This window comes from Triticum aestivum, chromosome 1B (assembly GCF_018294505.1).
Source record: "Triticum aestivum cultivar Chinese Spring chromosome 1B, IWGSC CS RefSeq v2.1, whole genome shotgun sequence".
Lineage (NCBI taxonomy): Eukaryota > Viridiplantae > Streptophyta > Magnoliopsida > Poales > Poaceae > Triticum > Triticum aestivum.
In genome coordinates this window covers 299,458,834-299,530,922 of record NC_057795.1, presented here as the reverse complement: position 1 = coordinate 299,530,922, position 72,089 = coordinate 299,458,834, and positions in this window count along the sequence as shown.

Genomic DNA, 72,089 nt, shown 5'->3' with positions numbered 1-72,089 from the left:
GGGCGAGCCGGCAAGCCATGAATGGAATTGCCTGGATTTTTACTGTCGAGGCTCAGCGATTCGTAAGGTCTGCTTCTTCCTGTCTCGCGATAATAATCTATACTAGAGAGAGAGAGAGAGAGAGACTAACTATAGCCGGAGAGGCCGATGCATAACTGTGGATGCAACACATAATTGGCATCTCTTCGTTGCACCATGGTGTAAGCCTTTCCCAAATAGGTGTTGGTGACATTTCAAACATAATAAATCAGTAATACCACATAATTTGAAGATCGTGATTTACAACAGAAATTGCAAGCTCATGTATATCGAAAAATACAAATGCTGATGGTTGCAATAGAATTAGAAATAACCGAGACCCTTAAAAAAGGCATGTTGAAAGTGATAACTGGTGATTCCATTGTAGATGTCAAAGTACATCGTCCATGGATGGAGCAGTTAACCTTGCAACCCCCAACAACTATCTGCCTACACTGTAATATTCTAAGACGATGAAATTCCCATTGAACAATATATACCTGCAGTAGTAGATTCTTTTTTTGCAGGAACCTTAGTAGTAGATTCAGCATGTAGCCTGAAAGAAGGAACATAAGACGTCGATGTCTTGCTATTAATAAAATTTGCTGATCCACGTGTTGCAAGAAGCGTTGCAACCTATGGCAGAAATACACACAATAATTAAGATAGCCAGCAGAAACAACAGTATTCAGCGACCACATGAATACAATGCCTTGGTGTAGCTACTAAGCATCAGGTCAAGTAAATAGGCAACAAGCCTTGTGTTCCATTGGATTGCATCTAAAGAGTCCTTAACTCCAAAGATTCGTAGAGAAAACAATCAAAATCATGCCTGAAACAAAACACGCAAGAAAAAAGCAAACATGTACCCTGGAGAGGGCGAGCCGGCAAGCCATAAAGGGAATCGCCTGGATTTTTATTGTCGAGGCTCAGTGATTCGTAAGGTCTGCTTCTCCCTGTCTCGCGACAATAATCTCTACTAGAGAGAGAGAGAGAGAGAGAGAGTGAGATGGAGAGACTAACTATAGCGGGAGAGGCCGATGCATAACTTCGGATGCAACACATAATTGGCATCTCTTGGTTGCACCATGGTGTAAGCATTTCCCAAATAGGTGTTGGTGACATTTAACACATAATAAATCAGTAATACCACATAATTTGAAGATCGTGATTTACAACAGAAATTACAAGCTCATGTATACCGAAAAATGTAAATGCTTATGGTTGCCATAGAATTAGAAATAACCGAGAGCCTTAAAAAGGCATGTTGAAAGTGATAACTTGTGATTCCATTGTAGATATCAAAGTACATCGTCCATGGATGGAGCAGTTAACCTTGCAACCCCCAATAACTATCTGCCTGCACTATAATATTCTAAGACGATGAAATTCCCATTGAACAATATATACCTGCAATAGTAGATTCTTTTTTTGCAGGAACCTCAGTAGTAGATTCAGCATGTAGCCTGAAAGAAGGAACATAAGACGTCGATGTCTTGCTGTAAATCAAATTTGCTGATCCACGTGTTGCAAGAAGCCATGCAACCTATGGCAGAAATACACACAATAATTAAGACAGCCAGCAAAAACAACAGTATTCAGCGACCTCATCTATACAATGCCTTGGCGTAGCTACTAAGCATCAGGTCAAGTAAATAGGCAACAAGCCTTGTATTCCATTGGATTGCATCTAAAGAGTCCTTAACTCCAAAGATTCGAAGAGAAAACAATCAAAATCATGCCTGGAATAAAACACGCAAGAAAAAGTAAACATGTACCCTGGAGAGGGCGAGCGGGTAAGCCATGAAGGGAATCGCCTGGATTTTTACTGTCGAGGCTCAGCGATTCGTAAGGTCTGCTTCTCCCTGTCTCGCGATAATAATCTCTACTAGAGAGAGAGAGAGAGAGAGAGAGACTAACTATAGCCAGAGAGGCCGATGCATAACTGTGGATGCAACACATAATTGGCATCTCTTTGTTGCACCATGGTGTAAGCCTTTCCCAAATAGGTGTTGGTGACATTTAAAACATAATAAATCAGTAATACCACATAATTTGAAGATCGTGATTTACAACAGAAATTGCAAGCTCATGTATACCGAAAAATATAAATGCTGATGGTTGCAATAGAATTAGAAATAACCGAGAGCCTTAAAATAGGCATGTTGAAAGTGATAACTTGTGATTCCATTGTAGATGTCAAACTACATCGTCCATGGATGGAGCAGTTAACCTTGCAACCCCCAACAACATCTGCCTGCACTGTAATATTCTAAGACGATGAAATTTCCATTGAACAATATATACCTGCAATAGTAGATTCTTTTTTTGCAGGAACCTCAGTAGTAGATTCAGCATGTAGCCTGAAAGAAGGAACATAAGACGTCGTTGTCTTGGTGTAAATCAATATTGCTGACCCACGTGTTGCAAGAAGCCTTGCAAACTATGGCAGAAATACACACAATAATTAAGACAGCCAGCAGAAACAACAGTATTCAGCGACCGCATGAATACAATGCCTTGGCGTAGCTACCAAGCATCAGGTCAAGTAAATAGGCAACAAGCCTTGTGTTCCATTGGATTGCATCTAAAGAGTCCTTAACTCCAAAGATTCGAAGAGAAAACAATCAAAATCATGCCTGAAATAAAACACGCAAGAAAAAAGTAAACGTGTACCCTGGAGAGGGCGAGCGGGCAAGCCATGAAAGGAATCGCCTGGATTTTTACTGTCGAGGCTCAGCGATTCGTAAGGTCTGCTACTCCCTGTCTCGCGATAATAATCTCTACTAGAGAGAGAGAGAGAGAGACTAACTATAGCCGGAGAGGCCGATGCATAACTGTGGATGCAACACATAATTGGCATCTCTTCATTGCACCATGGTATAAGCCTTTCCCAAATAGGTGTTGGTGACATTTAAAACATAATAAATCAGTAATACCACATAATTTGAAGATCGTGATTTACAACAGAAATTGCAAGCTCATGTATACCGAAAAATATAAATGCTGATGGTTGCAATAGAATAAGAAATAACCGAGAGACTTAAAAAAGGCATGTTGAAAGTGATAACTTGTGATTCCATTGTAGATGTCAAAGTACATCATCCATGGATGGAGCAGTTAACCTTGCAACCCCCAACAACTATCTGCCTGCACTGTAATATTCTAAGACGATAAAATTCCCATTGAACAATATATACCTGCAATAGTAGATTCTTTTTTTGCAGGAACCTCAGTTGTAGATTCAGCATGTAGCCTGAAAGAAGGAACATAAGAAGTCGTTGTCTTGCTGTAAATCAAATTTGTTGATCCACGTGTTGCAAGAAGCCTTGCAACCTATGGCAGAAATACACACAATAATTAAGACGGCCAGCAGAAACAATAGTATTCAGCAACCGCATGAATACAATGCCTTGGCGTAGCAACTAAGCATCAGGTCAAGTAAATAGGCAACAAGCCTTGTGTTCCATTGGATTGCATCTAAAGAGTCCCTAACTCCAAAGATTCGAAGAGAAAACAATCAAAATCATGCCTGAAACAGAACACGCAAGAAAAAAGTAAACATGTACCCTGGAGAGGGCGAGCCGGCAAGCCATGAATGGAATCGCCTGGATTTTTACTGTCGAGGCTCAGCGATTCGTAAGGTCTGCTTCTCCCTGTCTCGCGATAATAATCTCTACTAGAGAGAGAGAGAGAGAGAGAGAGAGAGAGAGAGAGAGAGAGAGACTAACTATAGCCGGAGAGGCCGATGCATAACTGTGGATGCAACACATAATTGGCATCTCTTCGTTGCACCATGGTGTAAGCCTTTCCCAAATAGGTGTTGGTGACATTTAAAACATAATAAATCAGTAATACCACATAATTTGAAGATTGTGATTTACAACAGAAATTGCAAGCTCATGTATATCGAAAAATACAAATGCTGATGCTTGCAATAGAATTAGAAATAACCGAGACCCTTAAAAAAGGCATGTTGAAAGTGATAACTTGTGATTCCATTGTAGTTGTCAAAGTACATCGTCCATGGATGGAGCAGTTAACCTTGCAACCCCCAACAACTATCTGCCTGCACTGTAATATTCTAAGACGATGAAATTCCCATTGAACAATATATACCTGCAATAGTAGATTCTTTTTTTGCAGGAACCTCAGTAGTAGATTCAGCATGTAGCCTGAAAGAAGGAACATAAGATGTCGATGTCTTGCTATTAATAAAATTTGCTGATCCACGTGTTGCAAGAAGCGTTGCAACCTATGGCAGAAATACACACAATAATTAAGATAGCCAGGAGAAACAACAGTATTCAGCGACCACATGAATACAATGCCTTGGTGTAGCTACTAAGCATCAGGTCAAGTAAATAGGCAACAAGCCTTGTGTTCCATTGGATTACATCTAAAGAGTCCTTAACTCCAAAGATTCATAGAGAAAACAATCAAAATCATGCCTGAAACAAAACACGCAAGAAAAAAGTAAACATGTACCCTGGAGAGGGCAAGCCGGCAAGCCATAAAGGGAATCGCCTGGATTTTTACTGTCGAGGCTCAGTGATTCGTAAGGTCTGCTTCTCCCTGTCTCGCGACAATAATCTCTACTAGAGAGAGAGAGAGAGAGTGAGATGGAGAGACTAACTATAGCCGGAGAGGCCGATGCATAACTTCGGATGCAACACATAATTGGCATCTCTTGGTTGCACCATGGTGTAAGCATTTCCCAAATAGGTGTTGGTGACATTTAAAACATAATAAATCAGTAATACCACATAATTTGAAGATCGTGATTTACAACAGAAATTACAAGCTCATGTATACCGAAAAATGTAAATGCTTATGGTTGCCATAGAATTAGAAATAACCGAGAGCCTTAAAAAGGCATGTTGAAAGTGATAACTTGTGATTCCATTGTCGATATCAAAGTACATCGTCCATGGATGGAGCAGTTAACCTTGCAACCCCCAATAACTATCTGCCTGCACTATAATATTCTAAGACGATGAAGTTCCCATTGACCAATATATACCTGCAATAGTAGATTCTTTTTTTTGCAGGAACCTCAGTAGTAGATTCAGCATGTAGCCTGAAAGAAGGAACATAAGACGTCGTTGTCTTGCTGTAAATCAAATTTGCTGATCCATGTGTTGCAAGAAGCCTTGCAACCTATGGCAGAAATACACACAATAATTAAGACAGCCAGCAAAAACAACAGTATTCAGCGACCTCATCTATACAATGCCTTGGCGTAGCTACTAAGCATCAGGTCAAGTAAATAGGCAACAAGCCTTGTGTTCCATTGGATTGCATCTAAAGAGTCGTTAACTCCAAAGATTCGAAGAGAAAACAATCAAAATCATGCCTGAAATAAAACATGCAAGAAAAAAGTAAACATGTACCCTGGAGAGGGCGAGCGGGTAAGCCATGAAGGGAATCGCCTGGATTTTTACTGTCGAGGCTCAGCGATTCGTAAGGTCTGCTTCTCCCTGTCTCGCGATAATAATCTCTACTAGAGAGAGAGAGAGAGAGAGAGAGAGACTAACTATAGCCAGAGAGGCCGATGCATAACTGTGGATGCAACACATAATTGGCATCTCTTTGTTGCACCATGGTGTAAGCCTTTCCCAAATAGGTGTTGGTGACATTTAAAACATAATAAATCAGTAATACCACATAATTTGAAGATCGTGATTTACAACAGAAATTGCAAGCTCATGTATACCGAAAAATATAAATGCTGATGGTTGCAATAGAATTAGAAATAACCGAGAGCCTTAAAAAAGGCATGTTGAAAGTGATAACTTGTGATTCCATTATAGATGTCAAACTACATCGTCCATGGATGGAGCAGTTAACCTTGCAACCCCCAACAACATCTGCCTGCACTGTAATATTCTAAGATGATGAAATTTCCATTGAACAATATATACCTGCAATAGTAGATTCTTTTTTTGCAGGAACCTCAGTAGTAGATTCAGCATGTAGCCTGAAAGAAGGAACATAAGACGTCGTTGTCTTGCTGTAAATCAATATTGCTGACTCACGTGTTGCAAGAAGCCTTGCAAACTATGGCAGAAATACACACAATAATTAAGACAGCCAGCAGAAACAACAGTATTCAGCGACCACATGAATACAATGCCTTGGCGTAGCTACTAAGCATCAGGTCAAGTAAATAGGCAACAAGCCTTGTGTTCCATAGGATTGCATCTAAAGAGTCCTTAACTCCAAAGATTCGAAGAGAAAACAGTCAAAATCATGCCTGAAATAAAACACGCAAGAAAAAAGTAAATGTGTACCCTGGAGAGGGCGAGCGGGCAAGCCATGGAAGGAATCGCCTGGATTTTTACTGTCGAGGCTCAGCGATTCGTAAGGTCTGCTACTCCCTGTCTCGCGATAATAATCTCTACTAGAGAGAGAGAGAGAGAGAGACTAACTATAGCCGGAGAGGCCGATGCATAACTGTGGATGCAACACATAATTGGCATCTCTTCGTTGCACCATGGTGTAAGCCTTTCCCAAATAGGTGTTGGTGACATTTAAAACATAATAAATCAGTAATACCACATAATTTGAAGATCGTGATTTACAACAGAAATTGCAAGCTCATGTATACCGAAAAATATAAATGCTGATGGTTGCAATAGAATAAGAAATAACCGAGAGACTTAAAAAAGGCATGTTGAAAGTGATAACTTGTGATTCCATTGTAGATGTCAAAGTACATCGTCCATGGATGGAGCAGTTAACCTTGCAACCCCCAACAACTATCTGCCTGCACTATAATATTCTAAGATGATAAAATTCCCATTGAACAATATATACCTGCAATAGTAGATTCTTTTTTTGCAGGAACCTCAGTTGTAGGTTCAGCATGTAGCCTGAAAGAAGGAACATAAGACGTCGCTATCTTGCTGTAAATCAAATTTGCTGACCCACGTGTTGCAAGAAGCCTTGCAACCTATGGCAGAAATACACACAATAATTAAGATAGCCAGCAGAAACAACAGTATTCAGCGACCACATGAATACAATGCCTTGGCGTATCTACTAAGCATCAGGTCAAGTAAATAGGCAACAAGCCTTGTGTTCCATTGGATTGCATCTAAAGAGTCCTTAACTCGAAAGATTCGAAGAGAAAACAATCAAAATCATGCCTGAAACAAAACACGCAAGAAAAAGGTAAACATGTACCCTGGAGAGGGCGAGCCGGCAAGCCATGAAGGGAATCTCCTGGATTTATACTATCGATTCTCAGTGATTCGTAAGGTCTGCTTCTCCCTGTCTCGCGACAATAATCTCTACTAGGGAGAGAGAGAGAGAGAGAGAGAGAGAGAGAGAGGGAGGGAGAGACTAACTATAGCCGGAGAGGCCGATGCATAACTGCGGATGCAACACATAATTGGTATCTCTTGGTTGCACCATGGTGTAAGCATTTCCCAAATAGGTGTTGGTGACATTTAAATCATAATAAATCAGTAATACCACATAATTTGAAGATCGTGATTTACAACAGAAATTGCAAGCTCATGTATACCGAAAAATATAAATGCTTATGGTTGCAATAGAATTAGAAATAACCGAGAGCCTTAAAAAAGGCATGTTGAAAGTGATAACTTGTGATTCCATTGTAGATGTCAAAGTACATCGTCCATGGATGGAGCAGTTAACCTTGCAACCCCCAACAACTATCTGCCTGCACTGTAATATTCTAAGACGATGAAATTCCCATTGAGCAATATATACATGCAATAGTAGATTCTTTTTTTTTGCAGGAACCTCAGTAGTAGATTCAGCATGTAGCCTGAAATAAGGAACATAAGATGTCGCTGTCTAGCTGTAAATCAAATTTGCTGATCCACGTGTTGCAAGAAGCCTTGCAACCTATGGCAGAAATACACACAATAATTAAGACAGCCAGCAGAAACAACAATATTCAGCGACCACATGAATACAATGCCTTGCCGTAGCTACTAAGCATCAGGTCAAGTAAATAGGCAACAAGCCTTGTGTTCCATTGGATTGCATCTAAAGAGTCCATAACTCCAAAGATTCGAAGAGAAAACAATCAAAATCATGCCTGAAACAAAACACGCAAGAAAAGAGTAAACATGTACCCTAGAGAGGGAGAGCCGGCAAGCCATGAGGGGAATCGCCTGATTTTTACCATCAAGGCTCAGCGATTCGTAAGGTCTGCTTCTCCCTGTCTCGGATAATAATCCCTACTAGAGAGAGAGAGAGAGACAGAGACTAACTATAGCCGGAGAGGCCGATGCATAACTGCGGATGCAACACATAATTGGCATCTCTTGGTTGCACATTGGTGTAAGCATTTCCCAAATAGGTGTTGGTGACATTTAAAACATAATAAATCAGTAATACCACATAATTTGAAGATCGTGATTTACAACAGAAACTGGAAGCTCATGTATACCGAAAAATATAAATTCTTATGGTTGCAATAGGATTAGAAATAACCGAGAGCCTTAAAAAAGGCATGTTGAAAGTGATAACTTGTGATTCCATTGTAGATTTCAAAGTACATCGTCCATGGATGGAGCAGTTAACCTTGCAACCCCCAACAACTATCTGCCTGCACTGTAATATTCTAAGACGATGAAATTCCCATTGAACAATATATACCTGCAATAGTAGATTCTTTTTTTGCAGGAACCTCAGTAGTAGATTCAGCATGTAGCCTGAAAGAAGGAACATAAGACGTTGGTGTCTTGCTGTAAATCAAATTTGCTGATCCACGTGTTGCAAGAAGCCTTGCAACCTATGGCAGAAATACACACAATAATTAAGACAGCCAGCAGAAACAACAATATTCAGCGACCACATGAATACAATGCCTTGGCGTAGCTACTAAGCATCAGGTCAAGTAAATAGGCAACAAGCCTTGTGTTCCACTGGATTGCATCTAAAGAGTCCATAACTCCAAAGATTCGAAGAGAAAACAATCAAAATCATGCCTAAACCAAAACACGCAAGAAAAAAGTAAACATGTACCCTGGAGAGGGCAAGCCGGCAAGCCATGAAGGGAATCTCCTGGATTTTTACTGTCGAGGCTCAGCGATTCGTAAGGTCTGCTTCTCCCTGTCTCGCGATAATAATCCCTACTAGAGAGAGAGAGAGAGACTAACTATAGCCGGAGAGGCCGATGCATAACTTCGGATGAAACACATAATTGGCATCTCTTGGTTGCACCATGGTGTAAGCATTTCCCAAATAGGTGTTGGTGACATTTAAAACCTAATAAATCAGTAATACCACATAATTTGAAGATCGTGATTTACAACAGAAATTGCAAGCTCATGTATACCGAAAAATATAAATGCTGATGGTTGCAATAGAATTAGAAATAACCGAGAGACTTAAAAAAGGCATGTTGAAAGTGATAACTTGTGATTCCATTGTAGATTTCAAAGTACATCGTCCATGGATGGAGCAGTTAACCTTGCAACCCCCAACAACTATCTGCCTGCACTGTAATATTCTAAGACGATAAAATTCCCATTGAACAATATATACCTGCAATAGTAGATTCTTTTTTTGCAGGAACCTCAGTTGTAGATTCAGCATGTAGCCTGAAAGAAGGAACATAAGACGTCGTTGTCTTGCTGTAAATCAAATTTGCTGATCCACGTGTTGCAAGAAGCCTTGCAACCTATGGCAGAAATACACACAATAATTAAGATAGCCAGCAGAAACAACAGTATTCAGCGACCACATGAATACAATGCCTTGGCGTAGCTACTAAGCATCAGGTCAAGTAAATAGGCAACAAGCCTTGTGTTCCATTGGATTGCATCTAAAGCGTCCTTAACTCCAAAGATTCGAAGAGAAAACAATCAAAATCATGCCTGAAACAAAACACGCAAGAAAAAAGTAAACATGTACCCTGGAGAGGGAGAGCCGGCAAGCCATGAGGGGAATCGCCTGGATTTTTACTGTCAAGGCTCAGCGATTTGTAAGGTCTGCTTCTCCCTGTCTCGGATAATAATCCCTACTAGAGAGAGAGAGAGAGACAGAGACTAACTATAGCCGGAGAGGCCGATGCATAACTGCGGATGCAACACATAATTGGCATCTCTTGGTTGCACCATGGTGTAAGCATTTCCCAAATAGGTGTTGGTGACATTTAAAACATAATAAATCAGTAATACCACATAATTTGAAGATCGTGATTTACAACAGAAATTGAAAGCTCATGTATACCAAAAAATATAAATGCTTATGGTTGCAATAGAATTAGAAATAACCGAGAGCCTTAAAAAAGGCATGTTGAAAGTGATAACTTGTGATTCCATTATAGATGTCAAAGTACATCGTCCATGGATGGAGCAGTTAACCTTGCAACCCCCAACAACTATCTGCCTGCACTGTAATATTCTAAGATGATGAAATTCCCATTGAACAATATATACCTACAATAGTAGATTCTTTTTTTGCAGGAACCTCAGTAGTAGATTCAGCATGTAGCCTGAAAGAAGGAACATAAGACGTTGGTGTCTTGCTGTAAATCAAATTTGCTGATCCACGTGTTGCAAGAAGCCTTGCAACCTATGGCAGAAATACACACAATAATTAAGACAGCCAGCAGAAACAACAATATTCAGCGACCACATGAATACAATGCCTTGTTGTAGCTACTAAGCATCAGGTCAAGTAAATAGGCAACAAGCCTTGTGTTCCACTGGATTGCATCTAAAGAGTCCATAACTCCAAAGATTCGAAGAGAAAACAATCAAAATCATGCCTGAAACAAAACACGCAAGAAAAAAGTAAACATGTACCCTGGAGAGGGCGAGCCGGCAAGCCATGAAGGGAATCTCCTGGATTTTTACTGTCGAGGCTCAGCGATTCGTAAGGTCTGCTTCTCCCTGTCTCGCGATAATAATCCCTACTAGAGAGAGAGAGAGAGAGAGACTAACTATAGCCGGAGAGGCCGATGCATAACTGCGGATGAAACACATAATTGGCATCTCTTGGTTGCACCATGGTGTAAGCATTTCCCAAATAGGTGTTGGTGACATTTAAAACCTAATAAATCAGTAATACCACATAATTTGAAGATCGTGATTTACAACAGAAATTGCAAGTTCATGTATACCGAAAAATATAAATGCTTATGGTTGCAATAGAATTAGAAATAACCGAGAGCCTTAAAAAAGGCATGTTGAAAGTGATAACTTGTGATTCCATTGTAGATTTCAAAGTACATCGTCCATGGATGGAGCAGTTAACCTTGCAACCCCCAACAACTATCTGCCTGCACTGTAATATTCTAAGACGATAAAATTCCCATTGAACAATATATACCTGCAATAGTAGATTCTTTTTTTGCAGGAACCTCAGTTGTAGATTCAGCATGTAGCCTGAAAGAAGGAACATAAGACGTCGTTGTCTTGCTGTAAATCAAATTTGCTGATCCACGTGTTGCAAGAAGCCTTGCAACCTATGGCAGAAATACACACAATAATTAAGATAGCCAGCAGAAACAACAGTATTCAGCGACCACATGAATACAATGCCTTGGCGTAGCTACTAAGCATCAGGTCAAGTAAATAGGCAACAAGCCTTGTGTTCCATTGGATTGCATCTAAAGAGTCCTTAACTCGAAAGATTCGAAGAGAAAACAATCAAAATCATGCCTGAAACAAAACACGCAAGAAAAAAGTAAACATGTACCCTGGAGAGGGAGAGCCGGCAAGCCATGAGGGGAATCGCCTAGATTTTTACTGTCAAGGCTCAGCGATTCGTAAGGTCTGCTTCTCCCTGTCTCGGATAATAATCCCTACTAGAGAGAGAGAGAGAGAGAGACAGAGACTAACTATAGCCGGAGAGGCCGATGCATAACTGCGGATGCAACACATAATTGGCATCTCTTGGTTGCACCATGGTGTAAGCATTTCCCAAATAGGTGTTGGTGACATTTAAAACATAATAAATCAGTAATACCACATAATTTGAAGATCGTGATTTACAACAGAAATTGCAAGCTCATGTATACCAAAAAATACAAATGCTTATGGTTGCAATAGAATTAGAAATAACCGAGAGCCTTAAAAAAGGCATGTTGAAAGTGATAACTTGTGATTCCATTGTTGATGTCAAAGTACATCGTCCATGGATGGAGCAATTAACCTTGCAACCCCCAACAACTATCTGCCTGCACTGTAATATTCTAAGACGATGAAATTCCCATTGAGCAATATATACATGCAATAGTAGATTCTTTTTTTGCAGGAACCTCAGTAGTAGATTCAGCATGTAGCCTGAAATAAGGAACATAAGACGTCGCTGTCTTGCTGTAAATCAAATTTGCTGATCCACGTGTTGCAAGAAGCCTTGCAACCTATGGCAGAAATACACACAATAATTAAGACAGCCAGCAGAAACAACAGTATTCAGCGACCACATGAATACAATGCCTTAGCGTAGCTACTAAGCATCAGGTCAAGTAAATAGGCAACAAGCCTTGTGTTCCATTGGATTGCATCTAAAGAGTCCATAACTCCAAAGATTCGAAGAGAAAACAATCAAAATCATGCCTGAAACAAAACACGCAAGAAAAAAGTAAACATGTACCCTGGAGAGGGAGAGCCGGCAAGCCATGAGGGGAATCGCCTGGATTTTTACTGTCAAGGCTCAGCGATTCGTAAGGTCTGCTTCTCCCTGTCTCGGATAATAATCCCTACTAGAGAGAGAGAGAGAGAGAGAGAGACAGAGACTAACTATAGCCGGAGAGGCCGATGCATAACTGCGGATGCAACACATAATTGGCATCTCTTGGTTGCACCATGGTGTAAGCATTTCCCAAATAGGTGTTGGTGACATTTAAAACATAATAAATCAGTAATACCACATAATTTGAAGATCGTGATTTACAACAGAAACTGGAAGCTCATGTATACCGAAAAATATAAATTCTTATGGTTGCAATAGGATTAGAAATAACCGAGAGCCTTAAAAAAGGCATGTTGAAAGTGATAACTTGTGATTCCATTGTAGATTTCAAAGTACATCGTCCATGGATGGAGCAGTTAACCTTGCAACCCCCAACAACTATCTGCCTGCACTGTAATATTCTAAGACGATGAAATTCCCATTGAACAATATATACCTGCAATAGTAGATTCTTTTTTTCAGGAACCTCAGTAGTAGATTCAGCATGTAGCCTGAAAGAAGGAACATAAGACGTTGCTGTCTTGCTGTAAATCAAATTTGCTGATCCACGTGTTGCAAGAAGCCTTGCAACCTATGGCAGAAATACACACAATAATTAAGACATCCAGCAGAAACAACAATATTCAGCGACCACATGAATACAATGCCTTGGCGTAGCTACTAAGCATCAGGTCAAGTAAATTGGCAACAAGCCTTGTGTTCCATTGGATTGCATCTAAAGAGTACATAACTCCAAAGATTCGAAGAGAAAAGAATCAAAATCATGGCTGAAACAAAACACGCAAGAAAAAAGTAAACATGTACCCTGGAGAGGGAGAGCCGGCAAGCCATGAGGGGAATCGCCTGGATTTTTACTGTCAAGGCTCAGCGATTCGTAAGGTCTGCTTCTCCCTGTCTCGGATAATAATCCCTACTAGAGAGAGAGAGAGAGAGAGAGAGAGAGAGAGAAAGAGAGAGAGAGAGAGAGAGAGAGACTAACTATAGCCGGAGAGGCCGATGCATAACTGCGGATGCAACACATAATTGGCATCTCTTGGTTGCACCATGGTGTAAGCATTTCCCAAATAGGTGTTGGTGACATTTAAAACATAATAAATCAGTAATACCACATAATTTGAAGATCATGATTTACAACAGAAATTGGAAGCTCATGTATACCGAAAAATATAAATTCTTATGGTTGCAATAGAATTAGAAATAACCGAAAGCCATAAAAAAAGGCATGTTGAAAGTGATAACTTGTGATTCCATTCTAGATTTCAAAGTACACCGTCCATGGATGGAGCAGTTAACCTTGCAACCCCCAACAACTATCTGCATGCACTGTAATATTCTAAGACGATGAAATTCCCATTGAGCAATATATACCTGCAATAGTAGATTTTTTTTTGCAGGAACCTCAGTAGTAGATTCAGCATGTAGCCTGAAAGAAGGAACATAAGACGTTGCTGTCTTGCTGTAAATCAAATTTGCTGATCCATGTGTTGCAAGAAGCCTTGCAACCTATGGCAGAAATACACACAATAATTAAGACAGCCAGCAGAAACAACAATATTCAGCGACCACATGAATACAATGGCTTGGCGTAGCTACTAAGCTTCAGGTCAAGTAAATAGGCAACAAGCCTTGTGTTCCATTGGATTTCATCTAAAGAGTCCATAACTCCAAAGATTCGAGGAGAAAACAATCAAAATCATGCTTGAAACAAAACACGCAAGAAAAAAGTAAACATGTACCCTGGAGAGGGAGAGCCGGCAAGCCATGAGGGGAATCGCCTGGATTTTTACTGTCAAGGCTCAGCGATTCGTAAGGTCTGCTTCTCCCTGTCTCGGATAATAATCCCTACTAGAGAGAGAGAGAGAGAGAGAGAGACTAACTATAGCCGGAGAGGCCGATGCATAACTGCGGATGCAACACATAATTAGCATCTCTTGGTTGCACCATGGTGTAAGCATTTCCCAAATAGGTGTTGGTGACATTTAAAACATAATAAATCAGTAATACCACATAATTTGAAGATCGTGATTTACAACAGAAATTGGAAGCTCATGTATACCGAAAAATATAAATGCTTATGGTTGCAATAGAATTAGAAATAACCGAGAGCCTTAAAAAGGCATGTTGAAAGTGATAACTTGTGATTCCATTGTAGATTTCAAAGTACATCGTCCATGGATGGAGCAGTTAACCTTGCAACCCCCAACAACTATCTGCCTGCACTGTAATATTCTAAGACGATGAAATTCCCATTGAACAATATATACCTGCAATAGTAGATTCTTTTTTTGCAGGAACCTCAGTAGTAGATTCAGCATGTAGCCTGAAAGAAGGAACATAAGACGTTGCTGTCTTGCTGTAAATCAAATTTGCTGATCCACGTGTTGCAAGAAGCCTTGCAACCTATGGCAGAAATACACACAATAATTAAGACAGCCAGCAGAAACAACAATATTCAGCGACCACATGAATACAATGCCTTGGCGTAGCTACTAAGCATCAGGTCAAGTAAATAGGCAACAAGCCTTGTGTTCCACTGGATTGCATCTAAAGAGTCCATAACTCCAAAGATTCGAAGAGAAAACAATCAAAATCATGCCTGAAACAAAACACGCAAGAAAAAAGTAAACATGTACCCTGGAGAGGGCGAGCCGGCAAGCCATGAAGGCAATCGCCTGGATTTTTACTGTCGAGGCTCAGCGATTCGTAAGGTCTGCTTCTCCCTGTCTCGCGATAATAATCCCTACTAGAGAGAGAGAGAGAGAGAGACTAACTATAGCCGGAGAGGCCGATGCATAACTGCGGATGAAACACATAATTGGCATGTCTTGGTTGCACCATGGTGTAAGCATTGCCCAAATAGGTGTTGGTGACATTTAAAACCTAATAAATCAGTAATACCACATAATTTGAAGATCGTGATTTACAACAGAAATTGCAAGCTCATGTATACCGAAAAATATAAATGCTTATGGTTGCAATAGAATTGGAAATAACCGAGAGCCTTAAAAAAGGCATGTTGAAAGTGATAACTTGTGATTCCATTGTAGATTTCAAAGTACATCGTCCATGGATGGAGCAGTTAACCTTGCAACCCCCAACAACTATCTGCCTGCACTGTAATATTCTAAGACGATGAAACTCCCATTGAACAATATATACCTGGAATAGTAGATTCTTTTTTTGTAGGAACCTCAGTTGTAGATTCAGCATGTAGCCTGAAAGAAGGAACATAAGACGTCATTGTCTTAGTGTAAATCAAATTTGCTGATCCACGTGTTGCAAGAAGCCTTGCAACCTATGGCAGACATACACACAATAACTAAGATAGCCAGCAGAAACAACAGTATTCAGCGACCACATGAATACAATGCCTTGGCGTAGCTACTAAGCATCAGGTTAAATAAATAGGCAACAAGCCTTGTGTTCCATTGGATTGCATCTAAAGAGTCCTTAACTCCAAAGATTTGAAGAGAAAACAATCAAAATCACGCCTGAAACAAAACACGCAAGAAAAATGTAAACATGTACCCTGGAGAGGGCGAGCCGGCAAGCCATGAAGGGAATCGCCTGGATTTATACTATCGATTCTCAGTGATTCGTAAGGTCTGCTTCTCCCTGTCTCGCGACAATAATCTCTACTAGGGAGAGAGAGAGAGAGAGAGAGAGAGAGTGAGGGAGAGACTAACTATAGCCGGAGAGACCGATGCATAACTGCGGATGAAACACATAATTGGCATCTCTTGGTTGCACCATGGTGTAAGCATTTCCCAAATAGGTGTTGGTGACATTTAAAACATAATAAATTAGTAATACCACATAATTTGAAGATCGTGATTTACAACAGAAATTGCAAGCTCATGTATACCAAAAAATATAAATGCTTATGGTTGCAATAGAATTAGAAATAACCGAGAGCCTTAAAAAAGGCATGTTGAAAGTGATAACTTGTGATTCCATTGTAGATGTCAAAGTACATCGTCCATGGATGGAGCAGTTAACCTTGCAACCCCCAACAACTATCTGCCTGCACTGTAATATTCTAAGACGATGAAATTCCCATTGAGCAATATATACATGCAATAGTAGATTCTTTTTTTTTGCAGGAACCTCAGTAGTAGATTCAGCATGTAGCCTGAAATAAGGAACATAAGACGTCGCTGTCTTGCTGTAAATCAAATTTGCTGATCCACGTGTTGCAAGAAGCCTTGCAACCTATGGCAGAAATACACACAATAATTAAGACAGCCAGCAGAAACAACAGTATTCAGCGACCACATGAATACAATGCCTTGGCGTAGCTACTAAGCATCAGGTCAAGTAAATAGGCAACAAGCCTTGTGCTCCATTGGATTGCATCTAAAGAGTCCATAACTCCAAAGATTCAAAGAGAAAACAATCGGAATCATGCCTGAAACAAAACACGCAAGAAAAAAGTAAACATGTACCCTGGAGAGGGAGAGCCGGCAAGCCATGAGGGGAATCGCTTGGATTTTTACTATCAAGGCTCAGCGATTCGTAAGGTCTGCTTCTCCCTGTCTCGGATAATAATCCCTACTAGAGAGAGAGAGAGAGAGAGAGAGACTAACTATAGCCGGAGAGGCCGATGCATAACTGCGGATGCAACACATAATTGGCATCTCTTGGTTGCACCATGGTGTAAGCATTTCCCAAATAGGTGTTGGTGACATTTAAAATATAATAAATCAGTAATACCACATAATTTGAAGATCGTGATTTACAACAGAAATTGGAAGCTCATGTATACCGAAAAATATTAATGCTTATGGTTGCTATAGAATTAGAAATAACCGAGAGCCTTAAAAAAGGCATGTTGAAAGTGATAACTTGTGATTCCATTGTAGATTTCAAAGTACATCGTCCATGGATGGAGCAGTTAACCTTGCAACCCCCAACAACTATCTGCCTGCACTGTAATATTCTAAGACGATGAAATTCCCATTGAACAATATATACCTGCAATAGTAGATTCTTTTTTTGCAGGAACCTCAGTAGTAGATTCAGCATGTAGCCTGAAAGAAGGAACATAAGACGTTGCTGTCTTGCTGTAAATCAACTTTGCTGATCCACGTGTTGCAAGAAGCCTTGCAACCTATGGCAGAAATACACACAATAATTAAGACAGCCAGCAGAAACAACAGTATTCAGCGACCACATGCATACAATGCCTTGGCGTAGCTACTAAGCATCAGGTCAAGTAAATAGGCAACAAGCCTTGTGTTCCACTAGATTGCATCTAAAGAGTCCATAACTCCAAAGATTCGAAGAGAAAACAATCAAAATCATGCCTGAAAAAAAACACGCAAGAAAAAAGTAAACATGTACCTTGGAGAGGGCGAGCCGGCAAGCCATGAAGAGAATCGCCTGGATTTTTACTGTCGAGGCTCAGCGATTCGTAAGGTCTGCTTCTCCCTGTCTCGCGATAATAATCCCTACTAGAGAGAGAGACAGAGAGAGAGAGAGAGAGAGAGAGAGAGAGAGAGAGACTAACTATAGCCGGAGAGGCCGATGCATAACTGCGGATGCAACACATAATTGGCATCTCTTGGTTGCACCATGGTGTAAGCATTTCCCAAATAGGTGTTGGTGACATTTAAAACCTAATAAATCAGTAATACCACATAATTTGAAGATCGTGATTTACAACAGAAATTGCAAGCTCATGTATACCGAAAAATATAAATGCTTATGGTTGCAATAGAATTAGAAATAACCGAGAGCCTTAAAAAAGGCATGTTGAAAGTGATAACTTGTGATTCCATTGTAGATGTCAAAGTACATCGTCCATGGATGGAGCAGTTAACCTTGCAACCCCGAACAACTATCTGCCTGCACTGTAATATTCTAAGACGATGAAATTCCCATTGACCAATATATACCTGCAATAGTAGATTCTTTTTTTGCAGGAACCTCAGTAGTAGATTCAGCATGTAGCCTGAAAGAAGGAACATAAGACGTTGCTGTCTTGCTGTAAATCAAATTTGCTGATCCACGTGTTGCAAGAAGCCTTGCAACCTATGGCAGAAATACACACAATAATTAAGACAGCCAGCAGAAACAACAATATTCAGCGACCACATGAATACAATGCCTTGGCGTAGCTACTAAGCATCAGGTCAAGTAAATAGGTAACAAGCCTTGTGTTCCACTGGATTGCATCTAAAGAGTCCATAACTCCAAAGATTCGAAGAGAAAACAATCAAAATCATGCCTGAAACAAAACACGCAAGAAAAAAGTAAACATGTACCCTGGAGAGGGCGAGCCAGCAAGCCATGAAGGGAATCGCCTGGATTTTTACCGTCGAGGCTCAGCGATTCGTAAGGTCTGCTTCTCCCTGTCTCGCGATAATAATCCCTACTAGAGAGAGAGAGAGAGATAGAGATAGAGAGAGAGAGAGAGAGAGAGACTAACTATAGCCGGAGAGGCCGATGCATAACTACGGATGCAACACATAATTGGCATCTCTTGGTTGCACCATGGTGTAAGCATTTCCCAAATAGGTGTTGGTGACATTTAAAACATAATAAATCAGTAATACCACATAATTTGAAGATCGTGATTTACAACAGAAATTGGAAGCTCATGTATACCGAAAAATATAAATGCTTATGGTTGCTATAGAATTAGAAATAACCGAGAGCCTTAAAAAAGGCATGTTGAAAGTGATAACTTGTGATTCCATTGTAGATTTCAAAGTACATCGTCCATGGATGGAGCAGTTAACCTTGCAACCCCCAATAACTATCTGCCCGCACTGTAATATTCTAAGACGATGAAATTCCCATTGAACAATATATACCTGCAATAGTAGATTCTTTTTTTGCAGGAACCTCAGTAGTAGATTCAGCATGTAGCCTGAAAGAAGGAACATAAGACGTTGCTGTCTTGCTGTAAATCAAATTTGCTGATCCACGTGTTGCAAGAAGCCTTGCAACCTATGGCAGAAATACACACAATAATTAAGAAAGCCAGCAGAAACAACAATATTCAGCGACCACATGAATACAATGCCTTGGCGTAGCTACTAAGCATCAGGTCAAGTAAATAGGCAACAAGCCTTGTGTTCCACTAGATTGCATCTAAAGAGTCCTTAACTCCAAAGATTCGAAGAGAAAACAATCAAAATCATGCCTGAAACAAAACACGCAAGAAAAAAGTAAACATGTACCCTGGAGAGGGCGAGCTGGCAAGCCATGAAGGGAATCGCCTGGATTTTTACTGTCGAGGCTCAGTGATTCGTAAGGTTTGCTTCTCCCTATCTCGCGACAATAATCTCTACTAGGGAGAGAGAGAGAGAGAGAGAGAGTGAGAGGGAGAGACTAACTATAGCCGGAGAGGCCGATGCATAACTGCGGATGCAACACATAATTGGCATCTCTTGGTTGCACCATGGTGTAAGCATTTCCCAAATAGGTGTTGGTGACATATAAAACATAATAAATCAGTAATACCACATAATTTGAAGATCGTGATTTACAACAGAAATTGCAAGCTCATGTATACCAAAAAATATAAATGCTTATGGTTGCAATAGAATTAGAAATAACCGTGAGCCTTAAAAAGGCATGTTGAAAGTGATAACTTGTTATTCCATTGTAGATGTCAAAGTACATCATCCATGGATGGAGCAGTTAACCTTGCAACCCCCAACAACTATCTGCCTGCACTGTAATATTCTAAGACGATGAAATTCCCATTGAACAATATATACCTACAATAGTAGATTCTTTTTTTTGCAGGAACCTCAGTAGTAGATTCAGCATGTAGCCTGAAATAAGGAACATAAGACGTCGCTGTCTTGCTGTAAATCAAATTTGCTGATCCACGTGTTGCAAGAAGCCTTGCAACCTATGGCAGAAAAACACACAATAATTAAGACAGCTAGCAGAAACAACAGTATTCAGCGACCACATGAATACAATGCCTTGGCGTAGCTACTAAGCATCAGGTCAAGTAAATAGGCAACAAGCCTTGTGTTCCACTGGATTGCATCTAAAGAGTCCATAACTCCAAAGATTCGAAGAGAAAACAATCAAAATCATGCCTGAAACAAAACACGCAAGAAAAAAGTAAACATGTACCCTGGAGAGGGCGAGCCGGCAAGCCATGAAGGGAATCGCCTGGATTTTTACTATCGAGGCTCAGCGATTCGTAAGATCTGCTTCTCCCTGTCTCACGATAATAATCTCTACTAGAGAGAGAGAGAGAGAGAGAGAGAGAGAGAGAGAGACTAACTATAGCCGGAGAGGCCGATGCATAACTGTGGATGCAACACATAATTGGCATCTCTTGGTTGCACCATGGTGTAAGCATTTCCCAAATAGGTGTTGGTGACATTTAAAACATAATAAATCAGTAATACCACATAATTTGAAGATCGTGATTTACAACAGAAATTGCAAGCTCCTGTGTACCGAAAAATATAAATGCTTATGGTTGCAATAGAATTAGAAATAACCGAGAGCCTTGAAAAAGGCATGTTGAAAGTGATAACTTGTGATTCCATTGTAGATTTCAAAGTATATCGTTCATGGATGGAGCAGTTAACCTTGCAACCCCCAACAACTATCTGCCTGCACTGTAATATTCTAAGACGATGAAATTCCCATTGAACAATATATACCTACAATAGTAGATTCTTTTTTTGCAGGAACCTCAGTAGTAGATTCAGCATGTAGCCTGAAAGAAGAAACATAAGACGTCGTTGTCTTGCTGTAAATCAAATTTGCTGATCCATGTGTTGCAAGAAGCCTTGCAACCTATGGCAGAAATAGACACTATAATTAAGACAGCCAGCAGAAACAACAATATTCAGCGACCACATGAATACAATGCCTTGGCGTAGCTACTAAGCATCAGGTCAAGTAAATAGGCAACAAGCCTTGTGTTCCATTGGATTGCATCTAAAGAGTCCATAACTCCAAAGATTCGAAGAGAAAACAATCAAAATCATGCCTGAAACAAAACACGCAAGAAAAAAGTAAACATGTACCCTGGAAAGGGCGAGCCGGCAAGCCATGAAGGGAATCGCCTACATTTTTATTGTCGAGGCTCAGCGATTCGTAAGGTCTGCTTCTCCCTGTCTCGCGATAATAATCCCTACTAGAGAGAGAGAGAGATAGAGAGAGAGAGAGAAACTAACTATAGCCGGAGAGGCCGATGCATAACTGCGGATGCAACACATAATTGGCATCTCTTGGTTGCACCATGGTGTAAGCATTTCCCAAATAGGTGTTGGTGACATTTAAAACATAATAAATCAGGAATACCACATAATTTGAAGATCGTGATTTACAACAGAAATTGCAAGCTCATGTATACCGAAAAATATAAATGCTTATGGTTGCAATATGTCGGGGAAATTGATCCACGAACACCTATGGGGACCGGCGGACCGAGCCCCTTTCGGTTCGGAGGGGGGCGGAGGTCGTACGAAGAGCGGATCGAGGCAGTGCACACGAGTAGTTTACCCAGGTTCGGGCCGCACGGATGCGTAAAACCCTACTCCTGCTTGCTTGATTGTATTGAGTTCTTGCTCAGGAGTGATGAACGCTACCAGACTGAGCGTGGGAATGTTCTTGGTGTTTCGAATGAGCCGAACCTAACGGGCCCGAATGGAACCGAACCCCCTTCTACGTTGCGTTTGGGCCTCCTTTTATACTCTCAAGGGGTCACCGACAGGTGGCAACGTAGACTAGAAGGGTAAAAATGGAAAAGAATGCGGTAGGTGCAGCTACCGCTACTGTGGACACAGTGCACCCTACCTAACTCTGATGGCAGGGGACAAGGTCATTGAATGCCCGTCTGAGTTGCCTAAACAGTGCAAAAAGTGACCGTTAGGAGCGCCACCGTTCGCCACGATGGCCTCCTCTTCATCCCCGCTTGCCACTGCGTACCCCTAGCTGCACAGGCTCCCGCCACGCGTCCCTGAGAAAGTCTCATGGTGACACGCGGGTGGGTGCGCTGGAGCGCGGGTATAGAGTGGCAGCGGGCCCCCGGCAAGTACCTTGTCGGGGTCGTCGTCTTGTCGCGTCCGGAAGCTTGTCGCTCGCCGGTCCTTGCCGGGACGCACGGTGCATCGCGGCAAGTTTCTTGAGGTGCCGTGGTTGGCCTTCCCGGCAAGCTCCTCTTGCCGGGGCCTTGTCTCTTCCCGGCAAGCTCCTCTTGCCGGGGGCTTTTCTCTTCATCTTGAATACTTTGTTCTTGAATGGCTCCAAAGGAACCCACGGAGGACCCTGGAGGTCGTCCGGCAAGCCTTGCCGCGGGGCGCTGCAACTGCCCGTGCACAAGTTCGGGATACTAGGGTACCCCTACTCTAGTGCACCGACAGGAGCCCCCGGGCCTGGGCCACACACGGTGCCGAGCGCTGTTGGGCCAGGCCCAAAACAGGGCACGGGCACGCGTGGGCCTGGGTCATGCCGAATCTAACTCCGTATCCACCGCGCCCCCCGTAACGGCACGCGTCATTCGCGGCATCGTGGGAGAGATCGTGGGTGGCTCTTTATTCGGAAAGGGTGCAACGTTCGCCCCCTCCTCCTTATAAGCAGGGGGAACAGCGGCATTTCCCCCACCTTCGCCATTTGCTGCTGCAATCTCAGAAATCTCCGTCGCCCTCCTCCGCTTCCAAAGTCGAAAGAGAGCAGCGCTCCGCCCCCATCGCTGTCGCCACCACCAGTGCCGTCGATCACCCCCACCGCCTCCGCCATGGCTTCGAAGCCCGGGAAGGGGAAGGCCGCGAAGACTGCGGCCGCGAAAGCTATGAAGTCAACCGAAGCGCAGCGGCTTGAGGCGCTGCGGAAGGAGCGGGCCACTTTCCTCCCCGAGCTCTCCGCAAAGGAGCTGAGGGAGTGGTACTATCTCTTCTGGTCGACGAAGACACGGGCGCATCCGCGCACGAAGGTACTCTCCGTCGTCGCCTTGCAAGAAGCTCCAGTTGGCGGGTACCCTTTCTTTGCCGTGTTCTTCTACTGTGGGCTCTGCCCGCCATTCTCTGATTTCTTCTGCGACGCCATGAATACCTACGGGTTCCACCTCCTTGATTTCACCCCCAACGCTGTTCTGACCATGGCAGTTTTCGCCCATCTATGCGAAAACTTTGTCGGAGTCCACCCCAACATAGCCCTCTCCCGCCACTTCTTTATGCCTCGTGTCGAGAGAGGGGAACCTCTTGCCGGCGGGATCGCCTGGATCTCGCGAGCCGGCAAGAAGGAGACCTATCTGGAGGGGGAGCTCCGTAGCAAGTGGGATGAGTGGAGAGCAGATTGGTGCTGGGTTGTAGAGGAGAACCCGCAGCCGTTCACCGTCTTGCGCCAGACCCCAGCAGTGCGTGGCAATGATTGGAGCGCCCTGTCCGCGGATGACGACAAGCTAAAGATCGCCACCACCCGGATCTTGCGCCTCAGGCTTGCCGGGCTGACTGTATGAGCTGTCGGCGCAGACTTCCTTCGCCGCCGCATCGCCCCTCTGCAGGCGAGGAGGAGACCCGCCTGGGAATTTGGAAGCCTGGCAGATATCATGAGGTTGCGCCCAGGCCTCATCTTCAATTTCACCGTCCTAGAGTTGGACGGGATACTCAAGGAGATATTCAAGCACGACCCATAGCATCCCGAGTGGTTCAGGTTGCCGGCAGGCGTCGTTCCTCTGTGCAACAACTCCTCGCGCGACCGCATCTGCGCAATGATGTCGTTGTGTGATTCGCACGGGATCACTCCAACTTGGCAAGAGCCTGCCGGCGACGTCGTGCAGTAGTTCTTCGACAGCCTAGTGGAAGTGGCGGTCAATGCTGGCAAAAAGAAGCTCCTCACCCGCGACACCACCGATCAAGAGATGGAACGCATCGCCACCAGGGCGGAAGAGGCGGCGGCAGCCGCAGCCGCGGGTGAATTCGGGTTCACAGTGGAGGAAGCGGACGCGGCATCGGCGACAAGTCTTGCCGAACGGGAGTGGCCCGAAGACGAAGAAGAGCTCGCCGCGCCCGACGCCGTGTCGAGCGAGCCCGCCGAGGATGCGAGCGGCCCGCCATCTCCGAGGAGCTTGCCGCGAGCAGGGCCCGCAGCGCAGCCCCCAGTGCAGCCAAGAAGGCGCCTTCGCAGGGCTGGGGACGCAGGAGGGCGGCAAGTGGGCCAACAGCAGCAGCGCCGCACGACGCGCTCCGCCGCGGCAAGTACGGTTGCCGGGGGAGCGCCTCTAGCCACGGCGACAACTGGAGCGGGGTCGTCTCAGGCTGGCGCTGCAGTCCCCGCCAAGCGGCCAAGGGATCCCACCCCTCCACCTCGTCGCGCCGGAGGTGGGCCGAACTTCGACCTCTCCGCGCTCAGCTCCGACGAGGAGGAAGAAGAAGAGTAAGATTTCCTTGTTGTTCTTGTAGTTCTTCAACTTGGTATTCTTGCCTTGCATCTGATCTGATCCACCCTGGACTCTCCCTTTTCAGGACTCTGGCCCAGAGGGCGGCGAAGAGGGCCAAGGCTCAGGTGGTGATCATCGAGGACGAGCCCACCGCGACGGCAGGAGGCGCATCCGAGACCACCTTGCCGGATCCGGCCCCTACTTCGCAGAGCAGCCCCCAGCGCAGCCCCCAGCGTAAGTATATGGTTTACTTTCTTCTTCTGGGCGCGCACGGTCGCTCTTTTCCTTTGTTGACATCTGATCACTGGTTTGTTTGTGCAGGAGCAGAACAGCTTCATCAGGAGGGCGTGGTGATCACCTCCGACTCGTCGTCTGCTTCGACTACACCGCCAAGGGAGGACTCCCGGGCAAGGAAGCGTTCTCCGGCAAGGGAGCAATCTCCGGCAAGGGAGGAGTCTCCGGCAAGGAAGGGGTCTTCGGCAAGGGACAGCGCCAACGAGCCCCCGGAGGTGGAGCTCATGATAGCGGATCCCAGCACAGGTAGTCCTTCTTGCCCGAAACTTTCCTTGTATTCTTCTGCTGATTTTTCTTCTTGAGTGCTTGTTTGACTTCTCCTTCTTCTCCGGTCATCAGATCCACCCTCCGCGGATCCAATGGAGATCGAGGCGGGCGGCGAGGAGGACGCGCGCGGCAACACTGACGATGCCGGGCCACCGAAGAAGGAGCCGGTGCCGATGTGCCCGCCGGCGAAGAGGCCGCCAAGGCTGCCGCCGAGGAAGCTGGCGAGGGATCTGGCGATCGCACTGACGGCCCTGAGGCCGCAGGAGCGCCAGGCGCTGCACCGACCGCCGATCGCTCCGCCGCTGCCGCGGCGCCAGGCTCCGAGGAGTCCCAGCCCGGCGCCTATCTGAAGGCCGGCGAGGGCATCTTCATCAAGCTCCCCTGGGCGTCAAGCTCCAGGGCGCCGGTGGAAGGAGAAGCTCTGGATGGAGAGGTGCTCGCCTCCGCCGGGTTGTCGATCGTCGACGCGCCAGGAGGCAGCAGCGATGAGCCTAAGGAGGAGCGGCTGCTATGGAGGCTGCTGGCGCTCTATCGCGCCCGCCAAGTCAAGTTGGAGTCCCGGGAAGCGCTTGTCGCGAAGGCGAGCATGGATATAGAGAAGCGCGCGGAGGAGCTCCGGGGTCTTCGCCAGGAAGCTCTCCTGGCCTTGGCGGAGGAGCGAGAGCAGCTTGCTGAGGAGCTTAAAGCCTTTCTCCTCGAGAAGGCCGAAGCTGAAGAGCAGCAGCGGCTCTTCGGCGAGAAGCTGTACGCGCGAGAAGGCGAGCTGGCTCAGCGGAAAGTGAACCTCGACAGCCACGAGGAGGAGCTTGTTGCGCGCGAACAAGCACTTGGCAGAACGCTCCAAGAAGCAAAGGATGCGGTTGCGGCTACCGAGACCGCCAAGAAGGAATTTGAGGTAAAGGTGGCGCAGCTAGAGGCTGATCTGAAGGTGGGTGGCGAAGAGCTTGCCGTGCTCAAGCGGGAGCGCGAGAAGGACACTCTTGCCCATGGTGAGCTGCAGGGCCAACTCGCAGAGAAGGGCAAAGAGCTGCGCGTCGCCAAGGATTCCAACGCTGATCTGAAGCTGAAGCTGGCCACCTTGACGGAGACGTTGGACGGCGCCAAGAAACGGGAGGCGGACTTGAAGAAGGATATCATGGCCAACGAGGCGCTGCTGGCGAGGGCCGCCGAAACCCAGAATCTCCTCAGAGATACTGTGGCGCTCTGGACGGAGGGCCTCGTGGACATTGCTGCAGTCATCAAAGAGGAGCTGGTGCAATTGGGGGTGGAGGGCCTCAGGTACTCCTCCGATGAGGACCTCCAACCTAGCGCCAAGCTCACTCTGTTCTTCAAGGGCGTGGCGACGGCCCTCCAGCAACTCCGGGAACGGATCCCAAAGCAGCTGGCCGACGAGACACGCTCGATTTGTGCCGGAGTTCTGTAGAAGGTGCTGGTGAAGGTGGCCTTCCGCAATCCGGGCCTCAACCTCACCAACGTCCTCAAGAGGCTGCCAGCGGACGCTGATCTTGACGCACTCAAGGCCCTCGTCGCACCCATTGTGGACAGGGTGAACGAGGTCAAGAGGGTTGACGGCGGTCGCGTAGATTAGGCCGTTCGTTTTCTTCTTTTCTTGCTGCTGCCAGTTATGTCATGGGAACACTTTATTAGAGGCGCGACAAGTTATTTTTGTAATATAACTCTATCTTAGGCAAAAAATTGCTGTGTTACTTCCTTTACTCGACTCTTGGCTTTGTATGGTTCTGCCCTACGCTTTCTAGGGAAACTTGCCGGTGTAGGCACCCTTGCCGCGAGCGCCGAGTGCGGAACTTCAGCAGCCTGCTGGCGGGGTCGCTACCGACAAGCAACCTTGTCGCGACTAGTTGCAGCTCACTTAAGTTGTTGAGCGGACTCGAAACAAAGTAAGGGCGCAACTAGCTACGAGTTGGTCCCTTCGCGCACAGGTTTTCCATACAAAGCACGGTCGTTCAAGGAAAATAACTCAAAAACTTGAAAACTGATTGCTCAAACTTTAGCAACTTAGCTTTTCTGTCGTCTGCTTCCCGGCAAGGAGAAACTCTCTTGAACGGCCCGGTCCACACCATTATCTTCTCCTCCCCTCCCCGGCAAACCTTGTGGGCGAGGGAACCTTCCTTCCCTTGAGAAAGAGACAGAGAAAGAAAATAATGATATGGAGCCTTACGGCTCGTTATCGCTTACCGGGGTCTGGTGCTGCACAAAGTGTCAGATAACATATGCAAAAAAAAGGTTACAGCATAAAAACTGACAAGATGTGCGGGGCACATGAGTTTTACTTGTGCACGGGGTCTGCGCCCGGCTCTCTACAAAGGATTACATGCAACAGCGGCAAGACTTGTACAGAAGGTGGTTGTCGGAAAAGCTTCCGGCAACCGCGCCCTACGGGTAAAACTTACGAAGATGTTCAATGTTCCAGGAGTTGCTCACCGGAATGCCATCTTCGGTCTCAAGGCGGACAGCGCCGGGCCTAGTGACTCGTTTCACCCGATAAGGGCCTTCCCACTTTGGCGTCAACTTGTTGGAATTCTTGGCGGACTGAACACGCCGAAGAACAAGGTCGCCTTCCTCGAAGCTTCTGGCTTTAACTTTGTGGCTATGGTAGCGAGCGGCTCGCACAGCAGCCTGAAGACGGTCTTCCTCAAGGAGCAGCGCGTCATCTTGCCGCAGCTACTCTTGCTCGAGCTCATCATAAGCGAACACTCGAGGTGACCCGTAAACGAGTTCCGTGGGGAGAACTGCCTCTGCTCCGTAGACTAGAGCGAAAGGTGTCTGGCCAGTGGCTCGATTTGGCGTCGTCCTGATCGACCAAAGAACCACCGCAGCTGCTCGATCCAGTTTCTTCCACACTTGTGCATCCTGTCGAAAGTTCTGGTCTTGAGGCCTCGCAGCACTTCAGCATTTGCCCTCTCCGCTTGACCGTTGCTTCTCTTTAGCGCTCGATGCGAGTACGAGCGTCCTCTTGTTGCCGTTCGTGGAGAACTTGGCGCTAGTCGCGACGAGCTCGTGGGTCCGACGACGCGGTGGAGTCGCTGTCGGGGTGGACCCGGTGAGTCGGCGATCTGGGCCTTCGTGGTGGAGAGTGCATGGAAGTCACACCTCCCCCGGTCTCGTTGCCATCGGCTCGCGTCCGGCAGTCTTGCCGCGGCAACGAGGTGCTTGGTTGCCGCGCAGTGTCACCGGTGGCGAAGCCGATGAGGCTCTGGATAGTGGCCCTCCACTCGTCGGTCTTGTCCGCCGTCGGAGGGTAGTCTAGGAGCAGTTGATCTCGCGCCAAGGCTTCTGCTGGAGTGGTGGGCGGCAGAGGTGAACGGTGCGAGGAGCGGGGCATGCTCGGACTCCTAACCACGTTAGAAGGAGCAGTGTCCCGTCCAGGCGACCGTACTTCGCTCGAGCCAGCATGTTGCCGTGCATGCTGGTCTTGGACGCCACGAGAACCACCAGTTTGATCTTGGCCCAGCGGACGTATGGCGCTGCGAACGCCATGACGCTGCTGGTCCCGCGCCTCCTGAGACGGGCGCGGTATACGCATGGACGCCGAGGTCTGTGCCGCCTTGTCCTTGGACTTGGCCGCACTGAGAGCTCCCTCGTCGACGCCCATTCTTCCGCCGGCGTCCACTCCACCGCCCGTTTGCTCCGGAGGCGGTGAAAGGGACGCAGACGGAACAACTGCCTCCGAATCCTTCTTCTTCGGTGGCATGTCGATGAAGACGATGAAGATTTAGCTCGCGTGCACGCCGGATCGGGTTCACACGATTTCGACGCCCTCTACCTGGCGCGCCAAAGATGTCGGGGAAACTGATCCACGAACACCTATGGGGACCGGCGGACCGAGCCCCTTTCGGTTCGGAGGGGGGCGGAGGTCGTACGAAGAGCGGATCGAGGCAGTGCACACGAGCAGTTTACCCAGGTTCGGGCCGCACGGATGCGTAAAACCCTACTCCTCCTTGCTTGATTGTATTGAGTTCTTGCTCAGGAGCGATGAACGCTACCAGACTGAGCGTGGGAATGTTCTTGGTGTTTCGAATGAGCCGAACCTAACGGGCCCGAATGGAACCGAACCCCCTTCTACGTTGCGTTTGGGCCTCCTTTTATACTCTCAAGGGGTCACCGACAGGTGGCAACGTAGACTAGAAGGGTAAAAATGGAAAAGAATGCGGTAGGTGCAGCTACATCTACTGTGGACACAGTGCACCCTACCTAACTCTGACGGCAGGGGACAAGGTCATTGAATGCCCATCTAAGTTGCCTAAACAGTGCAAAAAGTGACCGTTAGGAGTGCCACCGTTCGCCACGATGGCCTCCTCTTCATCCCCGCTTGCCACCGCGTACCCCTAGCTGCACAGGCTCCCGCCACGCGTCCCTGAGAAAGTCTCATCGTGACACGCGGGTGGGTGCGCTGGAGCACGGGTATAGAGTGGCAGCGGGCCCCCGGCAAGTACCTTGTCGGGGTCGTCGTCTTGTCGCGTCCGAAAGCTTGTCGCTCGCCGGTCCTTGCCGGGACGCGCGGTGCATCGCGGCAAGTTTCTTGAGGTGGCATGGTTGGCCTTCCCGGCAAGCTCCTCTTGCCGGGGCCTTGTCTCTTCATCTTGAATACTTTGTTCTTGAATGGATCCGAAGGATCCCACGGAGGACCCTGGAGGTCGTCCGGCAAGCCTTGCCGCGGGGCGCTGCAACTGCCCGTGCACAAGTTCGGGATACTAGGGTACCCCTACTCTAGTGCACCGACACACTAGAATTAGAAATAACCGAGAGCCTTAAAAAAGGCATGTTGAAAGTGATAACTTGTGATTCCATTGTAGATGTCAAAGTACATCGTCCATGGATGGAGCAGTTAACCTTGCAACCCCCAACAACTATCTGCCTGCACTTTAATATTCTAAGAGGATGAAATTCCCATTGAACAATATATACCTACAATAGTAGATTCTTTTTTTTGCAGGAACCTCAGTAGTAGATTCAGCATGTAGCCTGAAAGAAGGAACATAAGACGTTGTTGTCTTGCTGTAAACCAAATTTGCTTATCCACGTGTTGCAAGAAGCCTTGAAACCTATGGCAGAAATACACACAATAATTAAGACAGCCAGCAGAAACAACAGTATTAAGCGACCACATGAATACAATGCCTTGGCGTAGCTACTAAGCATCAGGTCAAGTAAATAGGCAACAAGCCTTGTGTTCCATTGGATTGCATCTAAAGAGTCCATAACTCCAAAGATTCAAAGAGAAAACAATCAAAATCATGCCCGAAACAAAACACGCAAGAAAAAAGTAAACATATACCCTGGAGAGGGCGAGCTGGCATGCCATGAAGGGAATCGCCTGGATTTTTACTTTCGAGGCTCAGTGATTCGTAAGGTCTGCTTCTCCCTGTCTCACGACAATAATCTCTACTAGGGAGAGAGAGAGAGAGAGAGAGAGAGAGAGAGAGAGGGAGAGACTAACTATAGCCGGAGAGGCCGATGCATAACTGCGGATGCAACACATAATTGGCATCTCTTGGTTGCACCATGGTGTAAGCATTTCCCAAATAGGTGTTGGTGACATTTAAAACATAATAAATCAGTAATACTGCATAATTTGAAGATCGTGATTTACAACAGAAATTGCAAGCTCATGTATACCGAAAAATATAAATGCATATGGTTGCAATAGAATTAGAAATAACCGAGAGCCTTAAAAAAGGCATGTTGAAAGTGATAACTTGTTATTCCATTGTAGATGTCAAAGTACATCGTCCATGGATGGAGCAGTTAACCTTGCAACCCCCAACAACTATCTGCCTGCACTGTAATATTCTAAGACGATGAAATTCCCATTGAACAATATATACTTGCAATAGTAGATTCTTTTTTTTGCAGGAACCTCGGTAGTAGATTCAACATGTAGCCTGAAATAAGGAACATAAGACGTCGCTGTCTTGCTGTAAATCAAATTTGCTGATCCACGTGTTGCAAGAAGCCTTGCAACCTATGGAAGAAATACACACAATAATTAAGACAGCCAGCAGAAACAACAGTATTCAGCGACCACATGAATACAATGCCTTGGCGTAGCTACTAAGCATCAGGTCAAGTAAATCGGCAACAAGCCTTGTGTTCCATTGGATTGCATCTAAAGAGTCCTTAACTCCAAAGATTCGAAGAGAAAACAATCAAAATCATGCCTGAAACAAAACACGCAAGAAAAAAGTAAACATGTACCCTGGAGAGAGCGAGCCCGCAAGCCATGAAGGGAATCGCCTGGATTTTTACTGTCGAGGCTCAGCGATTCGTAAGGTATGCTTCTCCCTGTCTCGTGACAATAATCTCTACTAGGGAGAGAGAGAGAGAGAGAGAGTGAGAGAGAGAGAGGGACTAACTATAGCCGGAGAGGCCGATGCATAACTGCGGATGCAACACATAATTGGCATCTCTTGGTTGCACCATGGTGTAAGCATTTCCCAAATAGGTGTTGGTGACATTTAAAACTTAATAAATCAGTAATACCACATGATTTGAAGATCGTGATTTACAACAGAAATTGCAAGCTCATGTATACCGAAAAATATAAATGCTTATGGTTGCAATAGAATTAGAAATAACTGAGAGCCTTAGAAAAGGCATGTTGAAAGTGATAACTTGTTATTCCATTGTAGATGTCAAAGTACATCGTCCATGGATGGAGCAATTAACCTTGCAACCCCCAAAAACTATCTGCCTGCACTGTAATATTCCAAGACGATGAAATTCCCATTGAGCAATATATACCTGCAATAGTAGATTCTTTTTTTTGCAGGAACCTCATTAGTAGATTCAGCATGTAGCCTGAAATAAGGAACATAAGACGTCGCTGCCTTGCTGTAAATCAAATTTGCTGATCCACGTGTTGCAAGAAGCCTTGCAACCTATGGCAGAAATACACACAATAATTAAGACAGCCAGCAGAAACAACAATATTCAGCGACCACATGAATACAATGCCTTGGCGTAGCTACTAAGCATCAGGTCAAGTAAATAGGCAACAAGCCTTGTGTTCCATTGGATTGCATCTAAAGAGTCCTTAACTCCAAAGATTCGAAGAGAAAACAATCAAAATCATGCCTGAAACAAAACACGCAAGAAAAAAGTAAACATGTACCCTGGAGAGGGCGAGCCGGCAAGCCATGAAGGGAATCGCCTGGACTTTTACTGTCGAGGCTCAGCGATTCATAAGGTCTGCTTCTCCCTGTCTCACGATAATAATCTCTACTAGAGAGAGAGAGAGAGAGAGAGAGAGAGACTAACTATAGCCAGAGAGGCCGATGCATAACTGCGGATGCAACACATAATTGGCATCTCTTGGTTGCACCATGGTGTAAGCATTTCCCAAATAGGTGTTGGTGACATTTAAAACATACTAAATCAGTAATACCACATAATTTGAAGATCGTGATTTACAACAGAAACTGCAAGCTCATGTATACCGAAAAATATAAATGCTTATGGTTGCAATAGAATTAGAAATAACCGAGAGCCTTAGAAAAGGCATGTTGAAAGTGATAACTTGTTATTCCATTGTAGATGTCAAAGTACATCGTCCATGGATGGAGCAATTAACCTTGCAACCCCCAAAAACTATCTGCCTGCACTGTAATATTCTAAGACGATGAAATTCCCATTGAGCAATATATACCAGCAATAGTAGATTCTTTTTTTGCAGGAACCTTAGTAGTAGATTCAGCATGTAGCCTGAAATAAGGAACATAAGACGTCGCTGCCTTGCTGTAAATCAAATTTGCTGATCCACGTGTTGCAAGAAGCCTTGCAACCTATGGCAGAAATACACACAATAATTAAGACAACCAGCAGAAACAACAATATTCAGCGACCACATGAATACAATGCCTTGGCGTAGCTACTAAGCATCAGGTCAAGTAAATAGGCAACAAGCCTTGTGTTCCATTGGATTGCATCTAAAGAGTCCTTAACTCCAAAGATTCGAAGAGAAAACAATCAAAATCATGCCTGAAACAAAACACGCAAGAAAAAAGTAAACATGTACCCTGGAGAGGGCGAGCCGGCAAGCCATGAAGGGAATCGCCTGGACTTTTACTGTCGAGGCTCAGCGATTCATAAGGTCTGCTTCTCCCTGTCTCACGATAATAATCTCTACTAGAGAGAGAGAGAGAGAGAGAGAGAGAGAGAGAGAGACTAACTATAGCCGGAGAGGCCGATGCATAACTGCGGATGCAACACATAATTGGCATCTCTTGGTTGCACCATGGTGTAAGCATTTCCCAAATAGGTGTTGGTGACATTTAAAACATACTAAATCAGTAATACCACATAATTTGAAGATCGTGATTTACAACAGAAACTGCAAGCTCATGTATACCGAAAAATATAAATGCTTATGGTTGCAATAGAATTAGAAATAACCGAGAGCCTTCAAAAAGGCAGGTTGAAAGTGATAACTTGTTATTCCATTGTAGATGTCAAAGTACATCGTCCATGGATGGAGCAGTTAACCTTGCAACCCCCAACAACTATCTGCCTGCACTGTAATATTCTAAGACGATGAAATTCCCATTGAACAATATATACCAGCAATAGTAGATTCTTTTTTTGCAGGAACCTCAGTAGTAGATTCAGCATGTAGCCTGAAAGAAGGAACATAAGACGTCGCTGTCTTGCTTCAAATCAAATTTGCTTATCCACGTGTTGCAAGAAGCCTTGAAACCTATGGCAGAAATACACACAATAATTAAGACAGCCAGCAGAAACAACAGTATTAAGCGACCACATGAATACAATGCCTTGGCGTAGCTACTAAGCATCAGGTCAAGTAAATAGGCAACAAGCCTTGTGTTCCATTGGATTGCATCTAAAGAGTCCTTAACTCCAAAGATTCAAAGAGAAAACAATCAAAATCATGCCTAAAACAAAACACGCAAGAAAAAAGTAAACATGTACCCTGGAGAGGGCGAGCTGGCAAGCCATGAAGGGAATCGCCTGGATTTTTACTGTCGAGGCTCAGTGATTCGTAAGGTCTGCTTCTCCCTGTCTCGCGACAATAATCTCTACTAGGGAGAGAGAGAGAGAGAGAGAGAGTGAGAGGGAGAGACTAACTATAGCCGGAGAGGCCGATGCATAACTGCGGATGCAACACATAATTGGCATCTCTTGGTTGCACCATGGTGTAAGCATTTCCCAAATAGGTGTTGGTGACATTTAAAACATAATAAATCAGTAATACCACATAATTTGAAGATCGTTATTTACAACAGAAATTGCAAGCTCATGTATACCAAAAAATATAAATGCTTATGGTTGCAATAGAATTAGAAATAACCGAGAGCCTTAAAAAAGGCATGTTGAAAGTGATAACTTGTTATTCCATTGTAGATGTCAAAGTACATCGTCCATGGATGGAGCAGTTAACCTTGCAACCCCCAACAACTATCTGCCTGCACTGTAATAATCCAAGACAATGAAATTCCCATTGAACAATATATACATGCAATAGTAGATTCTTTTTTTGCAGGAAACTCAGTAGTAGATTCAGCATGTAGCCTGAAAGAAGGAACATAAGACGTCGCTGTCTTGCTATAAATCAAATGTGCTGATCCACGTGTTGCAAGAAGCCTTGCAACCTATGGCAGAAATACAAACAATAATTAAGACAGCCAGCAGAAACAACAATATTCAGCGACCACATGAATACAATGCCTTGGCGTAGCTACTAAGCTTCAGGTCAAGTAAATAGGCAACAAGCCTTGTGTTCCATTGGATTGCATCTAAAGAGGCCATAACTCCAAAGATTCAAAGTGAAAACAATCAAAATCATGCCTGAAACAAAACACGCAAGAAAAAAGTAAACATGTACCCTGGAGAGGGCGAGCCGGCAAGCCATGAAGGGAATCGCCTGGATTTTTATTGTCGAGGCTCAGCGATTCGTAAGGTCTGCTTCTCCGTGTCTCACGATAATAATCCCTACTAGAGAGAGAGAGAGAGAGAGAGAGAGAGAGAGAGAGAGAGAGAGACTAACTATAGTCGGAGAGGCCGATGCATAACTGCGGATGCAACACATAATTGGCACCTCTTGGTTGCACCATGGTGTAAGCATTTCCCAAATAGGTGTTGGTGACATTTAAAACATAATAAATCAGTAATACCACATAATTTGAAGATCGTGATTTACAACAGAAATTGCAAGCTCATGTATACCGAAAATATAAATGCTTATGGTTGCAATAGAATTAGAAATAACCGAGAGACTTAAAAAGGCATGTTGAAAGTGATAACTTGTGATTCCATTGTAGATGTCAAAGTACATCGTCCATGGATGGAGCAGTTAACCTTGAAACCGCCAACAACTATCTGCCTGCACTGTAATATTCTAAGATGATGAAATTCCCATTGAACAATATGTACCTGCAATAGTTGATTCTTTTTTTCGCAGGAACCTCGGTAGTAGATTCAGCATGTAGCCTAAAAGAAGGAACGTAAGACGTCGCTGTCTTGCTGTAAATCAAATTTACTGATCCACGTGTTGCAAGAAGCCTTGCAAGCTATGGCAGAAATACACACAATAATTAAGACAGCCAGTAGAAACAACAGTATTCAGCGACCACATGAATACAATGCCTTGGCGTAGCTACTAAGCATCAGGTCAAGTAAATAGGCAACAAGCCTTGTTCCATTGGATTGCATCTAAAGAGTCCTTAACTCTAAAGATTCGAAGAAAAAAGAATCAAAATCATGCCTGAAACAAAACACGCAAGAAAAAAGTAAACATGTACCCTGGAGAGGGCGAGCCGGCAAGCCATGCAGGGAGTCGCCTGGATTTTTACTCTCGAGGCTCAGCAATTCGTAAAGTCTTCTTCTCCCTGTCTCGCGATAATAATCTCTGCTAGAGAGAGAGAGAGAGAGAGAGAGAGAGAGTCTAACTATAGACGGAGAGGCCGATGCATAACTGCGGATGCAACACATAATTGGCATCTCTTGGTTGCACCATGGTGTAAGCATTTCCCAAATAGTTGTTGGTGACATTTAAAACATAATAAATCAGTAATACCACATAATTTGAAGATCGTGATTTACAACAGAAATTGCAAGCTCATGTATACCGAAAAATATAAATGCTTATGGTTGCAATAGAATTAGAAATAACCGAGAGCCTTAAAAAGGCATGTTGAAAGTGATAACTTGTGATTCCATTGTAGATGTCAAAGTACATCGTCCATGGATGGAGCAGTTAACCTTGAAACCAACAACAACTATCTGCCTGCACTGTAATATTCTAAGATGATGAAATTCCCATTGAACAATATATACCTGCAATAGTAGATTCTTTTTTTTGCAGGAACCTCGGTAGTAGATTCAACATGTAGCCTAAAAGAAGGAACATAAGACATCGTTGTCTTGCTGTAAATCAAATTTGCTGATCCACGTGTTGCAAGAAGCCTTGCAAGCTATGGCAGAAATACACACAGTAATTAAGACAGCCAGCAGAAACAACAGTATTCAACGACCACATGAATACGATGCCTTGGCGTAGCTACTAAGCATCAGCTCAAGTAAATAGGCAACAAGCCTTGTGTTCCATTGGATTGCATCTAAAGAGTCCTTAACTCCAAAGATTCGAAGAGAAAACAATCAAAATCATGCCTGAAACAAAACACGCAAGAAAAAAGTAAACATGTACCCTGGAGAGGGCGAGCCGGCAAGCCATGAAGGGAATCACCTAGATTTTTACCCTCGAGGCTCAGCGATTCGTAAGGTCTGCTTCTCCCTGTCTCGCGATAATAATCTCTGCTAGAGAGAGAGAGAGAGATAGAGAGAGAGAGCCTAACTATAGCCGGAGAGGCCGATGCATAACTGAGGATGCAACACATAATTGGCATTTCTTGGTTGCACCATGGTGTAAGCATTTCCCAAATAGGTGTTGGTCACATTTAAAACATAATAAATCAGTAATACCACATAATTTGAAGATCGTGATTTACAACTGAAATTGCAAGCTCATGTATACCAAAAAATATAAATGCTTATGGTTGCAATAGAATTAGAAATAACCAAGAGCCTTAAAAAAGGCATGTTGAAAGTGATAACTTGTGATTCCATTGTAGATGTCAAAGTACATCGTCCATGGATGGAGCAGTTAACCTTGCAACCCCCAACAACTATCTGCCTGCACTCTTATATTCTAAGACGGTGAAATTCCCATTGAACAATATATACCTGCAATAGTAGATTCTTTTTTTGCAGGAACCTCAGTAGTAGATTCAGCATGTAGCCTGAAAGAAGGAACATAAGACATCGCTATCTTGCTGTAAATCAAATATGCTGATCCACGTGTTGCAAGAAGGCTTGCAATCTATGGCAGAAATACACACAATAATTAAGACAGCCAGCAGAAACAACAGTATTCAGCGACCAAATGAATACAATGCCTTGGCGTAGCTACTAAGCATCAGGTCAAGTAAATAGGCAACAATCCTTGTTTTCCATTGGATTGCATCTAAAGAGTCCTTATCTCCAATGATTCGAAGAGAAAACAATCAAAATCATGCCTCAAACAAAACACGCAAGAAAAAATTAAACATGTACCCTGGAGAGGGCAAGCCGGCAAGCCATGAAGGGAATCGCCTGGATTTTTACCGTCGAGGCTCGGCGATTCGTAAGGTCTGCTTCTCCCTGTCTCACGATAATAATCTCTACTAGAGAGAGAGAGAGAGAGAGAGTGAGGGAGAGAGACTAACTATAGCCGGAGAGGCCGATGCATATCATAACTACGGATGCAACAGATAATTGGCATCTCTTGGTTGCACCATGGTGTAAGCATTTCCCAAATAGGTGTTGGTGGCATTTAAAACATAATAAATCAGTAATACCACATAATTTGAAGATTGTGATTTACAACAGAAACTGCAAGCTCATGTATACCGAAAAATATAAATGCTTATGGTTGAAATAGAATTAGAAATAACCGAGAGCCTTAAAAAAGGCATGTTGAAAGTGATAACTTGTGATTCCTTTGTAGATGTCAAAGCACATCGTACATGGATGGAGCAGTTAACCTTGCAACCCCCAACAACTATCTGCCTGCACTGTAATATTCTAAGACGATGAAATTCACATTGAACAATATATACCTGCAATAGTAGATTCTTTTTTTTTGCAGGAACCTGAGTAGTAGATTCAGCATGTAGCCTGAAAGAAGGAACATAAGATGTCGCTGTCTTGCTATAAATCAAATTTGCTGATCCACATGTTGCAAGAAGCCTTGCATCCTATGGCAGAAATACACACAATAATTAAGACAGCCAGCAGAAACAATAGTATTCAGCAACCACATGAATACAATGCCTTGGCGTAGCTACTAAGCATCAGGTCAAGTAAATAGGCAACAAGCCTTGTGTTCCATTGAATTGCATCTAAAGAGTCCTTAACTACAAAGATTCGAAGAGAAAACAATCAAATCATGCCTGAAACAAAACACGCAAGAAAAAAGTAAACATGTACCCTGGAGAGGGCGAGCCGGCAAGCCATGAAAGGAATCGCCTAGATTTTTACTGTCGAGGCTCAGCGATTCGTAAGGTCTGCTTCTCCCTGTCTCACGATAATAATCTCTACTAGAGAGAGAGAGAGCGCGAGAGAGACAGAGTGAGAGAGAGAGACTAATTATAGCCGGAGAGGCGATGCATAACTATGGATGCAACAGATAATTGGCATCTCTTGGTTGCACCATGGTGTAAGCATTTCCCAAATAGGTGTTGGTGACATTTAAAACATAATAAATCAGTAATACTACATAATTTGAAGATTGTGATTTAAAACAGAAACTACAAGCTCATCTATACCGAAAAATATAAATGCTTATGGTTGCAATAGAATTAGAAATAACCGAGAGCCTTAAAAAAGGCATGTTGAAAGTGATAACTTGTGATTCCATTGTAGATGTCAAAGTACATCGTCCATGGATGGAGCAGTTAACCTTGCAACCCCCAACAACTATTTGCCTACACTGTAATATTCTAAGACGATGAAATTCCCATTGAACAATATATACCTGCAATAGAAGATTCTTTTTTTTGCAGGAACCTCAGTAGTAGATTCAGCATGTAGCCTGAAAGAAGGAACATAAGATGTCGCTGTCTTGCTATAAATCAAATTTTCTGATCCACGTGTTGCAAGAAGCCTTGCAACCTATGGCAGAAATACACACAATAATTAAGACAGCCAGCAGAAACAACAGTATTCAGCAACCACATGAATACAATGCCTTGGTGTAGCTACTAAGCATCAGGTCAAGTAAATAGGCAACAAGCCTTGTGTTCCATTGAATTGCATCTAAAGAGTACTTAACTCCAAATATTCGAAGAGAAAACAATCAAAATCATGCCTGAAACAAAACACGCAAGAAAAAAGTAAACATGTACCCTGGAGAGGGCGAGCCGGCAAGCCATGAAGGGAATCGCCTGGATTTTTACTGTCGAGGCTCAGCGATTCGTAAAGTCTGCTTCTACCTGTCTCGCGATAATAATCTCTGCTAGAGAGAGAGAGAGAGAGAGAGAGAGAGAATCTAACTATAGCCGGAGAGGCCGATGCATAACTGTGGATGCAACACATAATTGGCATCTCTTGGTTGCACCATGGTCTAAGCATTTCCCAAATAGGTGTTGGTGACATTTAAAACATAATAAATCAGTAATACCACATAATTTGAAGATCGTGATTTACAACAGAAATTGCAAGCTCATGTATACCGAAAAATATAAATGCTTATGGTTGCAATAGAATTAGAAATAACCGAGAGCCTTAAAAAAGGCATGTTGAAAGTGATAACTTGTGATTCCATTGTAGATGTCAAAGTACATCATCCATGGATGGAGGAGTTAACCTTGCAACCCCCAACAACTATTTGCCTGCACTGTAATATTCTAAGACGATGATATTCCCATTGAACAATATATACCTGTAATAGTAGATTCTTTTTTTGCAGGAACCTCAGTTGTAGATTCAGCATGTGGCCTGAAAGAAGGAACATAAGACATCGTTGTCTTGCTGTAAATCAAATTTGCTGATCCACGTGTTGCAAGAAGCCTTGCAACCTATGGCAGAAATACACACAATAACTAAGACAGCCAGCAGAAACAACAGTATTCAACAATCACATGAATACAATGCCTTGCCGTAGCTACTAAGCATCAGGTCAAGTAAATAGGCAGCAAGCCTTGTGTTCCATTGGATTGCATCTAAAGAGTCCTTAACTCCAAAGATTTGAAGAGAAAACAATCAAAATCATGCCTAAAACAAAACACGCAAGAAAAAAGTAAACAGTACCCTGGAGAGGGCGAGCCGGCAAGCCATGAAGGGAATCTCCTGGATTTTTACTATCGAGGCTCAACGATTCGTAAGGTCTGCTTCTCCCTGTCTCGCGATAATAATCTCTACTAGAGAGAGAGAGAGAGAGAGAGAGAGAGAGAGAGAGAGAGAGAGACTAACTATAGCCTGAGAGGCCGATGCATAACTGCGGATGCAACACATAATTGGCATCTCTTGGTTGCACCATGGTGTAAGCATTTCCCAAATAGGTGTTGGTGACATTTAAAACATAATAAATCAGTAATACCACATAATTTGAAGATCGTGATTTACAACAGAAATTGCAAGCTCATGTATACCGAAAAATATAAATGCTTATGGTTGCAATAGAATTAGAAATAACCGAGAGCCTTAAAAAAGGCATGTTGAAAGTGATAACTTGTGATTCCATTGTAGATGTCAAAGTACATCGTCCATGGATGGATCAGTTAACCTTGCAACCCCCAACAACTATCTGCCTGCACTATAATATTCTAAGACGATGAAATTCCCATTGAACAATATATACCTGCAATAGTAGATTCTTTTTTTTGCAGGAACCTTAGTAGTAGATTCAGCATGTAGCCTGAAAGAAGGAACATAAGACGTCGTTGTCCTGCTGTAAATCAAATTTGCTGATCCACGTGTTGCAAGAAGCCTTGCAACCTGTCGGGGGAGGTGATCCACGAACACCTATGGGACCGACGGACCAAGCCCCTTTCGGTTCGGCGGGAGGCGGAGATCGTACGAAGAGCAGATCGAGGCGAAGCACACGAGCAGTTTACCCAGCTTCGGAGCTCTCCGGAGAGATAACACTCCTACTGCTGCATGTCTGAGTGTATTGAGTTCTTGCTCGAGAGCGCTGAGTGCTACAGAACACCTTGGCTGCTAACGAGACCGAGCGTGTGTGTTTTTCTTGCTTCCCCCAAATGAACCCCCCCCCTCTACGTTGCGCATGGGCCTCCTTTTATATGCTCAAGGGGTCACCGACAGGTGGCAACATAGATGAGGGTAAAAATGGAAATGTGTTGCGGTTGGTACAACTACCTGCACAGTGTATCATACCTAACCCTGACGGCAGGGGACAAAGGCATTAAATGCCCGTCTGCGTCGCCCAAACAGTGCAGAAAAGGACCGTCAGGGACGCCACCATTCGCCACGATGGCAATCTTGTCAGCGTCGCTTGCCACCGCTGGCTGCACAGCCTCTTGCCACGCGTGCCTGGAAAGGCCCTAGGGCAACACGTTGGTGGATGTGCTGGAGCGCGGGTATAGAGTGGTGGCTTGCCATGGCAAGCGCCTTGCCGCGGTCGGTGTTTTGTCGCGTCCGGAAGCTTGTCGCTCACCGGGTCTCGCCGGGACGCGTGGCGCGTCACGGCAAGTTCCTTGAGATGCCTTGGTTGGCCTTCCCGGCAAGATCCTCTTGCCGGGGCCTTGTCTCCTTGACTTGAATACTTTGTTCTTAAATGGCTCCAAAGGAACCACTGAGGATCTTGGCGGTCGCTCGGCAAGCCTTGCCGCAGGGTGCTGCAACTGCCCGTGCACAAGTTCGGGATACTAGGGTACCCCTACTCTAGTACACCGACAGGAGCCCCCGGGCCTGGGCCACACACGGTGCCGAGCGCTGTTGGGCCAGGCCCAAAACAAGGCACGGGCACGCGCGGCCTGGGTTACGCCGTATCTTACTCCGTATCCACCGCGCCCTCCACCAACGGCACGCGTCGAATGCGGCATCGTGGGAGATATCGTGGGTGGTTTCTTTATTCGGAAGGCCGTAACGTCCGCCCCCTCCCTCTTTATAAGCAGGGGAAACAGGGGCAGTTCGCCCACCTTGCCGGTTGTTACTCCAATCTCGAAGATCTCCGCTGCTCCCCCCTTCTTCCCAAAGCTGTAAGAGAGCAGCGCTCCGCCCCCCATCGCCACCAGCGCCACCAACGCCGTTGATCTCCCCACAACCTCCGCCATGGCTCCGAAAGCTGACAAGGGGAAGGCGTGAAGTCGGCCGAGGCGCAGCGGCTCACGGCGCTGCGAAAGGAGCGGGCAATCTTCCCCCCTCAGCTTGACGGGAAGGAGCTGAGGGAGTACTACTACCTCTTCTGGTCGACGGAGACGCGAGCGCATCCGCGCACGAAGGTACTCTCAGCTGCCGCTTCGGGACTGGCTCCGAACGGATATCCCTTCTTCGCGCTGTTCTTCTACTGCGGGCTCTGCCTGCCCTTCTCTGAATTTTTCTGTGATATCATGAACACCTACGGGTTCCGCCTCCTTGACTTCACCCCCAACGCTGTTCTGACCAGGGCAGTTTTCGCACATCTTTGCGAAAACTTTGTCGGAGTCCATCCAAACATAGCTCTTTTTCGCCACTTCTTTATGCCCCGAGTCGAGAGAGGAGAGCCCTTATCCGGCGGAATCGCCTGGATCTTGAGAGTTGGCAAGAAGGAAGCTTATCTGGAGGGAGAGCTCCGCAGCAAGTGGGAGGAATGGAGAGCAGATTGGTGCTGGATTGTCGAAGAGAACCCGCAGCCATTTACCGCCCAGCGCCAAGCCCCAATAGTGCGCGGCAACGATTGGAGCAACGTGGCCCCGGAAGACGATAGGCTGAAGATTGCCATCACCATGATCCTACGCCTTAGGCTTGCCGGGCTCACCGTAGGCGCCGTTGGCGCAGATTTTCTTCGCCGCTGCATCGCCCCCTCGCAAGAGAGGAGGAGACCCGCCTGGGAGTTCCAGAACGCGGCGTATATCATGAGGCTGCGCCCGGGCCTCAACTTCAACTTCACTGTCCTGGAGCTGGACGCGATGCTCCTGGAGCTGTTCAAACGCGATCCTCAACATCCATTCATGTTGTCGAGGGGAGTCGTTCCGCTGTGCAACAATTCTTCGCTCGATCGCATCCGTGCAATGATGCCGCTGTGCGATTCGCATGGGATTGTTCCAACTTGGCAAGAGCCTGCAGACGACGTCGTGCAGGAATTCTTTGACGGCTTGGTAGAAATGCCGGTCCGCCCCGATGAACAGAAGAGCCTCACTCGCGACACCACCGATGCGGAGATGCAGCACATCGCCACTAGGCTGGAAGAGGCGGCGGCAGCAGCTGCCGCGGGCGAGTTTGGATTCACCATGGAGGAAGCAAAGGTAGCAGAGGCGGCAAGCCTTGCCGAGCGAGAGGAGCTTGTCGGCGAGGAAGAGCTTGTCGGTCCTGAATCTGAGTCGAGCGAGCCCACCGAGGGCGCGAGCGACCCGTTGCAGATCGACTCCCCCTCCTTCTCACCTTCAGGCAGCTCGCCGCAAGCGGAGCCCCTAGCTCCAGCAAGAAGGCGTCTCCGCAAGGCTGGTGACGTAGCGGGGCGGCAGACGGGTCAACAGCCGCCGCACCGCGCGACGCGCTCGACCGCAGCAAGCACTGTTGCCGCAGGAGCACCTCACGCCGCTGCGGCAACTGGAGCGGGGTCTTCTCGGTCCATCGCCGCTGCTCCTGCCAAGCGGACAAGGGAACCTACTCCTCCGCCTCGTCGCACCGGAGGCGAGCCGGACTTCGATCTCTCCGCGCTCAGCTCCGACGAGGAAGAAGAAGAGTAAGATTCTTTGCTGTACATGTAGTTCTTCAATTCTTGCTGTTTTGTCTTGTATCTGATTTGCTTTACTCTGAATCCATTCCTTTTCAGTACTCTGGCCCAGAGAGCGGCGAAGAGAGCCAAGGTCCCGGTGATTGTCATTGAGGACGAACACACCTCGACAGCAGGGGACGTATCTGAGACCACCTTGCCAGACCCAGCAACTATTCCCCAAAGCAGCCCCCAGCGCAGCCCCTAGCGTAAGTTTATAGTTTACTTCTTGCTGTTAGGCGCGCATGAGTTCTCTTTCTTTGTTGACATCTGACTGTTGATTCGTGTAGGAGCAGAGCAGCCTCACCAGGAGTGCCCAGAAGCCGCTCCCGACGCACCATCTGCTTTGACTACACCGCCAAGGGAGGATTCCCCGGCAAGGGAGCGTTCTCCGGCAAGGGAGAATTCTCCGGCAAGGGACAGTTCTCCGGCAAGGGACAGCACCAGCGACCCTCTGGTGGCGGAGACCACGGCTGCAGATCCTAGTGCAGGTAACCCTCTTGCCTGAAAGTTTCCCTTGTGTTCTTCTTCTTCTGATTTTCTTTTTGAATAATCGCTTGACTTCTCTCCCTTTTTCGGCCGTCAGATCTATCTGCCGCGGAGCCGATGGAAACCGAGGCCGCCGGCGAGGAGAACGCACGCGGCAACAACGACGACGCCGCTGCCACCACAGAAGAGGCCGGTGCTGATGATCTTGCCGGCGAAGAGGCCGCCAAAGCTGCCGCCGCAGAAGCTGGCGAGGGCTCCGGCGATCGTACGGACGGCCCCGAGGCCGCAGGAGCGTCAGGCGCTACGTCGACCGTTGATCCCTCCGCCGCTGCCGCAGCGCCAGGCTCCGAAGAGCCCCAGCCCGGCACCTATTTGAAGGCCGGCGACGGCATCTTCATCAAGCTCCCCTGGGCGTCAAGCTCCAGGGCGCCGGTCGAAGGAGAGATCTTGGATGGAGAGGTGGTCGCCTCTGCTGGGCTGACACTGTTCGACGCGCCAAGCAGCAGCAGCGACGAGCCTAAGGAGGAGCGGCTACTGCGGAAGTTGTTGTCGCTCTACCGCGCCCGACAGGCCAAGCTAGCATCCCGAGAAGCGCTTGTCGCAAAGGCGGGAGTGGACATCGAGAAGCGCGTGGAGGAGCTCCGGGGTCTCAGGCAGGAAGCTCTCCGATCCCTAGCAGAGGAGCGGGAGCAACTCGCCGAGGAGCGGAAAGCCTTCCTCCTTGGGTAGGCTGAGGTTGAAGAGCAGCAGCGGCTTGCTGCCAAGACGCTATCTACGCAGGAAGGCGAGTTGGCGCAGCGCAAGGTCAACCTTGACAGCCACGAGGAGGAGCTTGCCGCGCGCGAGCAAGCAATTGGCGGGGCTCTCAAGGAAGCAAAGGATGCTGCCGCAGCTACCGAGGCCGCCAAGAAGGAGCTGGAGACGAAGATGGTGCAGCTGGAGGCCGATTTTAAGGCGAGCGGCGAGGAGCTTGCTGCGCTCAAGCGTGAGCGCGAGAAGGACGCCGCCGCTCATGGCAAACTGCAGGGTCGTCTCGCTGAGAGGAGCAAAGAGCTTAGCGCCGCCAAGGACTCCAACGCAGATCTCGAGTTGAAGCTGGGTACTTTGACTCAGACGCTGGACGGCGCCAGGGAGCAAGAGGTGGCCTTGAAGGAGAAAATCAAGGCTGACGAGGCGCTGCTGGCGAATGCTGCTGCCTCCCAGAACAGTTTCAGGGAGAATGTGGAGCACTGGACCGAGGGTCTTGTGGATGCTGCCGTAGCCATCGATAGGGAGTTGGCGTAGCTGGGGATGGAAGATTTTGGGTATTCCTCCGATGAGCACCTCCAACCCAGCGCCAAGCTCAGCATGTTCTTCAAAGGCGTGGCGACGGCCCTCCAGCGGCTCCAGGAGAAAATCCCAAAGCAGCTGGCCGACGAGTCGCGCAAGATCTGCGCGCTGGCTCTTCAGAAGGTGCTGGTGAAGGTGGCCTTCCGCAACCCAGGCCTTAACCTCACCAACATCCTCAGGTCCTTGCCGCCGGATGCTGATCTGGAAGCGCTCAAGGCCCTTGTCGCACCCATTGTGGACAAGGTGAGCGGGATCAAGAGGGTTGAGGGCGATCGCGTAGATTAGGCCGCCCGTTTTCTCTTTTTCTTTGTCGTTGCTGGTCGTGTCATGAGAACAATCTGTTAGAGCTGCGACAAGCTATCTTGTAATATGACTCTATTTTGGGTAGTGATTCCTGTGTTATTTCCTTTACTTGATTCCTTCCTGTGTATGTTTTTGCCCTACACTTTTAGGGAACTTGTCGGTGCAGGCACCTTAGCCGCGAGCGCTGAGTGCGGGATGTCAGCAGCCTGCTGGCGGTGCCACTACCGACAAGAAACCTTGGCGCAACTAGTCGCAGCTCACTTAAGTGGTTGAGCGGACTCGAAACAAAGTAAGGGCGCAACTAGCTACGAGTTGGTTCCTCCGCGCATAGGTTTTCCATACAAAGTACGGTCGTTCGAGGAAGATAACTAAAAAATTCAAAACTGATTGCTCAAACTTTAGCAACTTAGCTTTTCTATTGTTTGCTTCCCGGTAAGGCGAAACTTCCTCGAGCGACGCTTGGTCCACACCATTATCTTCTCCTTTCCCCCCGGCAAACTTGTGGGCAAGGGAACCTTCCTTTCTTTGAGAAACAGAAAGAAGAGAAAATAAAGATATGGAGCCTTACGGCTCGTTATTGCTTACCGGGGGTAGGCGCTGCACAAAGTATCAGATAACACATGCAAAAAAAGGTAGAAAGCATGAAATTGACAAGATGTGCGGAGCTCATGAGCTTTACTTATGCACGGGGTCTGCGCCCGGCTTTGTACAAAGGATTACATGCAACATCGGCAAGAGTTGTACAAAAGGTGGTTGCCGGAACGGGTTCCGGCAACCGCGCCCTATGGGTAAAACTTACGAAGATGCTCAATGTTCCAGGAGTTGCTCACCGGAATGCCATCTTCGGTCTCAAGGCGGACAGCGCCAGGCCTAGTGACTCGTTTCACCCGGTAAGGGCCTTCCCACTTCGGCGTCAACTTGTTGGAATTCTTGGCGGACTGAACGCGCCGAAGAACAAGGTCGCCTTCCTCGAAACTTCTGGCATTAACTTTGCGGCTATGATAGCGGCGCAAAGCTTGCTGGTATCGAGCAGCTCGTACAGCAGCCTGAAGACGGTCCTCCTCAAGGAGCAGCGTGTCATCTTGTCGCAGCTGCTCTTGCTCAAGCTCATCATAGGCGAGCACTCGAGGTGACCCGTATACGAGTTCCATGGGGAGAACTGCCTCTGCCCCATAGACTAGAGCGAAAGGTGTCTGTCCAGTGGCTCGATTTGGCGTCGTCCTGATCGACCAAAGAACCACCGGCAGCTCCTCAATCCAGTTCTTTCCGCACTTGCGCAGCCTGTCGAAAGTCCTGGTCTTGAGCCCGCGCAGCACTTCAGCATTTGCCCTCTCCGCTTGACCGTTACTTCTCGGATGAGCAACGGAAGCGAAGCAGACCTTGGCGCCAAGATCTTGGACATACTGCATGAAGGTGCAGCTCGTGAATTGTGTGCCGTTGTCGGTGATGATCCTGTTAGGGATCCCGAAATGGCAAACAATCGACCTGAAGAACTTGACCGCTGACTGTGCCGTCACCTTCCTCACTGCTTCCACATCCGGCCACTTTGTGAACTTGTCGATTGCAACGTACAAGTACTCAAAGCCCCCGACAGCTCGGGGAAAGGGGCCGAGGATGTCAAGCCCCCAGACCGAAAATGGCCAGGATAAAGGGATCGTCTGGAGAGCTTGAGCTGGCTGGTGTATTTGCTTGGAATGGAATTAGCACGCTTCACACTTGGTTACTTGTGCAGTTGCATCCTGGAGGGCTGTCGGCCAAACGAAACCTTGCCGGAATGCTTTGCCGGCAAGTGCTCTTGCGCCAATGTGGTGACCACATATGCCTCCATGTATCTCTGCCAACAGCTTTTGTCCGTCTTCCCGGTGAATACACTTCAATTTCACACCGTTGAGTCTTCTTCTATACAGTGTGTGGTCGACAAACTGGTACATATTTGACTGCCGGGCTACTCTTTCCGCTTCTTCTTGCTCTTCGGGAAGTTCTCCTGTCTGAAGGAAACGGACAATCTGCTGTGCCCATGCTGGAGCTTGCGGCTCGACAACAAGGACTAAAGGCACATCTACTGCTGTGGGAACTTCCGCTTCTATGGCGAGAACCTGCGGCTCGGCCGGAGCTTGACGTTCCCCGGAAAACTTGCCGGAGCAAAACTTGTCGGGAGCGTCTGCTTCAACGGTACAAACCCTAGGGTTTGCCGGAGCAGACTGCTCCTCAGCACACTTGGTGTTGATCTTGAGGACCTTCTTGGTGGCGGCTTCGGGGAGCCCTGCCAGAAGATAGTCACCAGAAATCAACTTCCTCTTCTTGCTCTGTCTAGTTGATGGTGTTACAGACGGTTGAGTCAGTTTGAGCACAAAGATCCCTGGTTCCACAGGTAACTTAAGTGCGGCGCACTTCGACAGGCCGTCGGCAATGTCGTTCTGAGCTCTTGGAACATATTCCATCTGTAGGCCGTCAAAGTGCTCTTCTAGCTTTTTCACTTCGTCAATGTAAGCTTCCATCAACGGACTCTAATAATTCTTGTTTACTTGGCGGATGACAAGCTGTGAGTCACCCCTGACAATGAGCTTCTTGATCCCAAGGTCTGTTGCGATCCTGAGACCGGCAAGCAAACCTTCATACTCGGCGGTATTGTTCGTTGCTTGCTCCTTGGGAAAGTACATCTGGACTACGTATTTGAGGTGCTCTCCGGTGGGTGCAACAAGTAGCATGCCCGCACCGGTGCCTTGCAGCGAGAAGGCACCATCAAAGTACATCAGCCACTCTTTGCTTGCTTCCTTGACGGGGATGCTCGTTTCTGGAATTTCTTCATCTTGCGTTGGCATCCACTCTGCTATGAACTCTGCCAATGCTCTGCTTTGGATAGTTGAAGTGCTCTCAAACTTGAGGCCAAAGCTTGACAGTTCCAGTGCCCACTCGACAATCCTGCCTGTTGCTTCTGGATTTTGCATTATCCTCTTCAGCGGAAAACGAGTGACAACTCTGATCTCATGTGCTTGGAAGTAATGGCGCAGATTTCTCGAGGCCATGAGAAGGCCGAAAAGCAATTTCTGCACACCAGAGTACCTTGACCTAGCTCCCTGCAGAAGGGAACTGACAAAGTAAACTGGGCGCTGCACCATTCTCTTCTGCATCTCCTCACGCGGCTGCGCAGACCCATCTTTGTCGGGACCAGAGCTTGCCGGTGAAGTTCCCTGCTTGTCGCTGGATGCATGTGCCGTGGTTGCTGGCTCATCATCCGCCTCCCTCTCCGCTACTAATGCAGCACTAACCACTTGATTGGTTGTCGCTATATATAGCAGCAACTTCTCTTGTGGCTTAGGTGCGACAAGTGTTGGAGTGGAGGATAGGTATCTCTTTAAGTCCTGCAGCGCAGCCTCCGCCTCCAGAGTCCATTTCATTGGACCTGCCTTTTTCAATATTTTGAAAAATGGCAGGGCGCGCTCAGCAGACCTAGAGATAAACCTGCTGAGAGCAGCCACGCAACTGGCTAGTCTTCATACATCCTTGACGTGCTTTGGTGCTTCAATCTGCTCAATGGCCTTGATCTTGTCGGCATTGGCTTCAATTCCCCGCTGAGACACGAAGAACCCGAGAAGCTTGTCGGAGGGGACACCAAACACACACTTCTCGGGGTTAAGCTTGAGGTTGATCTTGCGCAGATTTGCAAAGGTTTCGTCTAAATCTTGAATCAGGTTGCCTTGTCCTTGCTCTTGACCACTATGTCATCCATGTAGGCTTCCACATTTCTGTGTATTTGCGGCTCAAAAGCGTCATGGACTACCCTTGCAAATGTTGAACCAACGTTCTTTAAATCGAAAGGCATCCGTACGAAACAGTATGCACCACATGGGGTGATGAATGCAGTCTTCTCCTCATCCTCTTCTGCCATGACGATCAGATGGTATCCTGACTACGCGTCAAGAAATGAAAGCAAGTCACATTCGGCCGTGGAGTCAACAATCTGGTCGATGCGCGGCAAGGGAAATGGGTCTTTGGGACAAGCTTTATTGACATCGGTAAAGTCGATACAAAGCCTCCATTTCCCGTTCGCCTTGCGCACGACTACAGGATTGGCCAACCACGTAGGATGGAGCACTCCTCTGACAAGGCCTGCTGCTTCCAATTTCTTGATTTCTTCAGCGATGAATTCTTGGCGCTCCACTGCCTATTTTCTGACTTTCTGCTTGACGGGGTGTGCATGAGGAAAGACGGCAAGATGGTGCTCGATTACTTTCCTGGGAACACCGGGGATGTCAGACGGTTGCCATGCAAACACGTCGACGTTCGCCCGCAGGAAAGCAACGAGAGCGCTTTCCTATTTAGGGTCGAGAGTGGCACTGATCGTGAAGGTACCACCAGTGCCGTCCTCCTTGGTGGGCACCTTCTTGGTCTTTGGTGGAGCTACCATTGCCTTCTTACACTGGCCGGTGGAGCTCAATGGTGCGTTCTCGATGGTAGCGCAGCACTCCGAAGAGGTGCGCTTGCCGGAGTGGGTATCAGAACTCTTGCCGGATTTGGTCTTCTTCTTTCCCCCGGGAGCTTCAACGGCAAGTGACTTGCAATCTGTTGCGGCTGCTGCTTCCCGGTAGATCTTGTCGGCGCAGATAAGAGCATCCTTCTTGTCGCCAGGGACAGAGATGACACTTATTGGGCCTGGCATCTTCAGCATGTTGTATGCATAGTGAGAGGCTGCCATGAACTTGGCGAGTGCTGGACGGCCGAGTATCCCATTGTAAGGCAATGGAAAGTCAGCAACGTCAAAAGTGACCTTCTCAGTCCTGAAGTTTAACTCGCTGCCAAATGTCACCGGCAACGTGATCTTTCCCTTTGGCTTGCTCCTTCCTGGATTGATTCCTTGGAATGTGCCGGTCTCTTCGAGCTCGCTATCAGGGATCTGGAGTTTCTGGAGTACCACGGAGGAGATCAGGTTCAAGCCGGCCCCGCCATCAACTAGCATCTTAGTGACCTTGAGGTTGCGGATAGTTGGCGAAACCAGCATCGGCAAGCACCCGACCGCAGTTATGCGATCAGGGTGGTCCTCAATATCAAAGATGATAGGCGTGCTGGACCATTTCAGAGGCTTGCGTGACTCGACGGGTGGTTCTGCCGCATTGAGTTCCCGCACCCACTGCTTGAGCTGACGGTGTGATGTATGCAGAGAAGCACCGCCGTCAACACAAAGGACCTCTATGGCTTTCTGGAACTCCTGCTCATCGGCCTCGTCATCATCCATATCTTCGTCGTCGTCGTCATCTTCATCCTTGTCGCGGCCGCGTGGAGGTCTGTCTCCTTGCCCTGCTTGGCCTTGCCGCGGCGTCCTCCTCGGCTGGGGCGTTTCTTGCCGGTTCCTCCAGCACCCTCCTGGCCCTTCTCCTTGTCGCGCCGCTCATATTCAGCCTTCTGCTGCTCGACAAGCTGCTCGACCTTCTTGCAGCTTTGGAGGTCATGGCCCTTGGTGCGGTGGATCTTGCAGTACTGCCTATTGGTGCCGTCCTACTTGTCGGCAACCGCCACAGCCTGGTGGTTGGTGCCTGCAGCAATCTCCTTGCCGGAGCAACCAGCTTTGGCTTGCTTGCCGGATTGCTCAATGACTAGCACATCTTTGCCTTTCTTCTTCATGTTGCTCCGCCGCCGGTTTTTCTTTGCCGGGGCGGCATCCTCACTATCAGATCCTCCTGCTCATGTAGTCTCTCCGGGGAGTTTCCTTCCTTCCTCAGCACGTGCACACTTGTTGGCCAGGGCATATAGCTCACTGACGTCTCTGATCTTCCACATCGCCATCTCCTCCCGCATCCTGCGGTTTCGCACGTTCTGATGGAACGCGCTGATTACCGCGGCAGGGTGGATGTCTGGGATGTTGTGCTGCACGCGGCTGAATCTCTGAATGTACTTGCGCAGGGGCTCTCCTTCCTTCTGGGTGAACAGGTGAAGGTCTCTTTCTTGGCCATGAGGCTTGTGGCCGCCTGTAAAGGCGCCGACAAACTGATGGCATAAGTCAGCCCAGGAAGATATGGAGTTGTCCGGCAAGTGCATGAGCCAGATCTGTCATTGGGCTTGAGCACCAGCGGGAAGTAGTTGGCAAGGATCTTGTCGTCCCGTCCCCCGGCAGCTTGCACCGCGATGGTGTAGATGTTGAGGAACTCCGACGGATGCGACTTGCCGTCGTACTTCTCTGGTACGTCTGGCTAGAAATTCTTCGTGCTGGGCCACTGGACTTGCCGCAGCTCACGAGTAAACGCAGGGCAACCTACCGCGTACGGCAAGTCGCCTGGTTCCCCTGGCGCATGCATGTCAACAGAGGGCCCAGCGCGCTAGTCGGATTGATGTCGCGCTTCTCTTCGGCGCTCAATGCGAGTACGAGCGTCTTCTTGCTGTCGTTCGTGAAGAACTTGGCGCTGATCTCGGCGAGCTCGTGGATCCGATGACGCGGTGGAGTCGCTGTCGAGGTGGATCCGGTGAGTCGGCGATCTTGGCCTTCGGGATGGAGAGTGCACGGTGGTCGCACCCCCACCGGTTTTGTCGCCATCGGCTCGCGCCTGGCAGTCCTGCCGCGGCAGCGATGTACTATGCTGCCATGGAGTGTCGCCGTTGGCAAAGCCGATGAGACTCTGAATGGTGGCCCTCCATTGGTCGATCTTGTCTTCCGCTGGAGGGTAATCCAGGAGCAGTTGAGCTCGCGCCAAAGCTTCTGCTCGAGTGGTGGGCGGTAGTGGCGTATGGTGCGAGGAGCGGGATATGCTCGGACTTCTAACAATGTTGGAAGGAGCAGCATCCCTTCCAGGCGACCATGTCTCGCTCATGCCAGCACGTTGGTGTGCATGCTGATCTTGAGCACCTCGAGATCCACCAGGTCGATCTTGGCCCAACAAACGTATGGTGCTGCGAACACCATGACGCTGTCGGTCCTGCGCCTCCTGAGATGGGCGCGGTACATGTACGGACGCCGAGGTCTGTGCAGCCTTGTCCTTGGACCTCGCAGCATCGTGAGCCCCCTCGTCGATGTCCGTTCTTCGGCCAGCGTCTACCCCACCACCCGTTTGCTCCGGTGATGGTGGGATTGACGCGGACGGAGCAGCAGCCGCCGAAGTCTTCTTCTTAAGTGGCATGTCGATGAAGAAAATGAAGATCTAGCTCGTGTGAACGCGGGATCAGGTTCACACAATCTCGACGCCTCCTACCTGGCGCGCCAAAGATGTCGGGGAAACTGATCCACGAACACCTATGGGACCGGCGGACCGAGCCCCTTTTAGTTCGGCGGGGGGCGGAGATCGCACGAAGAGCGGATCGAGGCGAAGCACACGAGCAATTTACCCAGCTTCGGAGCTGTCCGGAGAGATAACACTCCTACTGCTGCTTGTCTGATTGTATCGTGTTCTTGCTCGGGAGTGCTGAGTGCTACAAGACCGAGCGTGAGTGTTCTTCTGGCTTCGAAATGAGCCGAACCTCCTCTATGTTGCGCATGGGCCTCCTTTTATATGCTAAAGGGGTCACCGACAGGTGGCAACGCAGATGAGGGTAAAAACGTAAAAGGAGTTGTGGTTGGTACAGCTACCTGTACAGTGTATCCTACCTAACCCTGACGGCAGGGGACAAAGGCATTAAATGCCCGTTTGTGACGCCCAAACAGTGCAGAAAAGGACCGTCAGGGGCGCCACCGTTTGCCACGATGGTGATCTTGTCAGCGCCGCTTGCCACCTCGCACCGCTGGCTGCACAACCTCTCGCCACGCGCGCCTGGGAAGGCCCCAGGGCGACACGTTGGTGGATGTGCTGGAGCGCGGGTACAGGGTACTAGCTTGTCGTGGCAAGCGCCTTGCCGCGGTCGTTGTCTTGTCGCGCCCGGAAGCTTGTCGCTCACTGGGCCTTGCCGGGACGCGTGGCGCGTCACGGCAAGTTCCTGGAGATGCCTTGGTTGGCCTTCCCGGCAAGCTCCTCTTGCCGGGACCTTGTCTCCTTGGCTTGAATACTTTGTTCTTGAATGGCTCCAAAGGAGCCACGGAGGATCTTGGCGGTCACCCGGCAAGCCTTGCCGCGGGGTGCTGCAACTGCCCGTGCACAAGTTCGGGATACTAGGGTACCCTTACTCTAGTACACTGACACATACCAAGCATTTCAATAACATACACACAATATGCTCGATATGTGCAAATACAACATGGCATCACAACATGACTCTACAACTCAAGTATTTATTCAATAGGCTCCGAGGAGCGAGATATTACAAACATGGGTCTCATGACCCAACATTCAGAGCATACAAGTCAAAGCACACGCGGAAGCTTAACATGTCTGAGTACAGACAACTATAAATGAAAAAGGCTGAGAAGCCTGACTATCTACCAGATCCTGCCGAGGGCAAAAGATCGTAGCTGAGGTAACAAGCTAAACGTCGAAGTCCACGTGGAACTACTAGTGAGACTGAAGTCTCTCTGCAAAAACATAAAATAGGCAAACGTGAGTACAAATGTACCCAGCAAGACTTACATCAGAACTAACTACATATGCATCATTATCAACAAAGGGGATGGTGGGGTTTAACTACAGCAAGCCAGCTTTGACTCGGTGGCTATCTTGAACTACGATTGCAAGTAACTCTTTTGAGGTGGCGCACACGAGTCCACATATTCACCATATCAATACACCACTATGGATCCGCTCCCGTCTCCCTACGAGAACGCCATCCATAGCACTCACGCTTATCTTGCATATTTTAGAGTATCCACTTTCACTTGTCTATGAACTGTATAGGCAACCCAGAAGTCCTTTACCGCGGACACAGCTATTCGAATAGATAATGTTAACCCTGCAGGGGTGTACTTCTTCACACACGCTCTCGCCACTTACCACCATGTACACCTCGTGTATCTCGGCAACCTTCAAGCGGAAGCCTGGTGAGGGAGTCGGCCACGGCCTACCTAAACACTCAAGTCTCTCGTCCAGGTTTATCGCCTATTCGGGTTCCATCCGCAAGGAGATCCGGCTGGGGTGTCGCTCACGGCCCCAAACGATGTGAGCAGGGTTCCCAAGCCCACCATCCGGGTGCCACTTGGTACACCATGCCACTGCACCTAGTCTGTCCCAAGCCCACCTGTACCGGGTGCCACTTGGTAGACTACTAGCACTACCTACAAACACCAGAAACTAGTTGCAACTCCTGGACAAAGAACCAGGGTGATTAAGAAGCCGAGAGGGTCAATTAAGGATCCCAATGAGTGGTAGTAGCTGGTCATGGATCACAAATACAGAACTCAGTTCCTGAGGACGGCTGCAATGAGACAACCCACCATGTACTCCTACATGGCCTCTCACCGCTACCTTTACCAAATCATGTTCACACACTTAGCTCACACACAGTAGGACATGTTCACACACCTCCAATTCATCCCCGATGAATCAGACCTGACACAACTCTAAGCAATAGCAGGCATGACAACAAGCATGAATGAGTAGGCACATCAGGGCTCAAACAACTCCTACTCATGCTAGTGGGTTTCATCTATTTACTGTGGCAATGACAGGTCATGCAGAGGATAAAGGGGTTCAACTACCGCAGCAAGTAACAGTTGTATCGTTGTTGTCCTAATGCAGTAAAATAGAGCAGGAGCGAGAGAGTGGGATTGTATCGGAATGAACAAGGGGGTTTTCCTTGCCTGGCACTTCTGAAGATAGTATAGTTCTTCATCAGTGTCATCGATCGCATCATCGGTACACGTCTATCGAGAGGGGACAAACACTGACAAACAAGGAAGAACACAATCAATGCAATGAACAATATGCTGCATGATCATGACATGGCAATATGCTGTGTTTTGAGCTAATGCAACTAGCACAGGTTAAATGAAGTTGGTTTGAATCAAAGATTCAAATTCAAACTCCATATGTGGATATTAACATGCCATTTATATTATTTGTGCTAAACATCAGCTATAAGTTGTTCTAACATGCATGAAAATGGTACATATAGATAGATTGGATTTTTCTGATCATTTTTCATATATAATTTATTTCATTTGGAGTTACGGTTGAATTTCTATGAATTTTTGAAGTTAGCATTATTTCTGAAATTTCGTGAGTAAGAATAAATTCAGAAAATAATTAACTGCGTCAGCACTACGTCACTGTGACGTCAGCAGGTCAACAACACCAATCCAGGTCAAACCTGATGGCTGGGACCCACACGTCAGTGTCTCAGGGCTGGTTTGGGTGGATGGCAAGTGGGCCCGGACAACGCTGACTAAGCCAAGTCAAAGTTGACAGGCGGGGCCCACTGTGATTAGTGCTAATCTAACAGAGAAATTAAACTAACTAGTTTAGGCACTGGGGCCCACATGGCAGTGGCTCTAGGGGGTGTTTAGAGTGGTCATTAGCGGCTAATGAGACTGCCACGTCAGCATCACCGGAGTTACGCCGGCGATGACCAAAACGCGGCGGAGGCACACTGGAGGGGCTCGGGTTTCGCCTAAGGTGCACCACTCGGTGCGCCCTTTGGCCCTGCGGAGAGCTGGCGCGATGGCGCGTTGGATGGTGGTGGTCTCCGGGCCTGGGGTGGCTGGAGTCGACGGCGGCGAGCTCGGTTGCGGCCGCCGGAGTTCGGCTTAGCATGGGTGAGGCGCTGTGCTTGGCTGACGAGCAAGCTAAGCGGTGAGGCGGATTCCTGGGAGCTCTAGGAGCACACTGGTGCCACTGGACCGAGCGGAGGTGCTTAGGAGCGAGGACCTCATCGGCCATGGTGGACGGCGGCGCTCGGGACTCGCGGGGTGGTAGCTAGCGCACATATTAGGGCACGGGGAGTGAGGGGGAAGGCGGAGGAGCTCACTGGGGGTCGAAAGAGAAGCTCGGCGGGCTCGAGGAACCTTCTGCGACGGCGAATTGACGGCAGCGATCTCCGGCACCGTAGATGAAGACGACAACGCTCCGGTCGACTGGGGCCTCCTCTGGTCACGTGCGTCGGGTGTGTAGCTCCATAGGGTCGGGGCGGAGCTTCAGGGATGCGGAGAGGGAGCGAGGGGGTGGCTGTGGCCGTGGTGGCAGTGGACGGCGGCGAGCTCCGCTCGGTGGTTGCGTGCGAGAAACAGAGGAGGGGGAGAGGAGGAGTGGACAGGCCAGAGGGGGTCGGGGGGTTGCGTGGCGTCTCCAGCCAGCCCCCAGCGTCGGCGGAAGCAGGAGGTGGCTCGGGCGCGTGCCAGCGCGCGGCGGCCACGCGCCTCTTGTCCTTCTGGCGAGAGGTTGGTGGTGACTGGCAGCGGTGGTGGGCTAGGCCAGCTCCTGGGCCGGCCAGCTGCAGTGCTGGGCCGCACAGGTAAGCCAGGTGAGTTTTCTCTCTCTCCCTTTTATTTCTGTTTTCGATTTATTTGCTTTGTTTTGATTTAGTTTACAAACCAAATCATTTTTATAAACTTTCTGTAAATTGTTATGTAAGCTCAGGACTAGCCCAAGGTCACATGCAACTTACAAAAATATTGAACATTATTTCTTATATAGCAGAAATAATTTCAACCCAAATATATTATTGATTTAAATCAAAGACCCAAAATAAATTATTTCTGTGACTCCAAAAATATAGGTTTGAATTTTACCTCATGCCAATATTTTCACAGAATAACAGGAACATTTTCTTGGACTCATTTGATGAGATTTAAATGTTGGTTATTTTTGTGACTCCAAGTTTCATATGAATTTAAACATGATGCTCACATGGAAGCTAGCATAGGTCAGCCCAGAACTAGGGATGTGACAACCATGGTGTAAGCATTTCCCAAATAGGTGTTGGTGACATTTAAAACATAATAAATCAGTAATACTACATAATTTAAAGATCGTGATTTACAACAGAAATCCAAGCTCATGTATACCGAAAAATATAAATGCTTATGGTTAAAATAGAATTAGAAATAACCGAGTGCCTTAAAAAAGGCATGTTGAAAGTGATAACTTTTGATTCCATTGTAGATGTCAAAGTACATCGTCCATGGATGGAGCAGTTAACCTTGGAACCCCCAACAACTATCTGCCTGCACTGTAATATTCTAAGACGATGAAATTCCCATTGAACAATATATACCTCCAATAGTAGATTCTTTTTTTTTGCAGGAACCTCAGTAGTAGATTCAGCATGTAGCCTGAAAGAAGGAACATAAGACGTTGCTGTCTTGCTGTAAATCAAATTTGCTGATCCACGTGTTGCAAGAAGCCTTGCAACCTATGGCAGAAATACACACAATAATTAAGACAGCCAACAGAAACAACAGTATTTAGCGACCACATGAATACAATGCCTTGGCGTAGCTACTAAGCATCAGGTCAAGTAAATAGGCAACAAGCCTTGTGTTCCATTGGATTGCATCTAAAGAGTCCTTAACTCCAAAGATTCGAAGAGAAAAGAATCAAAATCATGCCTGAAACAAAACACGCAAGAAAAAAGTAAACATGTACCCTGGAGAGGGCGAGCCGGCAAGCCATGAAGGGAATCGCCTGGATTTTTACTCTCGAGGCTTAGCGATTCGTAAAGTCTGCTTCTCCCTGTCTCGCGATAATAATGTCTACTAGAGAGAGAGAGAGAGAGAGAGAGAGAGAGTGAGAGAGAGACTAACTATAGCCGGAGAGGCCGATGCATAACTCCGGATGCAACACATAATTGGCATCTCTTGGTTGCACCATGGTGTAAGCATTTCCCAAATAGGTGTTGGTGACACTTAAAACATAATAAATCAGTAATACCACATAATTTGAAGATCGTGATTTACAACAGAAATTGCAAGCTCATGTATACCGAAAAATATAAATGCTTATGGTTGCCATAGAATTAGAAATAACCGAGAGCCTTAAAAAAGGCATGTTGAAAGTGATAACTTGTGATTCCATTGTAGATGTCAAAGTACATCGTCCATGGATGGAGCAGTTAACCTTGGAATCCCCAACAACTATCTGCCTGCACTGTAATATTCTAAGACGATGAAATTCCCATTGAACAATATATACCTGCAATAGTAGATTCTTTTTTTTGCAGGAACCTCAGTAGTAGATTCAGCATGTAGCCTGAAAGAAGGAACATAAGATGTTGCTGTCTTGCTGTAAATCAAATTTGCTGATCCACGTGTTGCAAGAAGCCTTGCAACCTATGGCAGAAATACACACAATAATTAAGACAGCTAGCAGAAACAATAGTATTCAGCGACCACATGAATACAATGCCTTGGCGTAGCTACTAAGCATCATGTCAAGTAAATAGGCAACAAACCTTGTGTTCCATTGGATCGCATCTAAAGAGTCCTTAACTCCAAAGATTCGAAGAGAAAAGAATCAAAATCATGCCTGAAACAAAACACGCAAGAAAAAATTAAACATGTACCCTGGAGAGGGCGATCCCGCAAGCCATGAAGGGAATCGCCTGGATTTTTACTCTCGAGGCTTAGCGATTCGTAAAGTCTGCTTCTCCCTGTCTCGCGATAATAATGTCTACTAGAGAGAAAGAGAGAGAGAGGGAGAGAGAGAGAGAGAGAGAGAGTGAGAGAGAGAGACTAACTATAGCAGGAGAGGCCGATGCATAACTCCGGATGCAACACATAATTGGCATCTCTTGGTTGCACCATGGTGTAAGCATTTCCCAAATAGGTGTTGGTGACACTTAAAACATAATAAATCAGTAATACCACATAATTTGAAGATCGTGATTTACAACAGAAATTGCAAGCTCATGTATACCGAAAAATATAAATGCTTATGGTTGCCATAGAATTAGAAATAACCGAGAGCCTTAAAAAAGGCATGTTGAAAGTGATAACTTGTCCATGGATGGAGCAGTTAACCTTGCAACCCCCAACAACTATCTGCCTGCACTATAATATTCTAAGACGATGAAATTCCCATTGAACAATATATACCTGCAATAGTAGATTCTTTTTTTTGTAGGAACCTCAGTAGTAGATTCAGCATGTAGCCTGAAAGAAGGAACATAAGACGTCGCTGTCTTGCTGTAAATCAAATTTGCTGATCCACGTGTTGCAAGAAGCCTTGCAACCTATGGCAGAAATACACACAATAATTAAGACAGCCAGCAGAAACAATAGTATTCAGCGACCACATGAATACAATGCCTTGGCGAAGCTACTAAGCATCAGGTCAAGTAAATAGGCAACAAGCCTTGTGTTCCATTGGATTGCATATAAAGAGTCCTTAACTCCAAAGATTCGAAGAGAAAAGAATCAAAATCATGCCTGAAACAAAACACGCAAGTAAAAAGTAAACATGTACCCTGGAGAGGGCGAGCCGGCAAGCCATGAAGGGAATCACCTGGATTTTTACTCTCGAGGCTCAACGATTCGTAAAGTCTGCTTCTACCTGTCTCGCGATAATAATCTCTGCTAGAGAGAGAGAGAGAGAGAGAGAGAGAGAGAGAGAGAGAATCTAACTATAGCCGGAGAGGCCGATGCATAACTGCGGATGCAACACATAATTGGAATCTCTTGGTTGCACCATGGTGTAAGCATTTCCCAAATAGGTGTTGGTGACATTTAAAACATAATAAATCAGTAATACCACATAATTTGAAGATCGTGATTTACAACAGAAATTGCAAGTTCATGTATACCGAAAAATATAAATGCTTATGGTTGCAATAGAATTAGAAATAACTGAGAGCCTTAAAAAGGCATGTTGAAAGTGATAACTTGTGATTCCATTGTAGATGTCAAAGTACATCGTCCATGGATGGAGCAGTTAACCTTGCAACCCCCAACAACTATCTGCCTGCACTGTAATATTCTAAGACGATGAAATTCCCATTGAACAATATATACCTGCAATAGTAGATTCTTTTTTTTGCAGGAACCTCAGTAGTAGATTCAGCATGTTGCCTAAAAGAAGGAACATAAGACGTCATTGTCTTGCTGCAAATCAAATTTGCTGATCCACGTGTTGCAAGAAGCCTTGCAAGCTATGGCAGAAATACACACAATAATTAAGTCAGCCAGCAGAAACAACAGTATTCAGCGACCACATGAATACAATGCCTTGGCGTAGCTACTAAGCATCAGGTCAAGTAAATAGGCAACAAGCCTTGTGTTCCATTGGATTGCATCTAAAGAGTCCTTAACTCCAAAGATTCAAAGAGAAAAGAATCAAAATCATGGCTGAAACAAAACACGCAAGAAAAATGTAAACATGTACCCTGGAGAGGGCGAGCCGACAAACCATGAAGGGAATCGCCTAGATTTTTACTCTCGAGGCTCAGCAATTCGTAAAGTCTGCTTCTCCCTGTCTCGCGATAATAATCTCTGCTAGAGAGAGAGAGAGAGAGAGAGAGAGAAAGAGAGAGAGAGAGTGAGAGAGAGAGACTAACTATAGCCGAAGAGGCCGATGCATAACTCCGGATGCAACACATAATTGGCATCTCTTGGTTGCACCATGGTGTAAGCATTTCCCAAATAGGTGTTGGTGACATTTAAAACATAATAAATCAGTAATACCACATAATTTGAAGATCGTGATTTACAACAGAAATTGCAAGCTCATGTATACCGAAAAATATAAATGCTTATGGTTGCAATAGAATTAGAAATAACCGAGAGCCTTAAAAAAGGCATGTTGAAAGTGATAACTTGTGATTCCATTGTAGATATCAAAGTACATCGTCCATGGATGGAGCAGTTAACCTTGCAACCCCCAACAACTATCTGCCTGCACTGTAATATTCTAAGACGATGAAATTCCCATTGAACAATATATACCTGCTATAGTAGATTCTTTTTTTTGCAGGAACCTCAGTAGTAGATTCAGCATGTAGCCTGAAAGAAGGAACATAAGACGTCGCTGTCTTGCTGTAAATCAAATTTGCTGATCCACGTGTTGCATGAAGCCTTGCAACCTATGGCAGAAATACACCCAATAATTAAGACAGCCAGCAGAAACAATAGTATTCAGCGACCACATGAATACAATGCCTTGGCGTAGCTACTAAGCATCAGGTCAAGTAAATAGGCAACAAGCCTTGTGTTCCATTGGATTGCATATAAAGAGTCTTTAACTCCAAAGATTCGAAGAGAAAAGAATCAAAATCATGGCTGAAACAAAACACGCAAGAAAAAAGTAAACATGTACCCTGGAGAGGGCGAGCCGGCAAGCCATGAAGGGAATCACCTGGATGTTTACTCTCGAGGCTCAGCGATTCGTAAAGTCTGCTTCTACCTGTCTCGCGATAATAATCTCTACTAGAGAGAGAGAGAGAGAGAGAGAGAGAGAGAGAGAGAATCTAACTATAGCCGGAGAGGCCGATGCATAACTGCGGATGCAACACATAATTGGCATCTCTTGGTTGCACCATGGTGTAAGCATTTCCCAAATAGGTGTTGGTGACATTTAAAACATAATAAATCAGTAATACCACATAATTTGAAGATCGTGATTTACAACAGAAATTGCAAGTTCATGTATACCGAAAAATATAAATGCTAATGGTTGCAATAGAATTAGAAATAACCGAGAGCCTTAAAAAAGGCATGTTGAAAGTGATAACTTGTGATTCCATTGTAGATGTCAAAGTACATCGTCCATGGATGGAGCAGTTAACCTTGCAACCCCCAACAACTATCTGCCTGCACTGTAATATTCTAAGACGATGAAATTCCCATTGAACAATATATACCTGCAATAGTAGATTCTTTTTTTTGCAGGAACCTCAGTAGTAGATTCAGCATGTAGCCTAAAAGAAGGAACATAAGACGTCGATGTCTTGCTGTAAATCAAATTTGCTGATCCACGTGTTGCAAGAAGCCTTGCAACCTATGGCAGAAATACACACAATAATTAAGACAACCAGCAGAAACAACAGTATTCAGCGACCACATGAATACAATGCCTTGGCGTAGCTACTAAGCATCAGGTCAAGTAAATAGGCAACAAGCCTTGTGTTCCATTGGATTGCATCTAAAGAGTCCTTAACTCCAAAGATTCGAAGAGAAAAGAATCAAAATCATGGCTGAAACAAAACACGCAAGAAAAAAGTAAACATGTACCCTGGAGAGGGCGAACCGGCAAACCATGAAGGGAATCACCTGGATTTTTACTCTCGAGGCTCAGCAATTCGTAAAGTCTGCTTCTCCCTGTCTCGCGATAATAATCTCTGCTAGAGAGAGAGAGAGCGAGAGAGAGAGAGAGAGAGTCTAACTATAGCCGGAGAGGCCGATGCATAACTGCGGATGCAACACATAATTGGCATCTCTTGGTTGCACCATGGTGTAAGCATTTCCCAAATAGGTGTTGGTGACATTTAAAACATAATAAATCAGTAATACCACATAATTTGAAGTTCGTGATTTACAATAGAAATTGCAAGCTCATGTATACCGAAAAATAAAAATGCTTATGGTTGCAATAGAATTAGAAAGAACCGAGAGCCTTAAAAAAGGCATGTTGAAAGTGATAACTTGTGATTCCATTGTAGATGTGAAAGTACATCGTCCATGGATGGAGCAGTTAACCTTGCAACCCCCAACAACTATCTGCCTGCACTGTAATATTCTAAGACGATGAAATTCCCATTGAACAATATATACCTGCAATAGTAGATTCTTTTTTTGCAGGAACCTCAGTAGTAGATTCAGCATGTAGCCTGAAAGAAGGAACATAAGACGTCGATGTCTTGCTGTAAATCAAATTTGCTGATCCACGTGTTGCAAGAAGCCTTGCAACCTCTGGCAGAAATACACACAATAATTAAGACAACCAGCAGAAACAACAGTATTCAGCGACCACATGAATACAATGCCTTGGCGTAGCTACTAAGCATCAGGTCAAGTAAATAGGCAACAAGCCTTGTGTGCCATTGGATTGCGTCTAAAGAGTCCTTAACTCCAAAGATTCGAAGAGAAAAGAATCAAAATCATGGCTGAAACAAAACACGCAAGAAAAAAGTAAACATGTACCCTGGAGAGGGCGAGCCGGTAAGCCATGAAGGGAATCGCCTGGATTTTTACTCTCGAGGCTCAGCGATTCGTAAAGTTTGCTTCTACCTGTCTCGCGATAATAATCTCTGCTAGAGAGAGAGACAGAGAGAGAATCTAACTATAGCCGGAGAGGCCGATGCATAACTGAGGATGCAACACATAATTGGCATCTCTTGGTTGCACCATGGTGTAAGCATTTCCCAAATAGGTGTTGGTGACATTTAAAACATAATAAATCAGTAATACCACATAATTTGAAGATCGTGATTTACAACAGAAATTGCAAGTTCATGTATACCGAAAAATATAAATGCTTATGGTTGCAATAGAATTAGAAATAATCGAGAGCCTCAAAAAGGCATGTTGAAAGTGATAATTTGTGATTCCATTGTAGATGTCAAAGTACATCGTCCATGGATGGAGCAGATAACCTTGCAACCCCCAACAACTATCTGCCTGCACTGTAATATTCTAAGACGATGAAATTCCCATTGAACAATATATATCTGCAATAGTAGATTCTTTTTTTTGCAGGAACCTCAGTAGTAGATTCAGCATGTAGCCTAAAAGAAGGAACATAAGACGTCGTTGTCTTGCTGTAAATCAAATTTGCTGATCCACGTGTTGCAAGAAGCCTTGCAACCTATGGCAGAAATACACACAATAATTAAGACAGCCTGCAGAAACAACAGTATTCAGCGACCACATGAATACAATGCCTTGGCGTAGCTACTAAGCATCAGGTCAAGTAAATAGGCAACAAGCCTTGTGTTCCATTGGATTGCATCGAAAGAGTCCTTAACTCCAAAGATTCAAATAGAAAACAATCAAAATCATGCCTGAAACAAAACACGCAAGAAAAAAGTAAACATGTACCCTGGAGAGTGCGAACCGGCAAGCCATGAAGGGAATCGCCTGGATTTTTACTCTCGAGGCTCAGGGATTCGTAAGGTCTGCTTCTCCCTATCTCGCGATAATAATCTCTGCTAGAGAGAGAGAGAGAGAGAGAGAGAGAGATAGATAGATAGATAGATAGATAGATAGATAGATAGATAGATAGATAGATAGAGAGAGAGAGTCTAACTATAGCCGGAGAGGCCGATGCATAACTGCGGATGCAACACATAATTGGCATGTCTTGGTTGCACCATGGTGTAAGCATTTCCCAAATAGGTGTTGGTGACATTTAAAACATAATAAATCAGTAATACCACATAATTTGAAGATCGTGATTTACAACAGAAATTGCAAGCTCATGTATACCGAAAAATATAAATGCTTATGGTTGCAATAGAATTAGAAATAACTGAGAGCCTTAAAAAACGGATGTTGAAAGCGATATCTTATGATTCCATTGTAGATGTCAAAGTACATCGTCCATGGATGGAGCAGTTAACCTTGCAACCCCCAACAACTATCTGCCTGCACTGTCATATTCTAAGACGATGAAATTCCCATTGAACAATATATACCTGCAATAGTATATTCTTTTTTTGCAGGAACCTTAGTAGTAGATTCAGCATGTAGCCTAAAAGAAGGAACATAAGACGTCGCTGTCTTGATGTAAATCAAATTTGCTGATCCATGTGTTGCAAGAAGCCTTGCAACCTATGGCAGAAATACACACAATAATTAAGACAGCCAGCAGAAACAACAGTATTCAGCGACCACATGAATACAATGCCTTGGCGTAGCTACTAAGCATCAGGTCCAGTAAATAGGCAACAAGCCTTGTGTTCCATTGGATTGCATCTAAAGAGTCCTTAACTCCAAAGATTGGAAGAGAAAAGAATCAAAATCATGCTTGAAACAAAACACACAAGAAAAAAGTAAACATGTACCCTATAGAGGGCGAGCCGGCAAGCCATGAAGGGAATCGCCTGGAGTTTTATTCTCGAGGCTCAGCGATTCGTAAAGTCTGCTTCTCTCTGTCTCGCGATAATAATCTCTGCGAGAGAGAGAGAGAGAGAGAGTCTAACTATAGCCGAAGAGGCTGATGCATAACTTCGGATGCAACACATAATTGGCATCTCTTGGTTGCACCATGGTGTAAGCATTTCCCAAATAGGTGTTGGTGACATTTAAAACATAATAAATCAGTAATAAAACATAATTTGAAGATCGTGATTTACAACAGAAATTGCAAGCTCATGTATACCGAAAAATATAAATGCTTATGGTTGCAATAGAATTAGAAATAACCGAGAGCCTTAAAAAAGGCATGTTGAAAGTGATAACTTGTGATTCCATTGTAGATGTCAAAGTACATCATCCATGGATGGAGCAGTTAACCTTGCAACCCCCAACAACTATCTGCCTGCACTGTAATATTCTAAGACGATGAAATTCCCATTGAACAGTATATACCTGCAATAGTAGATTCTTTTTTTTGCAGGAACCTTAGTAGTAGATTCAGCATGTAGCCTAAAAGAAGGAACATAAGACGTCGTTGTCTTGATGTAAATCAAATTTGCTGATCCACGTGTTGCAAGAAGCCTTGCAACGTATGGCAGAAATACACATAATAATTAAGACAGCCAGCAGAAACAACATTATTCAGCGACCACATGAATACAATGCCTTGGCGTAGCTACTAAGCATCAGGTCAAGTAAATAGGCAACAAGCCTTGTGTTCCATTGGATTGCATCTAAAGAGTCCTTAACTCCAAAGATTCGAAGAGAAAAGAATCAAAATCATGGCTGAAACAAAACACACAAGAAAAAAGTAAACATGTACCCTAGAGAGGGCGAGCCGGCAAGCCATGAAGGGAATCGCCTGGATTTTTACTCTCGAGGCTCAACGATTCGTAAGGTCTGCTTCTCCCTGTCTCGCGATAATAATCTCTGCTAGAGAGAGAGAGAGAGAGAGAGAGAGAGATAGAGAGAGAGAGAGAGTCTAACTATAGCCGGAGAGGCCGATGCATAACTGCGGATGCAACACATAATTGGCATGTCTTGGTTGCACCATGGTGTAAGCATTTCCCAAATAGGTGTTGGTGACATTTAAAACAAAATAAATCAGTAATACCACATAATTTGAAGATCGTGATTTACAAAAGAAATTGCAAGCTCATGTACACCGAAAAATATAAATGCTTATGGTTGCAATAGAATTAGAAATAACCGAGAGCCTTAAAAAAGGCATGTTGAAAGTGATAACTTGTGATTCCATTGTAGATGTCAAAGTACATCATCCATGGATGGAGCAGTTAACCTTGCAACCCCCAACAACTATCTGCCTGCACTGTAATATTCTAAGACGATGAAATTCCCATTGAACAATATATACCTGCAATAGTAGATTCTTTTTTTGCAGGACCTCAGTAGTAGATTCAGCATGTAGCCTGAAAGAAGGAACATAAGACGTTGCTGTCTTGCTGTAAATCAAATTTGATGATCCATGTGTTGCAAGAAGCCTTGCAACCTATGGCAGAAATACACACAATAATTATGACAGCCAGTAGAAACAACAGTATTCAGCGACCACATGAATACAATGCCTTGGCGTAGCTACTAAGCATCAGGTCAAGTAAATAGGCAACAAGCCTTGTGTTCCATTGGATTGCATCTAAAGAGTCCTTAACTCCAAAGATTAGAAGAGAAAAGAATCAAAATCATGCCTGAAACAAAACACGCAAGAAAAAAGTAAACATATACCCTAGAGAGGGCGAGCCGGCAAGCCATGATGGGAATCGCCTGGATTTTTACTCTCGAGGCTCAGCGATTCGTAAAGTCTGCTTCTCCCTGTCTCGCGATAATAATCTCTGCTAGAGAGAGAGAGAGAGAGGGAGAGAGAGAGAGAGAGAGAGACAGAGAGAGAGAGAGAGAGTCTAACTATAGCCGGAGAGGCCGATGCATAACTTCGGATGCAACACAGAATTGGCATCTCTTGGTTGCACCATGGTGTAAGCATTTCCCAAATAGGTGTTGGTGACATTTAAAACATAATAAATCAGTAATACCACATAATTCGAAGATCGTGATTTACAACAGAAATTGCAAGCTCATGTATACCAAAAAATATAAATGCTTATGGTTGCAATAGAATTAGAAATAACCGAGAGCCTTAAAAAAGGCATGTTGAAAGTGATAACTTGTGATTCCATTGTAGATGTCAAAGTACATCATCCATGGATGGAGCAGTTAACCTTGCAACCCCCAACAACTATCTGCCTGCACTGTAATATTCTAAGACGATGAAATTCCCATTGAAAAATATATACCTGCAATAGTAGATTCTTTTTTTGCAGGAACCTTAGTAGTAGATTTAGCATGTAGCCTAAAAGAAGGAACATAAGACGTCGCTGTCTTGATGTAAATCAAATTTGCTGATCCACGTGTTGCAAGAAGCCTTGCAACCTATGGCAGAAATACACACAATAATTAAGATAGCCAGCAGAAACAACAGTATTCAGCGACCACATGAATACAATGCCTTGGCGTAGCTACTAAGCATCAGGTCAAGTAAATAGGCAACAAGCCTTGTGTTCCATTGGATTGCATCTAAAGAGTCCTTAACTCCAAAGATTCAAAGACAAAACAATCAAAATCATGCCTGAAACAAAACACGCAAGAAAAAAAGTAAACATGTACCCTGGAGAGGGCGAGCCGGCAAGCCATGAAGGGAATCGCCTGCATTTTTACTCTCGAGGCTCAGCGATTCATAAGGTCTACTTCTCCCTGTCTCGCGATAATAATCTCTGCTAGAGAGAGAGAGAGAGAGAGAGAGAGAGAGAGAGAGTCTAACTATAGCCGGAGAGGCCGATGCATAACTATGGATGCAACACATAATTGGCATGTCTTGGTTGCACCATGGTGTAAGCATTTCCCAAATAGGTGTTGGTTACATTTAAAACAAAATAAATCAGTAATACCACATAATTTGAAGATCGTGATTTACAACAGAAATTGCAAGCTCATGTATATCGAAAAATATAAATGCTTATGGTTGCAATAGAATTAGAAATAACCGAGAGCCTCAAAAACGCATGTTGAAAGTGATAACTTGTGATTTCATTGTAGATGTCAAAGTACATCGTCCATGGATGGAGCATTTAACCTTGCAACCCCCAACAACTATCTGCCTGCACTATAATATGCTAAGACGATGAAATTCCCATTGAACAATATATACCTGCAATAGTAGATTCTTTTTTTGCAGGAACCTCAGTAGTAGATTCAGCATGTAGCCTGAAAGAAGGAACATAAGACGTCGCTGTCTTGCTGTAAATCAAATTTGCTGATCCACGTGTTGCAGGAAGCCTTGCAACCTATGGCAGAAATACACACAATAATTAAGACAGCCAGCAGAAACAACAGTATTCGGCGACCACATGAATACAATGCCTTGGCGTAGCTACTAAGCATCAGGTAAAGTAAATAGGCAACAAGCCTTGTGTTCCATTGGATTGCATCTAAAGAGTCCTTAACTCCAAAGATTCGAAGAGAAAAGAATCAAAATCATGCCTGAAACAAAACACACAAGAAAAAAGTAAACATGTACCCTGGAGAGGGCGAGCCGGCAAGCCATGAAGGGAATCGCTTGGATTTTTACTCTCGAGGCTCAGCGTTTCGTAAAGTCTGCTTCTCCCTTTCTCGCGATAATAATCTCTGCTAGAGAGAGAGAGAGAGAGAGAGAGAGTCTAACTATAGCCGGAGAGGCCGATGCATAACTTCGGATGCAACACATAATTGGCATCTCTTGGTTGCACCATGGTGTAAGCATTTCCCAAATAGTTGTTGGTGACATTTAAAACATAGTAAATCAGTAATACCACATAATTTGAAGATCGTGATTTACAACAGAAATTGCAAGCTCATGTATACCAAAAAATATAAATGCTTATGGTTGCAATAGAATTAGAAATAACCGAGAGCATTAAAAAAGGCATGTTGAAAATGATAACTTGTGATTCCATTGTAGATGTCAAAGTACATCGTCCATGGATGGAGCAGTTAACCTTGCAACCCCCAACAACTATCTGCCTGCACTGTAATATTCTAAGACGATGAAATTCCCATTGAACAATATATACCTGCAATAGTAGATTCTTTTTTTGCAGGACCTCAGTAGTAGATTCAGCATGTAGCCTGAAAGAAGGAACATAAGACGTTGCTGTCTTGCTGTAAATCAAATTTGATGATCCATGTGTTGCAAGAAGCCTTGCAACCTATGGCAGAAATACACACAATAATTATGACAGCCAGTAGAAACAACAGTATTCAGCGACCACATGAATACAATGCCTTGGCGTAGCTACTAAGCATCAGTTCAAGTAAATAGGCAACAAGCCTTGTGTTCCATTGGATTGCATCTAAAGAGTCCTTAACTCCAAAGATTAGAAGAGAAAAGAATCAAAATCATGCCAGAAACAAAACACGCAAGAAAAAAGTAAACATGTACCCTAGAGAGGGCGAGCCGGCAAGCCATGATGGGAATCGCCTGGATTTTTACTCTCGAGGCTCAGCGATTCGTAAAGTCTGCTTCTCCCTGTCTCGCGATAATAATCTCTGCTAGAGAGAGAGAGAGAGGGAGAGAGAGAGAGAGAGAGACAGAGAGAGAGAGAGAGAGTCTAACTATAGCCGGAGAGGCCGATGCATAACTTCGGATGCAACACAGAATTGGCATCTCTTGGTTGCACCATGGTGTAAGCATTTCCCAAATAGGTGTTGGTGACATTTAAAACATAATAAATCAGTAATACCACATAATTCGAAGATCGTGATTTACAACAGAAATTGCAAGCTCATGTATACCAAAAAATATAAATGCTTATGGTTGCAATAGAATTAGAAATAACCGAGAGCCTTAAAAAAGGCATGTTGAAAGTGATAACTTGTGATTCCATTGTAGATGTCAAAGTACATCATCCATGGATGGAGCAGTTAACCTTGCAACCCCCAACAACTATCTGCCTGCACTGTAATATTCTAAGACGATGAAATTCCCATTGAAAAATATATACCTGCAATAGTAGATTCTTTTTTTGCAGGAACCTTAGTAGTAGATTTAGCATGTAGCCTAAAAGAAGGAACATAAGACGTCGCTGTCTTGATGTAAATCAAATTTGCTGATCCACGTGTTGCAAGAAGCCTTGCAACCTATGGCAGAAATACACACAATAATTAAGATAGCCAGCAGAAACAACAGTATTCAGCGACCACATGAATACAATGCCTTGGCGTAGCTACTAAGCATCAGGTCAAGTAAATAGGCAACAAGCCTTGTGTTCCATTGGATTGCATCTAAAGAGTCCTTAACTCCAAAGATTCAAAGACAAAACAATCAAAATCATGCCTGAAACAAAACACGCAAGAAAAAAAGTAAACATGTACCCTGGAGAGGGCGAGCCGGCAAGCCATGAAGGGAATCGCCTGCATTTTTACTCTCGAGGCTCAGCGATTCATAAGGTCTACTTCTCCCTATCTCGCGATAATAATCTCTGCTAGAGAGA